We start from the raw sequence: 72,089 nt of genomic DNA on the forward strand, positions 1-72,089 counted from the left end.
GCCCCTTTTATTCCTCTAACATTTCTTTTTCTTTTCTTCTTTTTTTTACTAACCTTAACTTGCCTCTTCCTTTCGCAATTTGTTCTGGCGCAACTCTGCAATATTGCTCAAGTCCAGGCTAGGAGTTATGAGCTCCAAACCACTTTCATCGCCACCCAAGAGAGCAAGCGGTATGCCAAAGCCGCCTTAGTTGCCTTCCAAGAGAGCGAGGGAATTGCAAAGAATCAGGTTGTGTAAGTGAGTCATCGACTGGACTAGCTTCAGGCTAAGATTGATAGCCTCAAAAAGAATCTTAGAGAGGTCGAGGCCGAGGCCAAGGACGAGGCCGAGAGGTCGAGGTTGAAGATTGTGGAGTCATTAAACTCAATGGAGGAGATGCTTTACCGGTGTTGGGCTTTCAACTAGGACGGGAATATCACTTTCATGCCAAGGTTTTGGGAACCTTATCTTACCAAATTTAAGATTCGATTCTTACATGAACCCTCTGAGATTGTTGAGGCTTTCGATGCTGCTGAAGGGGATGGCGAGGAAGTGACATCCTCCGAGCAAGTCGATGGAGCTCGATTATTCCTTTTCCTTATTTTGTATTGTGTAAGTAAGTCCCTAAGGATTAAAACAATCGCCTTCAAGATTAGATCGAGTCTTTTTTCTCCTCCAATACAAAAAAATTGGTCTTTCTCGTTGGGCCGGGCTTGCTGAGAATTTGAGGGCCGATATTGTTTCTATGTTAAATGTCGGTGGTTTTTTCCCACCGAGATTGGGTACCCAATCTCGGTGGGTGAATTAAGGAGCGTCAACATAGGGACCGATTTGATGGCTGATGAGACTATCTCGATGGGGCTGGGCTCCCCGAGATTGATCCAATCTCGACGGGCCTTTTGTGGCCCACCGAGCTAGGGTTAAATCTCGTTGGTTTTGGCCCGCCGAGATAGGGCGTTGTAGGGGGGAATAAAAATTGTAGTATTTTTCTTTTCCCCCTGCTATATTTCATTGATTATATCCTGTATTTATAGTAGACCCAGACAATTTACAATAGAACATATTATAGAATATTTATATATATGATAACATGCTATCTAAATATTACTAAAAACCTCATAAAAAGTGTATAGATCTATGTTGTGAATATATGTTGCAAGTTAGTAGTTATTAGCCTAGCTATAAAAAATAGTCTAGCTAATTAATAACTCTAACTGAAAGTGTAGTTTAGGATGAACAGTCTGCTCTAACTAAACATAATAGTGATGTCGGCATATACTCAGTGAAGTAGTCAACCCATTCCTCACGCACAGTGTTGATCTATTCCATTGTATGTATTGTTTTTCCATGACACTACAAAATAAAAGTCAATTTCAAACTATACATTAGTAGTGTCTTGATAATTGAAAATGTATAATGATATGTTATGTACTTACATGCTTCAAAAGATATTCTTTTGGGTCTTTCTCCGAAGTTAAATCTCTTATTAGCTGCATGATGTAAAAACCGCAAACGGTATCATTAGGTTGTCAAGGACCCTGCATATATATTATACAATTTATTATATTAATCTATGAATTATAAAAAATCAAATCAAATGAAATAAGTTTCACATTTGACATTATACTTGAACTGGAAACCAAGTGATGCCCCCGACCTTCCTACTTACATTATGTAAAACATTGTGGATTCCAAATCCACTAAAAATTAAATGAATCTTCAATTGAATGATGCACCTAAAAATCCAAATGCATTGCGGTACAAATTTGAAATGAATCTAACCTTTTGACTACATTCACAACATCTTCTATTGGATAGCTATCAGTTGGATCACATAGTCTCACCATGCCATATCATGTTTTGGTAAGATTGATCTATTCCATTTATATATAAATTTCCTTTTACATTTACATATTCCAATCTTTTTAAAATTTCCACACTTCACACAAGGGCAAGATATCATATTAGGGTCCTCTCCATTCTCAATAGCAAACTTCATGAAATATTCAACTCTCTCTTTGTATTTGTTGGACAATCTATGTTTTTTCATCCAATCTCTATCCATCTCTAACTAAAATCACCTAATACATTTAAATACTATTATAGGTAAGCATATGGTCATACTAACCCAATGATTAAACATATCTCGTAGTTTTAGTAATAAGAAATTGGAATTCATCTACAGGGTTAAAAAAATTGACCAGAGTTTCCCTTATTTCTACATATTATCTGTAATTTTACAAATCACAAAATAATCATACAATACCACACAACAAAATTCATCCTTATTTCTCTGCAGCACACAAGTCTCAGATCCTAACTCTACTCTAATTATCATTAATATTTCCCATAATATATCAATATGTCATAAATTTTTAAACATATATCTCTATTCTATAAACAAGAAATTGAAAATCATCTACGTGGTTAAAAAAATTGAGCAGAGTTTCTCCTATTTCTACATACTATCCATAATTTTACAAATCACAACAAAACAATCAAACAATACCACACAAAAAACTTCATTCTTATTTCTCCGCAGCATACAAGTCCCAGATCCTATTCTTCTTTAATAATCAATAACATTTTTCATAATATATAAATATGTCATAAATTTTATGGTAACATACCTTTTGTTGAAGCAGTTTTTCGCCAATAGTGTATTACGAAATAATAAGATAGATTAGTGCTTAGTAATAAACCGTAATAAAAAAATGAAATAAATTCAGAAGAACACAAATTTTTTATGTGGTTCAATGGTTAAAATCCTCCTAGTCCACGATTCTATATTATTGTTGTTTCTCTCTCTATTTTGGCAGAGTTTCAGTATTACAGAATAATCGGTCCCTTTTCCAGTCCAATATTCTTAGTATTTATTGAGAAATTCCATGGACATGTTTGGGTAACTGCGTGAGTCAATCACGCATATACATATTTATTACATTTTGTGAATGTTGGAATTCTTCCCTGGTGAATGTCGTTCAGGCATAACTCTACGCTACGAGGTCCCCTAACTAAGAGACACCTGTTAGAGGGACGAAGGGGCGGGAGCCCCGCTTGGTCACTTTCTACACGCATAAAGGGACAAGGGCATCACATAGCATCGGAGAGGTTTGGCTAAGAGATCCATCCTTGCCATGTGAGGGCCCTCGGCAGGCTACCCACGCACAAGCCCACACCTCTATGCGAGGCTACCCAGCCTCGCGGTGCCTTCGTGTCTCGTGCCTCGACCCCATGTAGCCAGCCTCGCCATGCGAGGGTGAGGCCCCTCGCATGCACCTTGTCTCCGCGGATGATCCTAAGGTGACCGGGCAACATCGCAGTGCCTTCGTGTCTCGCGCCTCGTCCCCACGCAGCCAGCCTTGTTATGCAAGGCACTGTCCCTATGCAAGGGTGAGGACCCTTGCATGTGCCTTGTCTCCGCGGATGTTCCTAAAGCAACTGGTCAGCCTCGCTAAGCGAGGGCGAAGTCTCCCGTAGACGTCCTATCTCGCCACTAACCTCTTGTGTCTCGTTGAAGAGGCCTTAGTTCCTTCCAAGGGGTAGGTACCACCAGTGAGACACCCATGTGCCTTGGCTTCTCAGGACGTATAAAGCTGGGAGGCTCTTTGATATACGTATGAGGAATACTTGAAGATACCAAACGGGCATGTCAAATAATCCTTAGGTGTTTAGGATGGATTGATGGGTATGAGCAGGTACAAGGCATGTGTACTGACACGACATGTAAGATCGCGTGGAGGACAGAGGCGTGGCCCTGCCATCTGCGTCTGAGAAGTAGTGGCAGTACGAACTTGTACGAAGGTGCCACTTAGACACCCCTGACCATTCACCAGAGCCGATAGTATGATGCCTTGAGCCACTACTCTGGCATTGTCAGGATAGGCACCACTATGCTCTGAGCCACTACTCTATTAGTGTACCCGCGTACGTCCCTGTTTCCTGGTACTTGTTTGAATCAGGGGCCAATAGAGCCCACCTATAAATAGGCATCAACCCTTCAGGTTGGGGGGTTGGAAAACTGATGGTAGGAGAGACACTTAAGAGAGATATGATTTTTATTCCATGGGAGTTCTGGTTTTTCTATGGATTCAAGTTCTTTTCATCTGGTTCTAAACTAACTTTAGTATAAAAATCTTAGTTTTCTAACCTTTAATCATTGATGAGTTCTTACCGTCAACAGTTTGGCGCCGTTTGTGGGAACTTAAGTACCAAGCTACTGTTCTACCATTAATCCCAGGAAGAAGAAATGCCGAGACATTCAAAGCGACTCAGGGAGCCACGAGAGGTGGAGATCCACCTTAATGGAGTTCAGCTGAAGGCCTCCATGAAGAATCCTCCTCTACCCAGAGATATGGAGCCCCCAAAGGACCTTGAGGTTCACGAAGGTGGTAGGGAGGCCTCATCACCGGCCATCCCGCCCGGTGAGAATCCTCCAAGGGCAACCACCGCACCAGCAGGGGATGCTGATGAGTTCCTGTTCCCAAAACCACCACAGGTGCCGAACTCCGGCAGACAGGACCGGGCCCCTCGACGCGTAGACATGATAAGCATCCCCGGGTATATTCTGTGAGCTCGAGTTCTAAATCTCGGTTCTATGAAGAGGAGATACGTGAGTTTCACCGTAAGAACCAAAGATTGGAGACCACCCTGGAGAACATGCAAGAGGTGTTGAATGGCCTGTTACAAGGGAAGTCAAGCGTGACCCTCCCCAAGAGAAAAGAGAGAGGTCAGGAGGGGGCAGAGACCACCATTCTAGTAGACGATGGGAGAACTCGACTCTCAACTAGTAATACCCCCAGGGTGAAGCCGCACGAGCGTCCCGGACCATCAAGGCCACCCCAGGGGCCAGGGCAAAGGAACAATGTTGGCTCTCGCAATGATGTCGAGGTCACCTCAAAGAGGACGCCCTCAGATCTACGAGAAGAGCTCAACAAGAGGAGGGCGGATCAGAGGACTACCCCTCCTACTGTCCCCCGGGAAGGCAAAGGAAAGGGAGATGTCAATCCGTCCATGTTGAGAGACTATCTCAAGAAGAGGAGGCAAGACCTCGATACAGAGAGGAGGAGCCTGCAGAGCAAGATTGTCACCGCATCTGGAGGACAAACCATCGAGGATGAGTTCGACCATGAATCACCCTTCACCAAAGAGATCCAAGCCATCCGACTCCCAATTAACTTCAAGGAACCTCATATGAAACCATATGAAGGAAGCACAGACCCCAAATACCATATGGACGCATTCAACGACTTGATGAAGTTAAGGGGGATTAGTAGCGGGGCCAGATATCAGTGTTTCGCGGTCCCGTTGAAAGGACCCGCGTACAAATGGTTCAAGAGACTTAGACCAGGGTCCATCAGGTCTTGGCAGCAGTTTTCAAATGAATTTCTCCAACAGCATCACGCCGTGCGTGATTACACAATGCCGGGCACCAGCTTCGCCAATGTGAAGCAGGGAGAAAATGAGAGTCTGAAGGGCTACATCCACAGGTTTAACATGGAGGTAGCCAAAGTAGGGAGCTTGACCCGCAGGGAGTTAAAAATGGCCATCACAGCCGGAGTGCATCTGGGAAGCAAATTGTGGGATAATATGCTCAAAAGGGAAGTCACTGACCTAGATGACTTCTACGAGAGGGTGCAAAAGCACATTCATGTGGAGGATGGCCATGCGAATTGAAAGGCAGGAAAAAGTGAGTCCCACGTAAAGTCCCCAGCCAATGAAGGGTTGAATGGAGCGAAGAAGAAGAGGGCGTATGAAGGGTCGAGAGATGATCAACATAGAAGGACCAAGTGCGGAAGCGACCATAGGAAAATGGCCTACACCTTCTACACGAACCTGATGGACACCAGAGAGCATATCTACCTCACAAATGAGGATCGGGTTCCCTTCAAAAGGCCCCCACCGATGAGAAGAGACCGGTCCAGGAGGGACCCTAGAAAATACTGTCAATACCACAAGGATATCGGCCACACCACGACAGAATGTACCCATTTGAAGGAAGAAATTGAAGAGCTCATCCGAAGGGGATACCTGGGCCGATATGTCAGAAGAGAGAAGAAGAAATCAGAGGGTGAGTCGGTGATACCTCGGACACAAGGGGGAGCCCTAGAGATACAAGGAGAGGTGAGAATGATTTTCAGAGGTCCGGGGTTTGGGGGAGAGTCCAGGAAGGGTCGAGACAGATACGCTAGAGAAGCTAGACAGAGTCCACTACCGTGTGTCATGAGTTTGGAGCAGCGACCCCCGAAAAGCTTTAAGGGAGAAAATTACTCAATCACTTTTACAGAGGAGGATGCACGAGGAATGCACTTTCCCCATAATGATCCTTTGGTGTTAACTGTTCTGTTGGCCAACATGCGGGTGCATCGAGTCTTCATAAATAATGGAAGTTCCGTAGATATCTTATATCTCCCCGCCTTGGAGAAGATGGGTTTGGGCATCAGACACTTGAAACCCTGTCAATCCTCCTTATACGGGTTCACAGGGGACTCGATACAACCTTTAGGGGTGATCAAATTAGCACTCACCATGGGAGAGCAACCCCGACAGACCACAATCATGGCAAACTTCGTCGTAGAAGACTGTGCTTCAGCTTTCAATGCGGTATTGGGGAGACCATCCCTAAGAGAATTGAAAGCAATCACTTCAATATATCACCTCCCCGTCAAGTTCCCAACTCCTGGTGGAGTAGCGAGTATGAAGGGAGAACAAAGAGAGGCGAGGGAGTGTTATAGCACCTCCCTTTGCACAACTGCGAAACCGTAAGAACCGATGGCGATGGTGGTGCATGGGGGCGCAGACCCGCATGAACTAGACCCCAGAATCATGGAGGGACCAACCCAGTAAGACTACCAGTAAGACTCCCACATTTGATGCAAGCAGTATTTGTGTTTAGTTTATTGCATGTTATCTTAGCCTAGTAGACAAGAATCAAAGAGGTTGCCTAGATAACCTCCCAAGTAGATGAAATTTTTTAATATATATCGTTGTAACCAGCCTACTATGAATGAAAATGTTCACAACGTCGCATGTTATTTTTCGTCTTTATGCGAGCATCAACCAAAGTGCCTGCTGAAATAAATCTCACCAAGCACTTGGGGGGTAGGACAGGAGGCACGAGTAAAAAAAAAATCTCTTATATTCAAAAGGATTAGCTACCCTTATGAATATCAAGGGAATAGTTTGAAAGGATGACCTCCAACTAAAGGCCGACACCCCAAGAGGTGAGGCCGTAAGGAGGGAATCTCCCAATAAGTCTAGAACGACCATTAAGCTGGCTAGCCAAAAAGGGTCCTACAAGAGACCCTTGAAGAAATAGTACTATATATAATGACGTGAAGGACGCTTCTCGCAAGACATAACAAGCGCGCGCAAAGAACATAAAAGGACCCCAAGAGCCCAATGGGTTAACGTGTCCTTACAAGTAAAATCAATGTGCACCAGAAAGATTATCATCCTCAGATCAAGGAAGAGACATGTAATCCACAAATAATAATAATAAGAGGGACTTACCAAAGTCCCTTAAGTTTGATGGACACAAAAGAAAAAAGGAGAGAAAGGAGAAATAATGTGAGGGATTACATAGCAATAACATACATAGGCCGAATACAAAGGAACCTAAAAATCTCCATCTTGACCCTTCCACTCAGAAATCTTCTCGAAGGCATAGTCTCGAAAGGGAGACAGGTCAATGGTGGGGTTGGTCCTCCAGACAGCATGCAACGTTCGCTCCACTATGCGATTCTCAGCATTCACAAGCTCAGCCTCGAGCGCAGTGATCCTCTCGTTTAACGTTTGGATGGTAGCCTCCAGCTGAGTGTTGGTGTGAGATGTTGATGCAGCCTAGGCTATGGCGGCGTCCCTCTGGCAAACCGCCTCGGTCAGTTGACTTGACAAGGCATCCTTTGCCGCCTCAGCCACCAATAGGTTCCCCAGTGCCTCCTCAAGCTCGTGTTGCAACCGTTGGGTCGATGAAGAGTTGGAGGCGATCAACTGATGACTCAAGATGGAAACCTAGGTAAGGGCGAGGATATGAAATAAAGCCTCGAGGGTCAGGTGATATCAAAATATATATATGTCTGTCATAAATGAATAAACCGGGTATCTCGACAAATACCTGCAAGGAGGCTCGCATAGAGGCGTCTTCAAGCTCAACCTCGGGGACATTGTGCAAGTTCCCCCACTCACCTTTCGGAAAGTTTCCCAGATGATGGCTCATGGCTTCCCCATACTGGCTCGCCAGAGGATGATCTTCGGAAGCAAAAACATAAGCTTGGCCAGGGGAGGCGCGTGTGCTTGCCGAGGCACGCTTTGTCAGGGATTGGAACCGAGAAGGTCCTGATCCATCTGCAGTTGTGTGAGGAGCGGAAGAGAGCGGATTCATCTCCTTGGGTAAAGAGGCACCTGAAGGCGCCCGCCTAGAACGCCTCCCCAGGGTAGAGGAGCCCCACCAAAAGAAGGAATGACGAAATTCCTTTTAGGCAGGTTGGGTGCAGAGTGCAGGCACAAGTAGTTCTCAGATACCACTGTCTCCTCAATGTCCATATGACCACCCAAAGGGTAGACATAGTCCATATCGGATACCTCGTTATAATTACCTTCATCGTGGCCATATAGCCACGGACCCGCAGGTTCAGGTGAGGGGGGCATGGATTTGCCGGTTTGGGGGGCGCAGGGCATGGATCCGCAGGTTTGGGTGACACAGGGTGTGGACCCGCTGATTCAGATGAGGCGGGGCATTGGCTCACAGGTTCGGAGGAAACAGAGCATAAAGAGACGGTACGATTCGGGGTGAGAAGCCTGTAGAAGCAAAGGTTGCTCTCTATAAAAAGGGCGCTGGCTTGTTTACAGTCACTCGACAAGGCCAGGATTTTCATCACTAGGTCACGAGCCTTCAGTTTTAAGCGAGAGCCTTCGGTTTCAAGTGACCTGCCATCAAAAGAAAAGAAATAGTTATAGTTAGAAGTAACATAGAAGAAAAGCCGAGTAAAAAGAGGAACCTCTCATATGTAAGATCAATGTGAGAATAGTCTTACTTGGGGGTGGACCCGCTAAAAGTGAAGAAATAGTCCGTCTTCCACGAGTCTCTGTTTGAAATGGAGCCCACCACGAGGGCAGTCCCTTTCTGGTCCGCGGCTTTCTGGAGCTGGTAGAACCCGGGGGCAGAAGCATTCTCCCTAAGGGTATAGAAATAATGAACCTCGTTAATAGAAGGTCCTCTGGAATGCACCTGATGGTATAACACATATAGACTGCTCAGTGTAACCCTGGAGTTAGGGGACAATTGTAGAGGCGCCAGTTCAAAGTAGTTAAGCACTTTGACAAAAAAAGGAAGAAGTGGAAGAGCCCCACCAGATCGGATTATGGAATCGCTGAAGGCCACGAACCCTTTTGGCGGCTCAGTTGCGCGATCATCACGTTCTGGGATGACGAACTTGAGGTTTAATGGTAACTTATGAGCCTGTAGCATGTTGGACAATTTATTCATGGTGAGGCCGGACCTGCCCATGTCTTCGCAAGAGTCAGAGTATCTCTTCAGCATCTCAAGTACCTGGGCAGAGATAGGGAGTTTATGAGCCATAGACTTTCCAAGGATCCTGGAGGACCCCCCACGTGTCCTATATCTACCTGCACTCTGCTTGACCCTAGGGCGTAAGACCGGGGGCAGGGTAAGAAGTGTGGGTGGGATCATGGAAAGAAACTCTGGTTCAACCAATTCACATCTATCGCATTCAAAGGAGGGATCCCTATGACTGGGAGACTCATCGCGGCGGAAGGAAAAAGGCTCAGGGGGCAAGTTTTCTTCTAGGCAAGCAATTTCAGAAAGGCAATCTTGGAGGATTAATTGTAATTAGGAAATGTATGTCGCATGCTGGGGGGAGAAACCTAAACCCGCGTCCCTGGTATTGGATTCTAGCTCCCTCTCTAGGTTGCGCGCTTTTTGTCTGAGGTAGGACAGTCTCCGGAGGTAGAGATTCTGTACACCCCTCGGTTAGAGGGTTTGCGTACGTCGGCCTCCGAGTCAGAGGATGACGACTCAATGAATTCAACATTGGACGGACCTTCGAGACATCGCCTGGACGCCATGGACCAGCTAAGACTCGAGGGCGTATATGCGTAAGGGTAATCCTATATCTACAACATGAGTGTGAGGGGTATAAGAAAAGGGCCTATGCACATGCACTGGAAAGGCCAAGCGAAAATAATGCCAAACTCTGAAGAATGAGCACCGTGCAACCATTAATCCTACCCCCACATAGTCAATATTAAAAAAAAACAGAGAAAAAAGAGGACGGTGGCATACCTAGGGGTATATGTACGAAGCCGAAGGTGTGCAGGGACAGACTTGTGGAGGCGTAGGGTCGATTGAGCGATAAGCAAGGGCAAGACCGTAGGAGCAAAAGAATGCCTAGCATCACCACAGTGCTAGTAAAAACAGAAAAAAGAGCAAAAGAATCAGGACAAATAATAATAATAATAGTAATAATAATAATAAAAAGGGATGAATAATTGAAGTGGAAGGAAAATTACCTAATTGATGCTTTTGCGGAGGATGGAACCTTTGAACTCTTGAAAAAGGTTTGGAGGTAATACCACCAAGCTAGGCAAGTTTTGGTGTGGAGAAATGGCTCCAAGCCTTGGGATATTTATAAGGAAGGTCAAGGCCCCCTAGCCATTAGATTTAAGTCCATATGAATGGTGGAGATCAAGATTATGAGTAGCCTTGGGATCCGCGATTGAGAATGATTGGTCCTTATGCAATCTTAGGGATATTCATGGATCCCCCAAAAGTTGGATTGTCTTTGTGTTTCTTTGGACACTATAAAGAAGCACAACTACAAGACCCACCTTTTGTTTTTTCAAGCGACATTGGGTAGTGCTCCGAGGTTGAGACCACCGAAGTTGGCTGTACTCATCATACAAGAGAAAAAGAAAGAGTCTACAAACACACTTAAAAGTGTACTTATAGACTCAGAGGCAAGTGTGAATGTGGGAATTCTTCCTTGGTGAATGTCGTTCAGGCATACCTCTACGCTACGAGGTCCCCTAACTAAGAGACACCTGTTAGAGGGATGAAGGGGCGGGAGCCCCACTTGGCCACTTTGTACACGCATAAAGGGACAAGGGCATCACATAGCATCGGATAGGATAGGCTAAGAGAGCCATCCTCGCCATGCGAGGGCCCTCGGCAGGCTACCCATGCACAAGCCCGCACCTCTATGCAAGGCTACCCAGCCTCGGTATGTGAGGGTACAGCCTCGCTATGCGAGGGTACAGCCTCACGGTGCCTTCGTGTCTTCCACCTCATCCCCACGTAGCCAGCCTCGCCATGTGAGGCACCCTCGCTATGCGAGGGTGAGGCCCCTCGCATGCGCCTTGTCTCCGCGCATGATCCTAAGGCGATCGAGCGACCTCGCGGTGCCGTTGTGTCTCGCGCCTCGTCCCCACGCAGCCAGCCTTGCTATGCGAGGGTGAGGCCCCTCGCATGCGCCTTGTCTCCGCGCATGGTCCTAAGGCAACCGGTCAGCCTCGCTAAGCGAGGGCAAAGTCTCCCGTATACGTCCTGTCTCGCCACTAACGTCTTGTGTCTCGTTTAAGAGGCCTTAGTTCCTTCCAAGGGGTAGGTACCGGCAGTGAGACACCCATGTGCCTTGGCTTCTTAGGACGTATAATGCTGGGAGGCTCTTCGATATACGTACGAGGAATACTTGAAGATACCAAACAGGCGTGTCAAATAATCCTTAGGTGTTTAGCATGCATTGATGGGTATGAGCAGGTACAAGGCACGTGTATTGACACGAGATGTATGGTCGCGAGGAGGACAGAGGCGTGGCCCTGCCATCTGCGTCTGATAAGTAGTGGCAGTACGAACTTGTACGGAGAGTAGAGGTGCCACTTGGACACCCCCGACCATACACCAGAGCCGATAGTACGATGCCCGGAGCCACTACTCTATTATTGTACCCGCGTACGTCCCTGTCTCCTGGGACTTGTTTGTATCAGGGGCCAATAGAGCCCACCTATAAATAGGCATCAACCCCTCTGGTTAGGGGGTTGCAAAACTGATGGTGGGAGAGACACTTAAGAGAGATATGATTTTTATTCCTTGGGAGTTCAGGTTTTTCTGTGGATTCAAGTTCTTTTCATCTGGTTCTAAGCTCACCTTAGTATAAAAATCTTAGTTTTTTACCCTTTAATCGTTGACGAGTTCTTACCGTCAACACATTTAATACATATGTTTCCCATTTATAATGGGATATGATTTGATCATACAGTAAATGTTCTCCTAATATCTGGGACATTAAATATGACAGCTTGGTCATAAATAATCGTATAATGGGATTCCGAGTCTCCAGGGATCCTTTAGTATGCAATACATTCGAGTTAGCACGGGCTAAACATCTCCTCCAAGCTCGTATTTCTAATGTTGTTTGAATATTATGAGCTCACACTTCACAACCTTCATGTATGTAGCTCGGGTTAAACCCAAGACGCCTAACACCACACGTGCCCATGTAAAACTGGAAATGCTTACGTGGATAATAAGCAGATTTCATTCCCTTGGTTATTTCTCCATATATTTATTTTCCAACTGTACCTAAACTGAATGAATGACTAGAGCTAAAATTAGGGTACAACATTTTCCCCCAAGCTCATGCTCGTGTATGAGGTCATCATTTTCTGATCTACTTAGTAGGAGCTTTTAGTCTTCTATTACACAAAACCATGCCTGCCCACTACTCGAGTACCGGACACGTGGTGTCTGCAATTGGCGTCTGTTCGGGTTTTGAAGACTGTAATAATTGTCTTGTCACCTTTTTGCCGCCGTTTTGTCTATTTAACCATGGCCCTTGGATCTTGTACTAACCCAATTTGATGGCCCAGATTAATTTACGCGATTTACGTATGATTAGGATGGGAAAATTTTGAGACTTCACCACCTTTCTTTCTAAATTTCTTATCTTCTGCACTCTCGAAACTTCCTCATTTTCCATAAATCCCCAAAACTCATTCACTGTAACCAGTTACTCAGGAATTTTCCAAGAACTTTCCTCTGCAAAATCTTACGTCTTACCGTCGAAGAACATACTGTAAGTACCTCTAATATTCACTGTTGTCAATTGTTGGGCTATTTCTAAACCTTGTTAGCGAATAGGCTTTGACTAAGGTTCAATGGGTAGGCCCTAAAATAGCTCTAGAAATAACACATTCATAAAACTGAGAATTTTTTTTTGGTAAATCTGGGCAATTTCGATATTGAACAAATTTAAAGAATACTCATTCGGGATATTGGAGATGAAGGGTTTTAAGGGTTCAAACCAGATTGCTTAGGGGTCACGTTTGGGAGTTTTTCCCTAAACCGCTTCCCAAGGATAGCAGTGGTCTAGCAGTTGGACACACGGATCCCTAAATATCAGGGGTCTGTTAGTAAATTGAGGGACGAGGTGCCTCTTGTGAGGAAAAGGAGGGCTCCCGAAGTTGTCCAGGAACCTAACTTAGAACAAGTTGCATATGGGGTAGCAGCCAGCCCCTCCGGCCAAGGTAACCCATACCCCTATAGGGAATAAGATAGGGTTGTTGCCGATTTTAGGTTAGTTCATCGTCATCCTTATAACCCAGATCGTAAGGTAACCCTGCTCCAATGAGCAGACCACCAAGTGGTATGCCATGATAGTAGTTACCCTAAGGGCACAGTAGTTGTTGACAACACTTTAAACATTAGATCTGCCATTTTTTAAGAGTATGGAACCAACCGTAGGACCTGGTCCTCTCTGCTCCAGGGAAACTTTGCCCCTGGATTTAGACAATATGTAGATGAATCCAGCCCTGAGGAAGGACCTGAGTCTGAGCCCCTTGGGATTCTAGAAATATTAACCATAGATTCTCCCTCTCCTCCATTAATTCCAAGGCCACAGATCGAGATAATAGACTCCTCGCCCAGCCCGGAGGGTAGGATCTTTGTTTATTTCCTTTCTTTGTGTGTTTCTGACAACCTTATTTGTGAACTAATTCCTTTTTATTCTTTTCAGGCGAAGATATGGAACAACCCGGAGCTCCTAATCTCCGAATCGCCTTTCAAACAAAGAAAATGGGCTTGAGCCCTACTGTAAAAAGGCTCAAGATCTCAAAGAAAACCCCCCTGCTGTGGGCAACACCTCCAGATCCCCTGCCAAGGGGAAAGACGCGAGCTCAACCCGAGAATCAGTTCTTGTGAGTACTGTTACCGCTAGGGTTTCTCCTCCTCCTCCACCTTGATTCGCGGCTCCTAAGGACCAAGTAATACAAGCTGACCCTCCAGCTCCCACCGTTCGAATTCCAGTGGATCCCCAGGATCTGGAAAAGATCCTTGAAGCTTTTCGCGGCATAATTGATGAGACGACGAGCTATATGGTGGGGCACGCGTATAAGGCCAGCTCATGGGATCTAAGGACCATCGAGGAGCGCATCCTAGAGAATGTCCTGGAGTCACCTATCGGGATGAACCTCACTGTAAGTTATCGTTTCTTGGCGAAAAATTCCTTATTATTGTGATCAATAATATACCTCTGACTTGGTTTGTTATTTTGCAGTCTGTCCTGGCCCAATGTCGCAACATAGCCCAGGCTAGGGCTAGAAATGACGAGCTTTGGGCCTAATTAAAGGTCACCAACACTACCCTAACAGCTACCTAGGAAGACGAACAGGCTGCGAAAGTTGCCTTGGTGGCTGCTCATAAGAGTGAGCATGACGCTAAGGCCGCTCTCACCTTGTCCCAGGAAAGCGAACAGGTTGTAAAAGTTGCATTGTCTTCCCTCCAGGCTAAAACTACACAACTTCAGTCCAAGGTTGATGAAGCCAAAACTAAACTACTCAAGGATGAGACCGCAGTTAAAGAAGAAAAGGCAGCCTCATTGTCTTCCATGGAAGAGATGTTATACCAGTGCTGGGCCTTAAACCCAGATGGGAACTTTTCTTTCATGGAAACCGGGTTGTGGAATCCGCACCTTGAAAAGTTCAAGGCTCGACTTTTGCAAGAACCGTCAGAGACTGGTGAGGTTTTCGAGGCAGCTGAGGGAGATGGCAAGGAGGTTTACTCGGCTGGGCGAAATGGTGGAGCTCAATGATAGCTTCTTCTTTTTTTATCTAACCGTAACAACTTTTTTATTAAATAATTTCCTTTGGATTCAGTTCGAGGTTTTTCTCCTCGGGATAATTTTATTCAATATATATCTAACTTTTTATCTATTTATCATTCCTTCACTCTTTAGACTTGTACATTCGAGATTTTAGGAATCGATTTTTAGATTGGAATAGATTTTTTAAGCTCGGTTATATCCATGTTTTGTGTGGTTATTTGTATGATACATGTTAAGAATCAGACCATGAACCAGATTATATCCGGGGTTTCAAATAATTTAAACTTAGTTTGCGTTAGGTTTATTGATAACTAGAGCTTTAAAAAGCCCTTGATATTAAACAATTTCCCAATTTCCAAGTTTAAAACCTAGTTGTACCCATGGTTTTTAAATGATTAAAATTGAGTTCGTGCTAGGTTTATTGACATCTCAAGCTCTTAAAAAGTTGTCGAATAATCAATTTTCCAAGCTTCTAAGTTTTAGACCTTGTTGTATCCAGGGTAATAAATATTTTAGACTTTGTTCGAGCTAGGTTTATTGACATCTTGAGCTCTTAAAAAGCCGTCGAATAATTAATTTTCCAAGCTTTTATGTTTCGGACCTGGTTGTATCCAGGTTTTTAATAATTTAGACTTTTCATGCGACCTTAATCTGGCCAACCTTGGGTTACATGCCCCCTAAGTAACCAGAATGTAGAAACTTTCTCAGTTTCTTTTACAAACATTAAGACACGAGCTAATACAACATTAACAAGAAAAAATATTTAAAACCACCTTAATAAGAAAAATTATTTAATAATCCATCTATTATTTAATCAAACGGCCTTTATAGATAAGCCTTCCATGGATGATGGTACTACTGATAATACTTTTCCAAATGTAAGGCATTCCAAGTCCGCGGGACTATCTCCTTATTCAGCTGAGCTATCTTGAAGGTTCCTTCATGCAGAACCTCCACGATCTGATACGGTCCCTCCCAGTTCGGGCCTAAGACACCATCCTTGGGATCCTTATTCGCCAGAAAGACCCTTCGGAGAACCAGGTTGCCCAATCCGAATCTACTCCTCTTGACTTTGGAATTAAAGTAACAAGTGATTTTTTGTTGATAATGGGCGAGCTGTAACTGTGATTCCTCTCATTTCTCTTCAATCGGGTCGAGAGATAAGTTAAGAAGTTCATCATTCTGTTCATGACTGAATTTCCTTTGCTTGTGAGTGGATACCATGGCTTCAACTGGAAGGACGACCTCGCTCCCAAAGTTAAGGAGAAAGGACTATGTCCCGTGGAGGTTCTGTGAGAAGTTCGATATGCCCAAAGTACTTTGGGAGATGTTCGGGCCATAATCCTTTGGCTTCGTCTAATCTCTTCTTCAGGCTCGCCTTTAGGGTTTTATTCACCGCCTCGACCTGTCCATTGGCCTATGGATACGCTACTGAGGAGAAACTCTTAAGAGCGCCGTATTTTTCACTTAAGTTAGTTAAAAGATCAATGTAGAACTGTCTCCCATTGTCTGACATGATCTTTTTAGGAAGCCCAAACCGACATACAATATTCTTCACCACAAACTCCAGGACTCTCTTAGAAATGATGGTCGCCAAAGGCTCGACTTCTAACCATTTTGTGAAATAGTCGATTTCCACCACCGCGTAACGAACTCCTCCCTTGCCCATAGGTAGTGTAACGCCCTAAACTCCAGGGACAGTTACGGTGTGCATTTTAAACAGTGCCAAACTCGTTAATCGAGTGATTTGGCCATAATCGTGTAAATAAGTATGATTAGCGGTTTAGGGTTAAAATATTTGGTTAAGATATAATATTTCACTAAAACATTTACTGTATACATTGGGATCCCAAAAACATAATTTAAATGTTAATTACAGGAAAATATTTACAACCAGCCGACCTAAGCGACAAAATAGGTTTTAACCCTAGTTCCTCTTTCAACCCCCGGCTGTGGTGGTTGAGCAGCCACATATGCATACATCGTCACCTAAGCTCTCCAACTCAAGGATGGTCCAGCTTTCTTTTGCCTTTACCTGCAGCACATAGCACTCGTGAGCCAAAGCCTAGCAAGAAAACTCAATGTTGATGGTGAGAACTCGTTAACTAAGTCAAGTTAGAAAAATAGAAACGTAGAGATTATAAAAAGAAAAACTTTAGAAATCTAAGTAGAAACTCCAAGAATAATTGCAAAAGAAAAATGGTGAACTCAGTTTGTATTGATTTTGGTGCAATGCTATAGTAATTTTTCCAACAACCCCCTTCCAAGTGGAAGTGGAGTTGCTTTTATAGTGAGCTCTAATGGCCCCTGATATATTGTGGTCCAGGGGACCAGGTGGTACACAAGTACACTGTCAGGAGAGTGGTTTCAGGGGTAGTGATGTTGGTTCCGGTACGTAGCCAGGTACAATGAGGATGTCCCCACTACTTGCTTCGTACGAATGTCAGAGGAGTGGTGTAGGTGGTGGTGTCGACTCTGACATCTGGCCATAGACACGTATGCTATGCCCCCTCTCCTAGTGCTCCCACTACTTGTCTGACGGGGGTACCGTATTCGTACTCTGACTCCTCCAGGTTCGCAGGTACATTCCATATTCATGCGTGTACCCTGCAACTAATGGGTACTCTCACCTTCCGAAGGTGTGCCTGTCAATCTAGCTCCTTTGTGTCTATCTAAGCACCAGAGTGCTTATTAATGAGAAAAGATATGTGTGGGAGTTAAACTTTGCTTGCTGGGCTAAAGGGGCTAGATGTGAGAGGTCCCGCGAGGTGCCTAGGCACGTGGTCAAAGCGAGGCCATCTCACTCGAGACCCTTAAGGGCATTCTCGGCACGTACGGGGGCTCCTGTTGGTACGACATGGCGTGTACGGGACGGGGCCTCGCGTGCGAGGCTCAGGCGCGTAGGGTGGAGACGAGGCTGGGCCTCGAGTGACCCCTCAAGTGCGCGCGGACGAGGGGAGGCGGGGGCCTTGCGTGTGCGGCTCGGGCGCGTAGGGTCGAGACGAGGCTAGGCCTCGCGTGACCCCTCGGGTGCACGCGGATGAGGCGAGGCGGGGGGGCCTCGTGTGTGCGACTCGGGCACGCAGGGTCGACACGAGGCTAGGCCCTGCGTGACACCTCGGGTGCGCACGGACGAGGCGAGGCGGGGGCCTCGCGTGTCCGGCTCGGTGCCCAGGGTCGAGACGAGGCTGGGCCTCGCATGACCCCTCAGGTGCGCGTGGATGAGGAGACGCGGGGGCCTCGCGTGTGCGGCTCAGGCGCGCTGGGTCGAGACGAGGCTGGGTCTGGCGTAACCCCTCGGGTGTACGCGGACGAGGCGAGGCGGGGGCCTTGCGTGTGCAACTCGGCGCGCAGGGTCGAGACGAGGCTGGGCCTCGCATTACCGCTCAGGTCCGCGCGGATGAGGTGAGGTGGGGGCCTCACGTGGCATGGCTCTCGGGGCATCTTCATTAAGGCCTCCTATGAGACATGGGTCTGGGGGAAAATATTGGGTTGCTCAGATTGCCTGAGGCTAATGAGGGTAAACCTCCATATTTTCCCTTGGTGGAATTTGAGCATCCACACTTACCCCCCAGTCTAGGAGAGGACCTTTAGGTGCTTTGGTAGACTCTTCTCTCTAATTCTTATAAATAGGCCTTCATGCAAGGCTTATTATTTACACCTTACTTCCTTAGCTTAGTGGTTTTGAGATTCCTTCTTCTTCGAAGAGGTAAGTGGTTCAATCCCCCACATCCTCACTTTTGCTATAATTTCCTCCATTTTTTTTATATATATATGAGCTAATTTTTGGTCTATTTATGTCCCTTCATATATTAGAAGGCTAACACATCTTTTCTACTTATTTTTGCAGACGCGTAATTTCGACCACTTGCCTCTATTTGACCGTGACGGTGCTTTTGGCCCTCGACCTCCTTTTCACCACGACAGTGCCCCATTTTACCTACTTGAGGTATATTTTCTTTTTCCCTTATGTTCATTGGGTCCAAATTAGCATTACTCGGGACGGGGTACTTTGGTCGGAGCTTGCCGTGAGTTAACCCAGTTGCATGCCCCCTTGTTTATACCCTGTAGTGGATCATTTAGGGCGTTTGTATCTAGAGGTTTTAAGCCCATTCCTCTGTGTTTTGTAGTAATCCTCTCATTTATATGTGAACCCCTTTTTGCTTTTGGGACGAGGTCTCATGGCCAGTGACGGTCCGTTCAGCATACCTCCGGGGGTTGAGTTTGTTGACTTGTCTTCAGACTCAGAGTCCCCTGAGGAAAACCCTTACCAAGACTATGACTCCTCAAGGCAGGCCCGTATCCATCATCTTAAGCACGTGGCTGAATTAAGCATAAAATTTGGGTGGTGGAGAGTGAAATAGACTCGATGTTGGGAGGAGACGGAGCACCTTTCCCCCCTGACCTTAGTGACCATGTAGCGAGCCTTAGGGTGACCCTTTTAGATTTGTAGGGGGAGTTGGAGTTTATGGAGAGACATCTTCCACCTGAGCCTTCCAGCCCATCCTTGCCTGACGACTGTCATGGGGTCGCTTCCGCTTCTCTTCAACCCTTACTTTCGGTCTTCCCTAGCTTAGCGCTTCCGCAGCCGGTGCCCCGGTGGAAGACTCTTGCTAGGAAGAGAAAATAGAGGATCAAGTGTTCTGTCTCTTCCTCACCTTTTTCTTTTGGTTTTGCAGATATGGCCAAAGGTGGACGATGACAGGTGACCATTAATGATTGGGATGACGCCCGCCTATTGGCATTGACCCTGGTGTCCCACGTCTCCGAGAACAAATTGAGGGAAATTGTAGATCACTACCACGTTCCTCCGGAGTATGCCTTATACACCCCAACAGGCAATTGCCGGGCTGACTGTCCTAGTCCCAGCTTCGTGGCCCTCAGTGAGCATATCCTGAAGGCGGGTGGTACCATCCCATTACACACGTTCTTCATCACGGTCCTCACCTACTTCGACCTTGCTCCACTTCAGCTGGCGCCCAACAGTTGGCTGATGTTGAGCTGCCTCTTCATCGCGTTTGCGAAACTTGTCAAACGTGCTCCTATGGCACTAGAGGTGCACTTCCTGTAGAACCTCATGCCCTCTCCCAGATCCAAGGGCTTCTACTTCCTGCAAAAAGCCAACAGCGAAGTCCCTTTGGTAGACGGCTCGGTGTCCAATCCGGGGTCCTGGAAGTAGGACTTTTTCTTCGTGAAAGGCCCTCTTTCTGTTCGAGATCATTTTCGTTCCGCTCCCAGTAAGTACCTCGAGCTACCTTTATTTCTCTCTCTCTTTTTTTTTTGGTGAAACTTATTGTTTTACAATTTATGTTTGTCTTGACAATGTTGTGGATTATGCAGAGCAATTCGCCGCACCCGAAGTTGTTGAGTCAAAAGCGGACACTGTGAATAATTTTATTAACGCTGACCTCGCTATGAAAAAGGCTGTGTACCTATTCACTATGGAAAATTTGAACCTCCACAAGCTGTCCCCAGTTTTAGATCCCAGGTTGTTGTGGACCATCCCTGGGTCAAAGAAGATGAAGGCGGCATCGGCTGAGCCTTGCCCGGATGAAGGTGAGGCTGAGGATGTGTCGGAGGAAGCCTTCCTTGGACGCAGGGGACCTCACCAGCTGTCCTCGTCTCCTGGGGAATGTCCTCCCTTTGTCTCTTTCGACCCGGACATAGCCTCCCACTCCCAAGGCCAGCATACCATTCCATGGCATTTTGTTTGCCCCGACCCTGAGGACTTTGACGCTTTCCCTCAGGCTCCCCTCGACCCTGGTCCATCAGGGGCTTACTTTTCCAATCTTCCTGCACCCCTTTCTGATCTACCGGGGCCTCACTTTTTCAATTTTCCTGCGCCCCCTTCCGTTTCGGCGAGCGGGTCGTCTGTCCTTACCCAGCCAGGTGCCCTTGACTAGGAAGGGGGGCCCTAGGTGACTCGCATGGCCGCCTCTTACGGGCGGCGGTACGTCCAAATCACCTCAGACCTCCCTGAATCTAACTGGAATGGTCTTGGGAGTTTTGCCCTGTCGGACCTTGGGGAGACTCTAAGGCGCACTACTGCATGGGTGAGTTCATGCATCTTGTGTCGGCCTTATTATATATAGATATATATACACACATTTTTTTTTGTTACTTATCATTATTGTTGTTAACTTTCTTGTGCAAGCCAATACTGTGGCTCAGTGGTTTGCCGACTCGGCCCACAATCTTTCTTCGTCGAGTACCGAGAGGGACCGCCTTACGGCCCGGGTCCAGGAGCTCGAGAGAGAGCTTGGTGAAACCAAGTCTAAGCTAAAAAAGGCTCAGGCAAAACTTGTTGTCTCGTCAAAAAGGAAGAAGAAGGCGGTTTCCAAAGAAATGATGCTGCAGGAAAAAGTCACCAGCCTCGAGGGCGAACTCCAGGGTACCAAGGCTACTGCGGCTGCTTCGCAGGAAAGAGTCGCTTCCTTAAAGGCCAAACTCGAGGTTCCTAGGGCCGATGTAGCCGCGTCGCAGGAGAGATTTGCTTCCTTAGAGGCGGATAGGACAACTATTGAGTACAGGTCCATAGAGCGCGCCCTTTACGGCGTGTGGAGGCAGGATCCCAACTTTGATTTTTCTTCTTTCGGCGAGCACGCCGTTGCTCGGGCGGCTGGGTGGAGCGCCCATGGGAGGAGGCCCTGAGGTTGTCATTTCATCATTTCTGTAAACTATCCCGCTGTGGGTGTATGCTCATTTTGAACCTTTGTAATATTATTATTTTTTTTCTTGTAAATCTTGCCATGTTACCAAAACTCCTTTTTTAATATATACATGTGTGGTTATTCATCTCTTATTCATTTGTGTTTGAGGTTTTTTTTTTTGAGCCTATATGATGGGGTTTGGTAGGTTCCCCTCTTTTATTTATCAGGCTAGAGGTCCTTTGGAGCCCATGTGAAAGGGTTCAATGGGCCCTTTTTTGGTGCCCCTTGACAGTTTCTATAAGGATATTTTCACCCCTTGGGTTCTAGCTATCCTTTTATATATTTTTGCGCGCACTTATTATTTTTTGCGAGAAGCGTCCTTCTCATCATTATTCATAGTACTATTTTTGCAAGGGTCTCTTTTAGGACCCCTTTTGGCTAGACGACTTGGTGGCCGCTCTAGGCTTATTGGTGGGTGCTCTTTCTAAGGTCTTTCCTCTTATGGGAGCATCTGCCTTTACTTGGAAGTGTGTTTTTTTTTTTTTTTTGTAAGACCTTTTGGCCTCCTTGATGTTCATAAGGGTAGCTAATCCTTGTGAACCCTAGAGATGCCTTGCAAGGTCCTCTCCCTGTTTGTTAGAGTTCACCGCGAATTGAATTCCTCTTTTAAAGAATTTTGTTTAAGGCTCTGATGCAAGGAGTCCTTTTTAGGATCCTCCTGTTAGAGGGCCCTTTTTAGGATCCTCCTGACAGAGGGTCCCTTTTAGGGTCCTCCTGATAGAGGGTCCTTTTTAGGATCCTGGTGCAAGGGGTCCTTTTTAGGATCCTCTTGTTAGAGGGTCCTTTTTAGGATCCTGGTGCAAGGGTTCCTTTTTAGGATCCTCTTGTTAGAGGGTCCTTTTTAGGATCCTCCTTTTTAGGAGTCCTTTTTAGGTTCCTCCTGTTAAAGGGTCCTTTTTAGGATCCTCCTTTTTAGGAGTCCTTTGTAGGTTCCTCCTATAAGAGGGTCCTTTTTAGGATCCTCCCTTTTAGGAGTCCTTTTTAGGTTCCTCCTGTTAGAGGGTCCTTTCTTGCTTGCTGTATGTTTTTGCCTCCTGTTCTGCCCCCCAAGTGTTTGGTGAAATTTATTTCGGCAGGCACTTTGGCTGATGCTCGCATAGAGAAGAAAAATAACACGTTAAGTTGCGAACAGTTTCATTCATAGCATGTGGTTTACAATGGCATATATAAAAAAGGGTTACATCTAATTGGGAGGTTACCTAGGTAGCCTCTTTGATTCTTACTCACTAAGCTAACATAACAAGGAACAAACTAAACATAGGTCCTCTTTGCACCGGGTGCCGAAGCCTCACTGGTAGCATTTCTCCAGGTGTTCCGTAACTTGTGGGTCCAACTCGTGTGGGTCGCGCCTTTATACACAACCATTGCCATCGGCACCGATGGTTTTGTGGCTGTGCGGAGGGACATGTTATAGTATTCCCTCGCTTCCTTCAGTTCCCCTTTCATGCATGCTACTCCCCCAAGGGTTGGGAATTTCATAGCTAGGTGATACACAAAAGTTATCGCCTTCAATTTTCTCATAGAGGGTCTCCCTAATATTGCGTTGAAGGCTGAGGTGCAATCCACCACAACAAAGTTTTCCATTATGGTGGTTTGCCTAGGTTTTTCCCCCATGGTGAGGGCTAATTCAATTGCACCTAGGGGCTGTATCGAGTCCCCTGTGAACCCGTAAAGGGAGGAATTGTAGGGTTTCCGGTGTCGGACGCTCAGTCCCATCTTCTCCAAAGTGGGGCGATGCAGGATGTCTACAGAACTTCCATTATCCACTAGGACCCGATGTACTCTCATGTTCGCAAGCTGGACAGTTAGCACCAGGGGGTCATTATGAGGGAAATGTATCCCCTGCGCGTATTCTTCAATGAAAATTATTGAGTCATTCTCGCCCTTGAATCACTTCGGGGGGCGTTGCTCCAAACTTAAGACGCACGGTGGTGGACTTCGTCTGGCCTCCTTGGCATATTTGTCTCGTCCCTTCCTTGAATCGCCTCCGAATCCTGGACCTCCAAAGATGGTCATGACCTCTCCCTGTACTTCTGGGGCCACCTTTCGCACCCGCGGTGGGGACGCTCCTTCTTCTGGCCTCTGGTTCTCCTTGCGAACATATCTGCCCAAATGTCCCCTGCGGATGAGCTCCTTGATTTCCACCTTCAAATGGTTGCATTTCGCAGTGGTGTGGCCGATTTCCTTGTGATGCTGGCAATACTTGCTGGGGTCTCTTTTAGAACGATCTTATTTCATTGGCGGGGGCCTTTTGAAAGGGACCTGGTTTTCATTCGTAATGAAAATATGCTCTCTGGCATGGGTGAGGTTAGTGTAAAAGGTGTAGGGGCCCTGTAGACGCTCATCAGAGTGTTGATGCTTCCGGGGTCGATCATCTCTCGTTCCCTCATAAACCCCCTTCTTCTTTGCACCGCTTTGGTTTTCTCGGACTGAAGGTTTCGGGGGCGACGGGCCTTTTCCAGCTTTGAGGTTCTCGTGACCATCCTCCACACGAATGTATTTTTGTGCCCGCTCGTAGAAATCATCAAAGTCTGTGACCTCCCTCTTGAGCATGTTATCCCATAACTTGCTTCCTGGGCGTACTCCAGCTGTGATGGCCATTTTTAGCTCTCGGCGGGTCAAGCTCCCTAATTTAGCTGCCTCCATATTAAACCTGTGAATATAGCTCTTCAGACTCTCATTTTCTCCTTGCTTCACATTTGTGAGGCTGGTGCCTGGCATCGTGTAGTCTCGCACGATGTGGTGCTGTTGAAGGAATTCATCCGAAAGCTGTTGCCAAGATCTGATGGACCCCGGTCTAAGTGTTTTGAACCATTTGTACGCAGGTCCTTTTAATGTGACAGCGAAGCAATGACATCTCGCCCCGCTTCCAATTCCCCTCAGCTTCATCAGGTCATTAAATGTATCTAGATGGTATTTTGGATCTGTGCTTCCATTATAGGGGGTCATATAGGGCTCCTTAAAGTTGTTTGGGAGCCGGATGGCTTGGATCTCCTTGATGAAGGGTGACTCATGATCGAACTCTTCCTCAAAGGCTTGACCTTTGGAGGCGGTGACAATTTTGCTTCGCAGGCTCCTCATTTCTGTGTCCAGGTCTTGCCTTCTCTTGCTTAGGGAGTCCCTCAAAGCAAACGGGTTAGGGGGTGTGGCCCTTTTACCCGCCCTCTTTTTTTTGAGCTCTTCTCGTAGCTCTGAGGGTGCTCTCTTTGAGGTGACCTCTTCATCGTTACGAGGGGCAGCATTGGTCTTCGGCCCTGGCCCGTGGGGCTGCTTCAGTGGTCCGGGACGTTCATACTGCTTCGTCCAGGGGGTGTTACTAGTGGAGAGTCGGGTCCATCCATCATCTACTGGGACGGTGGTTTTTACTCCCCCCTGGCCTCTCTCTTTCTGCTTAGGGAGTGTCACGTGTGATCTCCATTGCAACAGGCCATTTAGCACCTCTTGCATGTTCTCCAAGGTGGTTTCTAGCCTCTGATTCTTACGATGAAGTTCTCGTATCTCATCTTCGTAGAATTGAGACTTAGAACTAGAGCTCACGGGGTGGACCCGAGGGTGCTTGTCAGCCAGGCGCTTTGATGGGCCTGGATACTGCCGACCGTGGTTTTGCACCTGCGGCGATTTTGGAGGCAGGAACTCATCGGCGCCCCTAGCCGGGGCGGTTGCCGACCTTGGGCGATCCTCCTAAGGTGGGACTTCTGGGGACGAGGCCTCCCTTTCGTCTCTATGTGCCTCAGGCTCCCTTGGGGCCTCCATGTTTGCATGTGGAGGAGGATCCCTCATGGAGGCTTTTAGCTGATCTCTGTCAAGGTGGACTTCCACCTTGCGCAGCTCTCTCAACCGTTTCGAACGTCGAGGAATTTTTTTCTTATCGGAATCGACGGAACAACAGTGACTGGCAATCTATTCTTCCCACAGACGGCGCCAAACTATTGACGGTGAGAACTCGTCATCTAAGTCAAGTTAGAAAAATAGAAACGTGGAGATTATCAAAAGAAAAACTTTAGAAATCTAAGTAGAAACTCCAAGAATAATTGTAGAAGAAAAATGGTGAACTCAGTTTGTATGGACTATGGTGCAATGCTACAGTAATTTTTCCAACAACCCCCTTCCAAGTGGAAGTGGAGTTGCTTTTATAGTGGGCTCTAGTGGCCCCTGATACATTGTGGTCCAGGGGACCAGGTGGTACACAAGTACACTGTCAGGAGAGTGGTTTCAGGGGTAGTGGTGTTGGTTCCGGTACGTGGCCAGGTACCATGAGGATGTCCCCACTACTTGCTTCGTACGAATGTCAGAGGAGTGGTGCAGGTGGTGGTGTCAACTCTGACATCTGGCCATAGACACGTATGCTATGCCCCCTCTCCTGGTGCTCCCACTACTTGTCTGGCGAGGGTACCGTATTTGTACTCTGACCCCTCCAGCTTTGTAGGTATATTCCATATTCATGCGTGTACCCTGCAACTAGTGGGTACTCTCACCCTCCGAAGGTGTGCCTGTCAATCTAGCTCCTTTGTGTCTATCTAAGCACCAGAGTGCTTATTGACGAGAAAAGATATGTTTGGGAGTTAAACTTTACTTGCTGGGCTAAAGGGGCTAGATGTGAGAGGTCCCGCGAGGTGCCCAGGCACGTGGTCAAAGTGAGGCCATCTCACGCGAGGCCCCTAAGGGCATCCTCGGCACGCACGGGGGCTCCTGTTGGTGCGGCATGGCGTGTGCGGGATGGGGCCTCGCGTTTGAGGCTCGGGCGCATATGGTCGAGACGAGACGAGGCTGGGCCTCGCGTGACCCCTCAGATGCGCATGAACGAGGCAAGGTGGGGGCCTCGCGTGTGCGGCTCGGCCGTCCAGGGTCGAGACGAGGCTGGGCCTCGCGTGACCCCTCGGGTGCACGCGAACGAGGCAAGGCGGGGGGGCCTCGCGTGTGCCGCTCGGGCGCGCAGGTTCGAGACGAGACGGGGCGTCGCATGACCCCTCGGGTGGACGAGGTGAGGCGGGGGCCTCGCGTGTGTGGCTCGGTGCGCAGGGTCGAGAGGAGGCTGGGCCTCACGTGACCCCTCAGGTGCGCACAGACGAGGCGATGCGGGGGCCTCGCGTGTGCGGTTCGAGTGCGTAGGGTCAAGACGAGGCTAGGCCTCGCGAGACCCCTCGGGTGCGCGCAGACGAGGTGAGGCGGGGGACTCGCGTGTGCGTTCGGCGCGCAGGGTCGAGACGAGGCTGGACCTCGCGTGACCGCTCAGGTGCGCGCGGACGAGGTGAGCCGGGGGCCTCATGTGGCATGGCTCTCGAGGCATCTTCATTAAGGCCTGCTATGAGACATGTGTCGTGGGGAAAATATTGGGTTGCTCGGATTGCCTGAGGCTAATGAGGGTAAACCTCCATATTTGCCCTTGGTGAAATTTGAGCATCCACACTCAATATGCTCATGAACAGTAATAACATGTTACTAATTCATAACGTGCATGCCTAGCAATAACAACCCTATTCATGCATGCAAATAGGTTCAAATAATGATGGGGGATCCTATCCTCCTGAATGGATAACTATCAAGTCAAGCCTAATAAGACGAGTGATTTAACACTTTGAGGTTCTGTTAACCATGTCGGGGCTTATAGCCCTAATTAGATGACTGATTTAACACTTGAGGTTCTGATAACCATGCTGGGGTGTATAGCCCTAGTCAGATGACTGATTTAACGCTTGAGGTTCTGATAACCATGTTGGGGCTTGAAGCCCATAGCCATGTGACGATGCAGTCACATGGGCCTTCTAGTCGTGGCTCTAAGTGACTAGCAATAGGCTAGACAAGCGCTTTTAGTTTTCATTGAACTTGAGGTCGGTTCTGCATTAATGCTCATGATGAGTCATTCAAAGCTGATGTCGATTAGATCTAATCTTTTTGGCTTGAGTTAAACACACTAAGACCGTTCTTGACTCTTAAGCCAATACTATACGACCAGTGCTCAGTACTATTGCTGAACTTGACTAGTGAGTCACAACTTCACAATTAATACCGACACCATTGCCGATTTCTGACTCATGGGTCAGTGCCATGCACAAGTAAGCAATGCAACCAGGCATATATCATATGTCAAATATCCAAATGTAGGGCATTCATCATGCTTACTTTGCAATTGCTAGCAAAATTACGATCATGCACAAACACAGATACTCAAGCTCTAATCAATCTCATATCCAACATTCATGGCATGCCCTAATCACATGTTTCTCATGCATCACATACTGGGTGCAGTTTTCTTACCTCTGGTTCGAGCGAGAAATAACAATTGAACAACCCTTGAGAACGATCGATCCTTTAATCCCTTAGCGGTCACCTAGTCATAACCAAATATAACATCTATTAATGAAAATCAACAATGAAAGGGTCTTGACCTAAACCTCACTCTCGGGACTCCGAATTGTACCCAAACGGTGAGTAGATTCGATCTCGTGCCTTAGGAATTGAAAGCCTGAGCCAAAAACCCTCAAAAGTGCCTAAAATAGGAATCTAGAAAAGCAGGGTAGCGCTACCCCCCTAGCGCCCCAACGCCTTGGCATAGTGAAACACTCCTTGGCTAGCGCTGTAGCACCCATTGATGGGCACTATAGCGCTACAACCAGGGTTTTCAACCCTAGTTTTTCCCTCCTTCGAGTCCTCCATTTCCAACCTGAAAAACCAGCTTCCAAACTTCTTCCAAACCCCCAAATGAACCCAAATATCATATACACAAGCCCTAGGCATCATAACCCAAGTAACCTTAGCCAAAAATTCCCATCAATTCCCATTATCCAACTCAAAATCCAGTTGAAACTCAAATAGAAAAGCAGAGCAAGAACAAGAGTTTTAATGGTTAAAAACTCGCCTCAATCTCAGAATCACACCCTCTTCAATGGTAGAACATAACCCTAGATCATTAAAGTCCACTTCCTTAGCTTGGTTTCTCAAATAGAGCTAAAGAATTCAAAGGAAAAAGGAGGGAAAAAGATGAACGGGAGAAAAAGATGAAGATGATCTGTTTTGCTGCAGCTTAATGGTTTATATCTATTCTTAAGGTAAAAAGACCAAAATTCCCTCATGCCTAATTAAAACCCTTAACAGCCACCAAGGGAAAAATCGTCCTTTCCCGCCTATCTCGTTAATCATAGTTAACACCCTCCAGTTCCCATTATTCCCAATATTCTCAAATGCTAACAAATCATATCCCACTACCCTTTAATTCCCGGTAATGTTCTAATTATAAAATTACCTCGAGACTCACCCCGAGCCCCGAAACTAACCCCCTTATGACCAGACTGATAACTTGCATTCTGAGATCGTCTCATGCTGAATGGCTCGAACAAATCCACATATAACGTGGTATTATTCATAATTCACAAACATGCATGTAAATACACAATTACGCCCTCAATGGGCCAAATTACCAAAAACGCCCCTATAATTAAAAATAAACCCACATGCATGCATTTATCATCAAATAATAATATAATTCACATAAACATGCATATAATCATTTAATAACATAATAAATCAATTATGGCCCTCCCTGCATCCTAATCAAGGTCCTAAACCTTATTAGGAATTTTGGGGCATTACAGGTAGGGACCCTATTAGGTCGATTCCCCACATCGCAAATGGCCACGGGGATGAGATCATCGTTAGCTCGACTGGAGCAGCTTGGGCAACTATGGCGAAGCGCTGACATTTGTCGCATTGCTGAACATATGAGATGGAATCTTTTGTTAAATTGGGCAAAAAATAGCCCTGCCTCAATATTTTCAGTGCTAGGCTTTACCCCCCAGCATGATCTCGACAAAAACCTTCATGCACTTCTTGCAAAATGGTTTTAGCTTCCTTGGGCAGAAAACATCATTGGAGAGGCAATGAATGACCACGTCGGTACAATTTCCCATCAAATATCACATACCTCGGAGCTTGATATAGTATTTTCCTTGCATCCTTTCTTTCCTCGGGTAGCTTTCTTGTTGTAAGGTATTCCATTATGGGGGTCATCAAGGTCGATCTTGTGTCGATCATCTCAAACTCTACCATTTTTTCTGTCATTCTCGGACTCTCCAAGAACTCTACCGGCACTACATTCAAGGTCTCAGCTTCCATGGTGTTGGCAAGCCTTGCCAAAGCGTCAGCATTAGAATTCTATTCGAGAGGTATATGTTCAATAGTACTGTACTCAAATTTGGATAGCTCCCCCTTCACCTTAGCTAGGTAAGGCACCATCTTGGTGCCTCGAGCTTGATACTCTCCCATAACCTGATTAACCACAAGCTGAGAATCGCTATAGCACTGGACGACCTTCGCTTTGAGCTCCTTCGCCACTCTCTGTCCATCTAGTAAGGCCTCATATTCGGCTTCGTTGTTAGATACTTCATATCCGAATCTTAAAGATGTATGGAATTGATTCCCTTCCAGGGAGATTAATATGATCCCAGCTCCTGACCCGTTCTCGTTCGATGATCCATCTACAAATATTTTCCACACCTCTTGCACCGGTACGTTCAAAAGCTTCTCTTGAAATTCGGTGCATTCAGCCACAAAATTAGCAAGGGCCTGACTTTTCATTGAGGTCCATGGCACGTATAATATCTTGAACTGGCTGAGTTCAACTACCCATTTTAAAAGACGTCCCGACGTTTCAGGTTTTTGCAACACCTACCTTAAAGGTTGGTCGGTCATGACGTTAATTGAATGGGAATGGAAATATGGCTGGAGCATCCTGGAAGTCAATATCAGACATAATGTCAGCTTTTCTATCAGTGGATACCGTGATTCAGCTCCGAGAAATCTCTTGCTTATATAATACATTATTTTTTTAGCACGGTCTTCTTGTCGAACTAACACGACATTGATTGCATTTTCTGTCACGACCAAATAAAGGAATAGAGGCTCTCCAGACATAAGCTTAGACAATAGTAGGGGCTCAGCCAAGAGCATTTTTAGTTCGAGGAATGCCTATTCGCATTCCTCGGTTCATTCAAATATTTTTTTTCCTTTGAGCAAGTTGTAGAACGGCAGGCACTTATCAATGGATTTTTAAATAAAACGATTCAAAGCTGCCACCTTTCCAGTTAGGCTTTGAACTTCTTTACGCGACCTGGGTGAAGGTATTTCTAGCAACGTGAGTCCTAAAACCTCTCGTTGACTGCCTCTAATTAAGTTTTTAGGACTTGCATTGCGAGTCCTAAAAGAATGTTTTTAGGGAGTCCTAAAAAATCTAGTTGAGTGCCTTTAAGTAATTTTTTAGGACTCGCAAAGATCCCGTTGAGTGTCTTTAAAATAAAATATTAGGACTCACTTTGCATGCCCTTAAAAGTAAATCTTTTTAAAATATATATATATCCCTTTGAATGTCGTAAATGTATTATATATGTTAGATTTCTAAAATTTTCAAAAGAAAATACAACAAAATAATTTTTTATTAATTACTCAAAATCATATTACATGATAGTTTATTCTATGGTCAAATTCTATCATCACCAAATATTAACACAAGAAATGTATACAAAGTTAGTGAAATATATTTTTGATTCTAAAAACTTCAACTACCAATGTTGTCTACTATTGCGCCAAAGAAATATTTCTCAATATAGACCTGCACATTATAAAAAAGTTTTTGAATTATTAGGTTCATCAAACTTTTCAAAAGTTTTCTTAAAAACAATCAATCCATTGCAAGCTGATAATTAATATTAGAATATTGTATTTATAAAAAAATATACCTTTAGAAAATAAGTACGTCCAAAAGATCAAGGAAATTTGGGATAGGAAATATGTTTCAAGAGAGCTAGCCACACTTGTATTTGTTTACAAATTTCAACATTTTCTAATGATTAAATTTTAATCCTCATGCAACTAGATATAAATTATTAAGAGAAATACAACTTCATTTGAATTAAGACTGAAAAATGATTGTTTTAAACTTAAGATGTAATGTACTAATCAAAAGATCAATTACACATATCCAATATAAAAAGAAATTTAAGTACAAAACGTTAAAAATAGATGTCAACCTGCATAATGTCTAGATTTAGTATTGGAGTTTGGAGAAATTTTTTGTTACACATACTAATTAACCTATAGACAATCCACATGTTATGAGGAAATAATTTCAAACCAACATTTAAATCCCAATGAACTTTGAGTGTCACATCTCTAGAAAAAATACAGCAATTTCATAAAAACTAGTGTTGAAAGTCCTTACCAAAGACAAATTCTAGATTTTGCCACACTAAGCTATTTTCTATATCAAGCGACAAAACATGACAGATTTCAGAGAAAGAATCCTAAAAAATAGCGGGGAGACGATTATACTAAAGTAACTTTTAAGTATGTTTCGATAGACTATATAAAACATGCTTAAAGGTGTCTCAAACCTTTAGATGTTGGAGCCTAATATTGAGATTATAGGATAAAACTTGGGACTTTCATCAAACATGTGCTATGCAAGAAAATTGTAGAACATGCATAAATTGCTATAATGATATAATCACACAACATAATCTGAGTGAGCAAAGCACAACATCAATTAACAGAAATATACTACATGAAAATTAAAACATAGTAAAATACATATCTTGCACTGAAAATAGAAGAAAAAGAGAAAAGCCAACATGTCACCATCTATAGAAAATCGGACAACATATCCCCTAATTTACTAGCATAGCCATCTGTCACATTCAACACCAACATATCAAACAAATCAAACAACACACATGTTTTCATCCATATATCACCGCAGCACACAAAATTCTCATAACCTACTTCACTAAGACATGCAAGTTCTCAACCTTTTGTTATCACCGCAGCACACAGAATTCTCAGAACCTACTTCAGTACGGATGAATATCTAAGATATTCAAACTCCACTAAAGTTATAAAAATTCTATTCAAAATTATAAAAGATTGAAAATTAAAAAAAAATCAAATACAACATACCTCTTGCAATTAGCTACCAATCCAATGCTTTAAAAGAATCACTAAAGCATTCATAAATCATAAACACATCATAAAGACTATCACTCAAAAATCTTCCTTAAACAAAATATAAATTTAAAGCAACTGGATCCTAACAAAAAACAAAGTATTGTTAATTCCCATTACAATCACTAGCTAGCAAAAAGTACTTAACGAAAAGTTGAACACCCTTTCTCTCACCAATCCGACAAAGTTGGTCTCATACTTTTTGTAAGTTCCAGAAGTTTCAATTGTCAATCATCTAAAGCTCAAACACAAACAAAATTTAGCATATTGATGTATATGCAAAAGTAAATGAAAACTGAGAATGTGTCTTCTCAGTCAGAGCAAGAGGTTCGGGCGTTGCAGTAGTGGAAGCATACAAGGAAGATTCAACTGGAGCTTCGGGCTTAAAATTTTTTTAAAGAGCCACTCAGGTGCTCCTTAGTGACTGAATATATGTAACATGAGCTGCTGCTAGTGCGTACCTCCCATCAAGTGCTTGCCTAACAAACTTCTTCCTATCATGACATAGCTGCAGGGCTTTATCTTCTTCTACTCTTGAGATAGAAATGCCCATTTTATTATACCTGGCTGCTATATATTCCTCCTATGATGGGATGAGGACATAATCTCCTTCTTGAAGTTTAGTAGTCTGTAGATACATTAAAAGAGGGAAAGAGGGAAGGAATTATAACTTATGTGGCAGAGCAGAAGCCTTCTTCTAAGTGCTTGTTTAATTGATAACATTTTTCTTTCTTATTATCTCCAAATTGTTTCAGCATTTGCATATGAACTTTAATAGTACACTCAAACGAAGGCCATGGGGAAGGATGATAAAAATAACTGCTAAAGTTCTCATGTACACTATCATATCATATACTCTAGAAGGCATCTACGTAACTTAACTTCTTCGTAAAGGACATTAAATAATCAATTTATACCCAAAAAAAATTCGAAGAAAGTAGTTTAAGCTGACAAAAGTTTAATATTCTAAAAAAAAATGACTCGAAGCATGTACCACAGTGCAGACGAAAGAAATAGCGAGGTTTAAAAACACCAAGCTCCACATATTGGAACAATGAATCAATGAAGCATAGATAAACAAACATTCGCTGAATAATAATAAAAAATTACAGCTTTCAATGTTTTTAAAATCCAGTCCAATCTAACAACCAGGATGAACAACACTTGCAAGACATGATGAAAATAATATATACCTATAAATTTACTTTATTTATATGTGTACATAAATACCACCAACAACAAAAAAAAAATTAAGGAAACATATGTAAGCAATGAAAGCCAGTAAAGGAAATGGACAAGAGTTAAATTAAACTGCTAAATGCAAAAGGCTTTTGCCTCCTTCAAGTTTTCCTTTTCTTTTTTCTGTAATCTTTTTCGTTTTCCCTTTTTATTATCTTTTTAAAATCTAGATCAAAGTTATGCAGAACCCAGATAGAGCGTAGACAAACTAAAAACTTCCAATGAGAAAGCTTTAATCCTTGGATCACATCAGAGAGTAATCAAATGCAAATGAAAAAGCTATGGAACTAACCAAAACAAACATTAACAAAAGTTATAAGCCTGTTTGGGTACTCTATGTAGCGCACCACACTCTCCATAGACATTGACAATTGCATTTTGAAGCACTTGATCATATAATCCTCTTCTCATAATGTAACCATGAGTTTCTTTTACAAAGTAAATGCTTTTCAACCCTTTACATGCCAGCAAATTGTTCAAAGCATAACCAGCAATGATTGTGTTATTACAAAAAAAAAAAAAATGAACCTAACATCTTATACCATGTTTTCCTAAATATCATTAGAGCATTATTACAAACATATGGTGGGCAGAGGCCAAAACTCTCTCAACTATAACGTGAATCATTTAACTATACAACAAGCCAAGAAAAATTAATAAAAGATTAATGTACATAAGATGCCAAATCATTAGAACAAGAGCAAAACATATACTAAAAATACAAAAAAAAAGACTCTAAAAAGAAATGAGATAATCGACTATTAAGCTAAACTAAGCTATATTGAAATTGAGAGTAATGAAATGCTCATGGAAAATAAATCAACCAATAGAAGCTGGAAAATCATTCATAGACGAAATTCAAAGATTCTTTCTCATATTTGAATCTTTTTTCTGGGGCACAAAAAGAGAGAGATAAGAGAAAGATATGGATAAACCTTGATTTAGTGAAATGCTCAAGAGAATGGAGATGTTGAGGCTGAGATTAGTGTAGAACCATTGGAGCCAAAGCACTTCGTAGGGAAGAACTCCATTGTTGCTTTCTCCTTTGCTCTTTGTTTGTTTTCTGAGAATTTTGAAAACACACTTAAGTTGTTTTATGAATTTTCTATTTTTTATAACTCAGTTTTTAAAAGTTGTTCATAGAAAACAAAGCCAAACTCTACTAATTGTTCTCTAAAAACAATTTTTTATTTTTTAGAACAGAAAACTATTTTTAAGTTATGAAGCCAAACAGGCTCTACGAAACTATCAACTTTCATAACCCCAATGCAAATGATATTTTCCATCATCTAAGTTATTGTCACTGCTTGATCAGTCCCAAATGAACAAACAAACAAACAATTCCATAAAGGGGAGAGATAGAGAACTGACATAGAAGAAAACCAGTTTAGAATAACTTAAAAGTCAAAATTCATCAACTTAAAGTCTAAAACTCACTGAAAACTACCATAATTTGACAAATGAACAAATTAATAAGAAAATAAAACTGCTAAAATTTTCATCACCATCAATCAAAACTGAGAAAGATACCTAAAAATAGAGAGAGCGAGAAAAAAAAACCATTTAAACTATCAATCGAAAGACGAAGAAGCGAATCCAAAACAGAACAATAGCTCGAACAATCTCAGGTCTCCATAAACAAATGAACAGAAATTCAACATAATATTAAAAAAAGAACCAGGAAAAAAAAAACCTGTTGCCGAGACCATATGCAACAGTGTCGCCGTCGAGACCCTCTGCTATAGTTGTCGGAGCCGAGAGAACCTAGGAGTCATGCGCCTATGTTTGCCTTCTTATCCGCCTTTGTACGCCTATAGCAGGAATCCAACATGTTGACGACAACACACCAGTTGACTTCACCGTCTGCAGCAGGATCCTTTGTGGTACGCGCGCCTGCCGTGGAGATTGTCGACGTCGTCGCTGCCCTGCTGCCGTCGCCCCTGGTTTCAAACCCCAGCAGCCGAGACCCTATTCTTTCATCTTCTTTGTGTGCTGAAAAATTTCTATGTGGATCCCTAAGTAAAAATCCCCAATTTCGGAAATATTATAGTGTATTTATCAAATTTTAGTTAAAAGTTTTTAGGGCTAACTTTGGGAGTCCTTAATATTCTTTTAGGACACTCAGAGTGAGTCCTTAAAAGTCACCACTCTAAAAAAATTTATTCAGGTTTTTTAGGATTCACACATGTTTTTAGGACTCTTATTGCGAGTCCTAAAATGTGATTTTTAAGAACTCTCAATGAGAGTCCTGAAAACTCCAAAGACATTTTTTAGGACTTACATTAAGGTGCGTGTCCTAAAAAGGTGTCTCGTAAAGTATATTTTGTAGTAGTGTGTAGCTCCGACATTCTTTTGCCCGAAGGGCATGACTTTATAACAATATACGTTCATTGGGGTCATGAAGCTAGTATGTTCCTAGTTCATAGGATTCATCGCGATCTGGTTATACGCATAATATGCATCCATGAAGGACATGACCTCGTGACCTGCCGTGTCGTCTACCAACTGATCAATCCTTGGTAATGGAAAGCAATCCTTGGGGCAAGCTTTGTTCAGGTCGGAGAAATCGATGCAGGTCCTCTAATTCCCGTTTGGCTTTGGGACCAGCATGGGATTGGCAACCCAGATGAGGTATTTTTCTTCACGAATAAACCCGCACTTTAGCAGTCGAGCTACTTCTTCCTCCAGTGCTTCAGCTCGAAGTGTTCCCAAACGCCTCTATTTTTGGGATTTTGCAGGAACGTTCTTGTCCAAGTTTAGAGTGTGCATGATTACACTCGGGCTTATTCCCACCAAGTCTTCATGTGACCAAGCAAAGAATTCCATATTCTTTTGTAAGAAATTGATCAGCTCCTTCTTCCTTTCATCATCAAGATTTTTTCAAATCTTAACAACTCTTGAAGCTTCTTTGGGGACTATACTTACTTGCTCGAGCTCCTCAATGGCTTAGAGCTCTGACCTATCTTCGCCCATTCATGGGCCAATGTCTTCATGTGGGGTGACATCACTATCCTCTGATTGCTGAGGTTCTTCCATCCCATAAGTACCTTCTACTCCCTGGGACTCCTCACCTCTGTTACTTATGACCATAGTTTGCTGGCCGGGTTGTGATTTTCCCTTCATAGAAATGCTATAGCATTATCTGGCAGCGAGCTGATCACCTCTGATGGTGCATATTCCCACAGCTGTGGGGAATTTTATTGCTAGGTGGTGGATAGAAGTTATGGCTTCAAATGCCATCAGCGCAGGTTGGCCCAAAATTGCATTGTATGCAGCTGGACAGTCGATCACACCGAACTCAAGTAACTTGGAGACACTTCGCGAGCCTTCTCCTAATGTTACCACTAATTTGATCGTCCCGATGGCTACTAATCCTTCACCATAAAATTTTTACAAAGTCATTGAGGTCGCCTTTAGTTCTGTGATAAACAACCCCATTTTTTCCAAGGTGGATCTAAAAAGCAGATTCACAGAACTCCCGTTATGTGCCAGTGTCCTCCGTACCCTTCGGTTAGCGAGCTGACCGGTTATGACCAAAGGATCGTTATATGGGTATTGGACGTGGCTTGCATCCTCTTCTGTAAAAATGATTGGTTGTTTTTCCAATCGTTGTTGTTTAGATAACTGCTGTTTTAGGACAAATTCCACTCCGTTGTGGGATTTCAGTTCATTAATATACCTCTTCTGGGCTTCTCTGCTCGTGCCTGCCAGATGAGGTCATCCCAAAATGGTGGTTATATCTCCTCCTATTATCGAAGGAGGATCGTCCTGATTCGGTTGAGCTCCGGTTTGATTGACTGGAGCTTCGGGAGCTGACAAACGGTTTTGTCCAATGGGGTAATTAGGGACCACCCGATTTCGGGTGTACTGGGCCAAAGGACCTTCTTTAATAATAGTCTCGATCTCATCCTTCAGCTATCGGTAGTCACCAGTGTTATGACCTATATCATTATCAAATCGGCATAACTTTGAAGGATCTCTCTTTGCTCTTTAATTTTTCAACGGTTCTGGCTTTTTCCATGGAAGGCGAGAAGAATTTTCCAGGAAAATGCGCTCCCTAGTATCCATGAGGTCGGTATAAGTGGCATAAACAGGCTTGAATTTCTCCCCAGATTTATTTTTCTTTGTTCTACTCTAGTCGCCCTCACCATTTCCCTTCCTTTTGTTACTCCCCCCTTGGTTATTCTTGGTAATGGTTTAACTCATAGCTGTAACATTTGTTACCGCTCCAACTGGCTTGAGAGGGATCTGGCTGGTTCCTACGACAAAAGCTCACGCCTCTTCCAAGTTAATCCATCTTTGAGCTCGTGCCAAGAACTCATACACACTATTAACTCATTTTCTCTGTAATTCTTGCCACAGGTGGCCTCCAAGGATTATCATCCTCATTGCCATGAGCTTGGAGCAGTCATTGACATCTCTAGCTCGTCCAGAGACATTGGCCAACCTACTAAGATATGCCTTCAATGTTTTGCCAGGTTTCTTCTTTACATTGGATAATGAATCAGCCTTAATCGGAGCTGTCTGGGAAGCCCAGAATGCTTTCTTGAAATTAGAAGAAAACTTCTTCCATGTGCTTATAGAGTGCCTCTTGTATTGTTTAAACCATTGCCTAGCTGGCCCAATCAGAGTTGAAGGGAATAAAATGCACCTTATATCGCGGTGATTGGATGGATCTCCATCTCCGTCAAACTTTGACAAGTGTGGCATTATGAAGCCCATCAGATATGTAGCCGCCGCAATATTTGGATCGAAAGGCTCAAGCTCATCCTCTGAGTCGCAATCATCTTTATCTTTTCCAGATAAAAGCTTCTTCATTTACTCTCCCATCTGAGCTAGCCTCTCGAGAGTTTGGTCCCTGGCCCCTAGGTTATCTGCAGGCTGTTCAATAGCTCCCATCCTATCGTACGCATTTGATGGGTTATTGTCCCTCCAAGCTCGAACTTGGTTTGGTGGGGCATTCTCATTATCACGTACTATGGAAGGACCTCCCTCTCGACGAGTATAACTAACATCCTCATCCCGAGTTAAATTTCTTCTCTGTGAATTAAGATGATCACGCAGATCAGGCTATGAATCGTATCGAGGGCTTTGTGCCAAACTCAGATGATTTCTCAGATTGCCTTCGAACCTACCACTTCGATGAATTTCAGTCCAATAACTTCCATTTATGAAGCTTACAGCTCGCAGTTGAGGCCAAGGATCTGGATTTTTGACACGTGTCTGTGGGACATAGGTATGGGCAGACGGAGGAGGATTTCTCCTGCTTCTCCATAAGCAGGAATGTCCAGTGTAGGACAAGGTGGCGTTGGATGTCTTATTGGTGACGGGTGGCGAGGCAATCCTTGTCCCATCACGGCAAACTAAATTAGCCCTCCTTTGTTCTATCCCATTATTCCTAGCTCTCTGCATCTAACGATTTGATCATGACGTAGGAGGGTTTGCTGGAACATTTTGTCTCTGTGAACCTGTCCCAGGCCCTCCTCGTGGGTGGCCCAGGGCATTCATAGGTGCTTGTGAAAGAGGCACCGAACTTGGGGTTGCGGTTCCAACCGATCGACTGATATGTTGACAACCCCTACGAGGGCTACTGGGATGGGCATTCCAGCGGTCTCGCCTTATAGGCATAGAAGTTGGGATGGTAGTTCTGACTGATTGACTTGGTTTGGATCGGTTATTCCTGTGGGACTAGTGAGACCCACTTTTCCTCTTTCCGACATTAACGTCGGTTGCGAGAGGGGATAACCGAGCCATAACCTCCTCAATTTGCTTGTTTTCCTTAGCGAGATGGCTTCTTAACTGCATATTTTCCAACTCAACGGTTGTTAAGTAGTCTGGGATTGGATTCGGTGGAAATGACACCAAACTCCCAGTTTCTCCATGACCAGCCGGTTGTTTTCCAAGACGTTGCTAGACTTCAGGGCCATGCTCGTTCGAAACAGCGGTTTGATGGGCCTCCTGCCCACCAGACTGTTCTATCTCATTGTCTTGCATTGAGGGAGTGAGCACCATGATGAGAATCTACTGGGATTTTGACGAAGTACTAATTTCCCTCTCATTGAAAGCACCAAACTGTTGACGCGATTTTTTGCCAATAGTATATTAAGAAATAATAAGGTAGATTAGTGCTTAGTAATAAACCGTAATAAAAAAAATGAAATGAATTCAAAAGAACATAAATCTTTTACGTGGTTCAATGGTTAAAATCCACCTAGTCCACGACTCTATATTACTGACGTTTCTCTCTCTATTTGGCAGAGTTTTAGTATTACAAAATAATCGGTCCCTTTTCCTGTCCAATATTCTCAGTATATATAGAGAAATTCCATGGACAGGTTTGGGTAACCGCGTGAGTCCATTATGCATATACATATTTATTACATTTAATACATATGTTTCCATTTTTTAATGCGTATGATTTGATCATACAGTAAATGTTCTCCTAATATCTGGGACATTAAATATGACAGCCTGGTCATACATAATCATATAATGGGATTATGAGTCTCCAGGGATCCTTGAGTATGCAATACATTCGAATTAGCACGAGTTGAACATCTCCTCCAAGCTCGTATTTCGAATGTCATTTGAATATTACAAGCTCACACTTGACAACCTTCATGTTTGTAACTCGGGTTAAACCCAGGACGCCTAACACCACACGTGCCCATGTGAAACTGGAATTGCTTACATGGATAATAAGCAGATATCATTCCCTTGGTTATTTCTCCGTATATTTATTTATCAGCTGTACCCAAAATGAATGAATGACTTGAGCTAAAATTAGGGTACAACACCTTCCAAAGTGTTAAGTCCCTCCAAATCCACCTAAAATGTTAATAATATACTCACTCGTTAACGTTAATGTGCTAAATTGGTTATTCAAATAATGTATGTGATAATATTAACAACAAACAAGATATAAATTCTAAAATCATATCTCATTAAACTAATAAACTAAGAAAATATAATTATACAAACTTCTAAAATGAAAATTATTTCAAAATAATCAATTTAACATATATATTTCTACAACAAGATTTTATTTAACACAATATACAACTTAACATATCTATAAAATTGAAATAATAAATTATAATATTAATTTTCGGCCAAAATTAAAAAATATGTATATTAAAATGACAAAATTCATCTAAACTAATTTACAATAATCTAGTTATAACTAATAACATTACCAATATATTTAACTACATAATATACAAAAAAAAAATACAAACTAAATAAATCATAATATTATTTTTGGCCAAATATATAAAAAAAATCAAACTTTACCCAAAATAGCTCCAAATCAATGGCTCAATGTCATTTATCCTTCTATGAAGATAACCCACCCTATTTTCAAATTAAAACAACATACATTTATCAATTTTCTCAAACTTTTAAAAGATGAAAATTAGGGCAAAATACTTAACAATACCAAGCACCAAAAGTTTCTCTTGATATTAGACGACTATGGTGATGAAAAAGACCCAAAAACCTTGAATTTCAGCTAAAAACCCTAAAAAAAATGGTGGCTGGTTTCATGGGCCGCATGGAGAAGAAGAAGAAGAAAGAAAGAGGGTAAAATGGTGTTGTAAGTGATGTTCACACTTTTTGCCATATTTTCGGCCCTATCTCAGTGGGCCTATGCGGCTCCGCCGAGATTGGGTACTTACCCAATCTCGACGGTATCCCACAGTCCCACTGAGATAGGGCACAATTCTTGGCCAAATTTCTATTTATTTTTTAAAAATACCTACCAATCTCGGCGTACACACACGGGCCGGCCGAGAATGGTATGACGAATTAGGCCTATTTTTTTGTAGTGCTCTAGATAACTATATGCTTTTCTAATGTTTGTGAATTATGAATTCTTGTACACTTGAAATTGTAGGGGTTGTATTTAGATCCCAATAAGTCTTTTTTTGACTTGACTAATTAATTTTAGTAGATATCTTAGTTATATCCAAGATTTTATACCTGTTAGGAACCAAGACTCGGACATGGTCTTATCAAGTAGTTTTTAGTCTACTTAATAGCATTGTACTTGTTATGAATCAGGCCTCAGACCTTGTTATATCCCGATGTTTTGTTATAGAAACTTTTCAACTTAGTTTGTATTCATAATTATTTTGAGAATCGGAGCTTTAAAAAGTCGTTGAATAATCAATTTTTTTAAACTCTAAGTTTCAAGCTTTATCCAAATATGTAGAACTCTTTTCAAGCTTTATCCAAATACACTGAAGTCTTTGAAAAGTTCTCTTTGGTTATGTGCCCCCCAAGATAACAGAACTTATAAATGTTCTAGGTAGCTTTTACAAAATGAGCCCGCGATAATATATGACAAAATTGATTGCGTAAGAATCCAATTGTTATTAAAATGAAATGGCTTTTATATATAAGCCTTAAATGAACAATAATTCATAAAAAATCAAAGACAACACAATTATTGATAATACTTTTTGAGGTGTAGGGTATTCTAGGTCCATCGAACAATTTCTCCACATAACCGGGCTAGCTTAAAGGTCCCTTCGCGCAGGATCTCCACGATATAGTAAGGTCCTTCCCAATTCTGCCCTAACTTGCGATCTTTACTTGCCAGAAACACCCCGAGGAGAACTAAGTCACCTAGTTTGAGTCTGCGTCCTTTTACCTTCGAGTTGAAGTAATGAGTGATTTTCTATGGATAATGGGCGAGCTGCAATTGTGACCCTTCTCTTTTTTCCTTGACTTGATCAAGGGACACGTGGAGTATGGGTTGTCACCAGTGCCTCAATCAGGAGCATAGCCTTGCTTCCAAAGGTCAGAGGAAAAGGGTTATGTCCCGTGGAGGTTCAAAGCGAGGTTCTATACGTCCAGAGTACTTGCGGGAGCTGCTCGAGTGATAGTCCCTTGGCTTCATCTAATTTCTTCTTTAAACTCACCTTTAGGGTCTTGTTTACATCCTTGACCTTCCCATTTTCTTGCAGGTATGCTACCGACAAAAAACTTTTGGTTATGCAATATTTTTCACAAAATTTGGGGAAGAGATTGCTATCGAACTGAGTTCCGTTGTCAGACACGATAATTATTTGGTAGCCCAAATCGACATATGATATTTCTTACGACAAAATAAAGGACTCTCTTTGAGGTGATGGTTGCCAGAGGTTTAGCCTCCACCCACTTCATGAAGTAATCGATGGCGACAATAGCATAACGAACTCCTCATTTTCTCATTGGCAAAGATCTAATCAAGTTAATTTCCCATACTACAAACAACCAAGTGGATGAGATCATGGTTAGCTCAACAGGAGCTGCTCAAGCAAGCACATTTCTACATGTACGAGATCGAGTCCTTTGTCAGCGCGAGCCAAAAATAGCCTTGTCTCAGTACCTTCAGAGCAAGGATTTGCCCCCTAGCATGGTCTCCGCAGAAGCCTTTGTGTATTTCTTGCAAAATAGTCTGTGCTTCCTCGGGAAAGAACACACCATAGGACAGGGTAGCGAATTCCCTCATCGATATAGAATCCCTTTAATCATAACATATCTCTGAGCTTGATATAGCAGCTTTCTTGCACCCTTTTGTTCGTCAGGTAACTTTCCAATTGTGAGATACTCCACTGGAACTACGTTCAGTGTATCCGCCTCTTTTGTGGTAGCAAGTCGAGCTAAAGCATCAACATTGGAATTCTACTTGCATGGTAATAGTTCAACAAAGCTAACCTCTACTTTAGACAACTCGCCTTTAACCTTGGCTAAGTAGGCCGCCATCATGATAACATGAGCTTGGTATTCTCCCAATATCTGATTGACTACGAGTTGGGAATCACTATAACATTGGATCGCCTTTGCTTTTAGCTCTTTCGTCACCCTTAGCCCTGTCAATAAGGCCTCATACTCGGCTTCCTTGTTGGATGCCTTAAATCTGAACCCGAGAGTTGTATGGAATCGATGCCCTTTAGGTGATATTAAAATAATCCCAGCTCCCGAATTATTTTCATTAGAGGATACATCAATGGAGATTTTCCACAACTCCTGCACCGGTTCTTTAATCAGCTTGTCTTGAAAACTCGTGCACTCGGCCACAAAGTCAGCAAGGGCTTGGCATATATAATATCTTGAAACTAGCTGAGTTCGATGGCCCACTTTAGTAGGTGTCCCGACGTTTCAGGTTTTTACAAAACCTGCCTTAAAGGTTAGTCGGTTAACATGTGGATAGTGTGGGATTGAAAATATGGTCTAATCTTCCTTGACTCCAAAATAAGACAGGACATAAGCTTTTCTATTAATTGATAACGGGACTCAACTCCAAGAAGTGTTTTACTTACATAATACACTGGTTTCTGCGCCCGATTCTCCTTTAGAACTAACATAATACTGGCTGCATTTTTCGTCATGGCCAGGCACAGAAACAAACATTCTCTAGATGAATGTTTTGATAGCAGAGGAGGTTCAACCAGGTGAGCTTTCAGATCATGAAATGTTTGTTCGCATTCTTCGAATCCACTCAAACTTCTTGTTTCCCCTGAGCAAGTTGTGAAATGGGACACTTGCCAGTGGTCTTTGAAACGAAGCGGCTTAGAGTCGCACCTTTTAAATTAAACTTTGTACTTCCTTGGGCACCCTAGGCAAAGGCATTTCTAACAACGATCCGATTTTCTCTGGATTCTCCTCTATCCCCCTTGTGTTGACTATAAACCCCAGAAAATTTCCTGACGAAATGTCGAAAGTGCACTTCTAAGGATTTACCTTCATGTCGTACCTCCTTAGTTCGCTAATACGCTCTTCCACGTCCGATACATGGTTACGAGCAGCCTTTGATTTAACATAAATATCATCGATATAATCCTCCATGTGTTTTCCTGATCTGGTTAGCAAACATTTTGTTGACTAATCATTAGTACGTAGCACAAGCATTCTTCAGCCCGAATGGCCTAACTTTGTAGCAATAAACATTATGCCCAGTCATGAAGCTGGTATGCTCTTGGTCTACAGGGTTCATCACGATCTGGTTATATCTAGAATACGTGTCCATGAAAGACATGACCTCGTGACCGGTCGTGGGGTCTACCAACTGGTCAATTCTAGGTAATGGGAAACAGTCCTTAGGAAAGGCCCTGTTGAGATCGGAGAAATCAATGCAACTTCTCCACTTCCCATTTGGCTTCGGGACCAGAATAGGGTTAGTAACCCAGATCAGGTATTTTTCCTCCCTGATAAATCTGCATATAAGTAGGCGAGCTACTTCCTCTTCTACTGCTTCCGATCGTTCTCTCCCCAAAAACCTTAATTATTTGGACTTTTCATGCACATTCTTGTACACATTCAAAGTATGAATTATTATACTCATTTTTATTCCCACCATATCTTCATCTGACCAGGGGAAGACGTTCAGGTTCTTCCTCGAGAATTCAACTAGGTCCTTCTTCCTTTCAGCTCCAAGATATTTCCCATCTTTTACAACAATTGAAGGTGTTTCTGGGTCGATATTGATTTCCTCTTGCTCCTCCACAACTTTGAGCTAAGATTTATCATCGCATATTCGCGGATCAATGTCATCCAGTTAGGCGACCTCATTATCACCTTCTCGAGGTTCTTCTATCCCATGGGTAACTTCCATTACCATGAACTCATGTATTTTAGTAACAATTCATGCATCATTCCCTAGCGTAACCACCAGTCTGATTGTCCCTATGGCTGCTATCCCTTCACCTGAAAATCCATACAATGTCATTGAGGTCGCCTTTAGATCTGTTATGGATAATCCCATCTTTTCTAGGGTAAACCTAAAAAGAACATCTACTGAGCTTCCATTATCTACCAATATCCATTGTACCCTTCAATTAGCAAGCTACACGGTTACCACTAGCGGGTCATTATATGGGAACTGAACGTGGCTAGTGTTCTCCTCCGTGAAATGATTGGTTTTCTTTCCAACCGTTGTTTTTTTATCACTGTTTCTCCAGGATAAATTCCATACTATTATGAGTTTTCAGCTCCTGTATATACCTCTTTTGGGCTCCATTACTCATGCCCGCCAAATGAGGTCCTCTGGCAATAGTAGCTATATCTCCTCCTGCTATAAGGGGGAGGATCAACTTGGTTATGATCCATATGATTTACCTGAGTCCTACGCTGACCTTTTGTAGTTTCTGGAGCTGGAAGAGAATTCTACCCGATAGATTGATTGGGAGCAACTCGGTATCGGGCGTACTGGGCTAACAGTCTAGCCCAAACGAGAGTTTCAATCTCATCCTTCAATTGTCAGTAATCATTGGTATTATGACCAATGTCATTGTGATATCTAAAAAACTTTGAGGGATCTCTCTTCGCCCTCTGATGCTTAATGGCTCTAGTTTCTTCCATAAAAGGAAATTAGAGTTTGTCAGGAAAATATGTTCCCCAGACTTGTTTTTCTTTGTGTCGTTTTGGTCAGCCTCACCATTCCCTTTCCTCTTATTGTTTCCCACTTGGTTATTCTAGGTAACAGGTTGAGGCGTAGTTGCAACACCTGTCACCACTGCAGCGGGCTGAATAGGGGTCTAGCTAGTTCATGCGACAGCAGGTCGTGCCTTCTCCAAGTTTATCCATTCCTTATAAGGGGGAGGATCAACTTGATTCTGATCCATATGATTTACCTGATTCCTACGCTGACCTTTTGTAGTTTCTAGAGCTAGAAGAGAATTCTGCCCGATAGATTGATTGGAAGCAATTCGGTATCGGGCGTACTGGGCTAACAGTCCAGCTCAAACGAGAGTTTCAATCTCATCCTTCAATTGTCGGCAATCATTGGTATTATGACCAATGTCATTGTGGTATCTAAAAAACTTTGAGGGATCTCTCTTCGCCCTCTGATGCTTAATGGCTCTAGTTTCTTCCATAAAAGGAAATTAGAGTTTGTCAGGAAAATATGTTCCCCAGACTTGTTTTTCTTTGTGTCATTTTGGTCAGCCTCACCATTCCCTTTCCTCTTATTGTTTCCCACTTGGTTATTCTAGGTAACAGGTTGAGGCGTAGTTGCAACACCTATCACCACTGCAGCGGGCTGAATAGGGGTCTAGCTAGTTCATGCGACAGCAGGTCGTGCCTTCTCCAAGTTTATCCATTCCTGAGCTTGGGCCAAGAACTCATCTACACTTTTAACTCCTTTTTGCTGGAGCTCCTGTCATAGATCGCCTCCAACTAGGATTCTTGTTCTCATTGCCATCAGACTAGAGCTATCATCATCGTCTCTAGATCCCACTGCATTGTTGGCGAATATGCTCAAATATGCTTTCAAGGACACTAGGTTGTTGTTTTACGTTGGCTAATGAACCACTGTCTCGTAGGTCCGATCAGAGTCGTGGGGAACATAATACATCTTAGGTCGAACCCGACATTGTGGGCCATAATCAAAGTTTTAAACATCCTGAGGTTGTCAGGGGGATTTGTGTTTCCATAAAATGTTGGCATGTTCAACATCCTGAAGTCAATAGGATATGCAACTACTGAAATATTTGAGAAAGGTTCGAGCTCCTCATCGAAATCATAATTTGCAAACCCTTTTCTAGATAAGAGTTTCTTCATTTGCTTCTCCATTAGGGCCAATCACACGAGGGTTGGGTCTTTAGTCTCTAGCTTAGCTGGGAGCTGTTCACCAGTTCCCATCTTATTGTATGTGTTTGATTGGTTGTTTTCCTTCAATGTTCGAGCTTAGTTAGGCGGGACATTCCCATTTTCGCATACAATACACATACATACCCCGTATTGAGTATAACTCATATTATCATTGCGAGCTGGATACCTCATTTATGAATTCACATGATCACACAGGTCGGGATGTGGATCGAAATGAGGACTTTGGGCTGAACTAAGATGATTCCTCAGGTCTCTTTCAGACCCACCTCCACACTGGCTCCCCATCTAGTTACTTTCATTTGGGAAACTTACAACCCACAGCTGAGATCGAGAACCTGGATTATCAGCACGTGCTCCTGGGACGTAAGTGTCTACTGACGGGGGAGAATTTCTCCTACTATTTCCATGAGCTAGAGCGTCTCTTTGTGGGTGCGGTGGTGTATGACGTCTAACTAGCAATGGCGGATGTCTTATCAGTGAGGCTATCCTTGTTCAATCAATACAGACTAAATTAGCCCATCTCGGTTCTACCTCGATATCTTGAGTTCTCTGTGCCTGGGGTTCTGATCGCGGCGTAGGTAGATTTGCTGGGGTATTTTGTTTTCATGAATTTTCCCAACTCGCCCTGATGGGTTGTTATGGGCATTCCTTGGAATCTATGAAGAAGCCAAGGAGCGAGGGTCACAGTTCTAACCGACCGATATCCTTTATTATCATTGTGACTAGGGTACCGCTAAGGCTTGGTAGGGGATCATGCTTGAGGGTCGTTTCTAATTATTAGGTGCTTGGACCTATGGTAAGAAAATGGGTATATGCACATAGAGCTATTGGTTGGTTTGCATATTATCCTTGAATTGGTATGATTATTAGCCTTGAATTATCTGTGAATGTAAGGTATGACTGATGCTTGACCATCGCATTGAGCATGAGGCTAATCGGCAAAGCATTCGAAATGCTCGAACCGCGAGCTGAGTGCCTATGTACGCACCTTGCTTAGTTGAGCTCCTCGGTCGGGTTGTTTTTCCTGGGCTACCTAATTGATTATATGACTAAGATGAGTATTCTTTGGTAAAATGTAGAATGTGTTTACAAGTTATATGATTGGAATGATTGCATCTGCTATTTGTGGAACGTGTGATTACTATTTATAATATTTTTATTATTGTTACGCTTTGTGCAGTTGTCTTGCTGAGCCTTGGCTCACGGGTGCTCTATGGTGCATGTAAGGGCAAGAGTAAGTTGGACCAGCCATGAGCTGGAGAGCTTCAAGGGTGGTGTGTACATATGTAGCTTGCCTGCTAAGAACTAGGGTTGAACCCTATTTTGCCGCTTAGGATGGCTAGTTTGTATTTTATTTGTATTTCATCAATTTATTAACATTTTTTGGGATCCCGTGTATAAACTAAACACTTTTATTGAAAAATGATTACTTTGTTGACAAAATTTTTCAATAACCCAACCTTGGTTCATTTTTTAAATTACAAATTTAAGTCCAAAAGACTCGCTTAGAGAGTTAAGCACCATTTTAAACACACAGTGTAATGGCCTTCGCTAACCAGAGTGTTACAACTTGGAATCAGAGCGGTCTAGGGTTAAGGGTTCCTGAAGACTAGCTAGGCAAGTATGCTTGCTGCTAAAAATAAGCTCGACTCATGATTTGGTATCCAATAATTTGATTATGTGCTTCATCTCTTAATTGAACATATGTGCCTTATCTGCATACTAGAATAGGGAGCATTAGCTATATATATTATGGAAGCAAGGCCTATTAATTGATGCATGAACGTTATAGACCTGTGCCTGGGCATGTACACTCGTCACCAGGGAACACAACTCCGTTTGTATTGCCAATAGTGGCACCAGTTTTTGCTTAACCTGAGGGTGAGACAGATGGGTACTACAGTAAGATAGATTCTAGAAATATTATCCTCCAGCTTTTGAGGGAGACCTAGATCCGTTCATAGCTGAATCGTGGATGGGCATGATTAGCTCTATCCTTGACTATATGGGGGTTGTAGGCAATGATAGAGTGGTTTGTCCCATGTACATGTTGCGGGAGGATGTCCGAACGTGGTGGGAATTCAAAGACCCGGAATGTTGTCATGATGGGTTGGGAAGAATTCAAACAATTGTTCAATGAGAGGTGTTACTGTTACGCAATTCGAATTGTGAAGACCAACGAGTTTATGAAATTGGTTCAGGGTAGTAAGACATTGTCATAATATGTCAATGAATTTGATGGGTTGGTCAAATTCTCTTTTGATTTGGGACCAACAGATGTAACCTTGAAGGAGTCATTCATTCGAGGGTTGAACTCTGGGGTAGCCCAGGGCATTAGGATCACCCTAGTACATAGGATTTCTACCCATGCTCAGGCGGTGGAGAGGGCCCTTGCTATCGAGGACATAGGGGATGAGATTTGGAGTGAGGGCCCCATAGGGAACAAAACTAAGATAGTGGTACCTCCATTTGAGGATCTAGTAGGGACGAAGGCCCTAGTGACTAGAAAAGAAAGACCCTTGATAGTTCTGGTCCTGACAGGAGGGATCATGGTATTCAGAATGGCTGTCAGGGCAGCAACGATGCCTGGAGAGGCTGTCCAGTATGCGCCAGGTGCAGGAGACGCCATCTAGGAGAATGTCAACTGAAGGCATGTTTTCTATGTGGAATTGTTGGGCACTTCAAGAAGGATTGCCCGAGGTCAAAGAGGGAAGGGTGAAGGAGTGCAAATAGCTTGACTCTACCTCGAGTGTCCGCCTCGACGAAGTCAGAGCCTAAGGCTATTCCTTCATTGGCGACAAGTCAACTTTCTAGTTCTCAATCTTTTATACTGTGCTAATTGATTCCGGTACTACGTATGTCTTAGTAGAGGCATATATATGTTATGCTTATTATGTGATTATTACGTTATGGGGCTTGACATTTTAATGCCTGTCGGGGGAAATTGGTAATTTCCAAGAGATGGGTAAGAGTATTACAAGTAGAGAGTTAGCAGAAAATTGATTGAGCTGGTTATAGGAGTCTTTGGTATGAATATGAGTATAGCCTAGTTTGCCAAGAAAGGGACAACCATGGATTGTAAAAATGATGGTGACTTATGTGTTTAAAAGGAAAGGACCCGTTTACGTTCATGAAATTCCTAGCTATCGTGGTAAATACCACAAGGGTTATACTAGGTAGACCAGAGGGAAACTAGATTGGCAAGTGAGGTTTCAGGTGGGTGTCCCGAGGATTCGTTGGGATTGTTATTGTGTCTAGGGATTGAGTGTGCTATGGGGCTAATGCAAGGATAGAACTGATATATGAGACATCATGCAGAGTAGCACCAGCTGAGTGGAAAGAATTAAAGGTTCAGTCAAAGAAGTTACTTGACTTTGGGGATATATTAGACAGAGCTTCTCACCACAGGATATGTCAACACAATTTTTTAAGAAGAAGGACAAGCCTGTGAGAATGTGTATCGTTTCTGGATAGTCGAATCAAGTAATTTTGTAGAATAGGTTTCCATTGCCGAGGATGGACGATTCATTTGTCTGGTTGCAAGGTAAGACAATGCTCTTAGGAATTGACCAGCTGAGGATCAAGGAAAGAGACATTTCAAGAATTACCTCTCGCACCAAGTATGATGTGATGAATTTTCATTGAAGGTTCTTGAACATACCAATGCTCCAGTTGCCTGCGTAAATTCAACAAGTAGAGAGTACATGGGTGATTTGGATAAGTCATATTTGGATCGATCGATAATGTTTTGGAGTACATCAAGTTAGAAATAGATCGATAATAAGACTGTCACTTTGGTGAGCGTGTTGAATATAAATAGCTAGGTAAAGCACTTGACTCTGAAGTTAGAGTTAGATATGCAAGAGAAGTACCCCAAGATGTTTAAATAAATTTCGAGGACAAAATTTCTATGAGGGGATAGTTTTAACTCCCAAAATTTCTATTAAGGCTTAGGGCATTGATTAGCGTGTTGGGAGGGCCCGTGGAGTAATTATGTTGTCATTAATTGAATACACATGTGATTATGTAGATTATATGAGTTATATCTTGTTATGGTTGTTTATGCATGTTTAGGTGAATTAAATGTGCTTATAGGCCCAATTCTGTTAAAAAGGGCATTTTCGTAATTTTTGACTTGTTGAGGGTATTTTTGTATTATGTATGTTTTATGAGTGAGACCACATTACTATGTCGATATATTATAGATGTGTGGCACGAGGCGATCCAAATGAGCAATTTGGCAGAAAAGTCACAACGGGGTCTAATACTTGGCTCGGGGTGAGCCTAGGGGTATTTTTGTAACTTAGTACACTACTGGGGTTTACTAGGGATTGGGAATTTATTTGGTCATTATTTAGGTATGTCAGGATTCAAGGTATAATTTGAGGTTTAGTGGGACTCAGTGTCAAATGACTAAAATGCCCTTAGCAGCTTTTAGGAGAGGATTAATAGATAGGGGTATTTTACTCTTTTACCACGGGCATAGTTTAAGACTTAGTGACTAGAGTTCTGTAGAAGCTAAAGGAGAAATCAGAATAAAACCAAACTCAGTCACCTCTCTCTCTATCTCTCTCTATCTCATTTTTCTCTATCTCTTAAGGCACTTAGGGATTTTTGAATTTTTTTGGAAAAGGATTACTAGGGAATTGAGGGCTTGGGCGAGAATTTGGATTAGCAGGCAGCTTGGGGGTCATAAATCTTAGTTGAGGTAAGACCTAAACTTTGTTTTGCTGTGAAATTTTGGCTTCATTGTGGTGTTCTTGAGTTTGAATTGAGGGTTGGGATTTTGGGTAATGGTGAGATTTTAAGTTAGTCTGTGTTATTAATATGTTGTCTTTGATGTGTTGTTATGAGTTTAGAACTCAATTCTGGGTTTGGTTGAGGTTTGGGAACTGATTTTAGGAGTTTGGGTTGAGAGGAAACAGCATGAAAATGTTGGAAACCTGAGTTCGTGGTGTTGCGCCGTGGTCCACATGAACTAAGGGGCTAGGGTGGTTCTCTAAATCACCTTAGCACCGCGACGGTTGGTGGGCTGTGCCGTAGTGCGTGTCCAGGGAAATCAGCTTCAGGGCTCTCTATTTTGGGGCCCGCCGCATCCCTTCAAGGGTGCACTGCGACGCTAATTAGGAGCATTAGCCAATTGTAGTTTTGAGTTGCAGGAACTCAAAACTAAGGGCTTGGGAAGGATTCTACTACCCTGTTTAGTAGAATTCGAGGTCCCAGTGTGGGGGGCTTGGGACTCAGTTCAGAAACCTTTATTCACTCGATATTGATGATCCTTTATTATGATTGTGACTAGGGTATCGCTAGGGCTCAGAAGGGGATCATGCTCGAGGGTCATTTCTAATTATCTAGTGCTTGGACCTAAGGTAAGAAAATTGATATATGCTAATAGAGCTATTGGTTGGTATGCTTATTAGCCTTGAATTGGTTTGCTTATTAGCCTTGATTGGCCTCATGAATGTATGGTATGACTGATGTTTGGCCATCGCATTGAGCATGAGGCCAATTGTCAAAGCATGCAGAACGTTGGTCGTGAAGGCAGGCACGTTGCATCCTTGTCCTTGCTCGGCACTAATTGCTCTTCATGGAGGGAGTGGGCTTCTCTTCCACCCATGCTTTCTCACTCATACCTAAATTCTGATCATTTTTTTCGTGAGATATTTCATGGGTAGTGTAGTCTTAATCATAGAGCAGACATGTTTGATCTCTCTAGAAGATGGATTTTTCTGGTAATGCATGGGTACCCCAGATTTATAGCCAGCAGATTCCAGATTGTTGTAGTTCCATACCGCCGCTATTGTGCAGAGTTTGGAGGTTAACCAGTGCTTTAATGTTTGTGACTAGTGATGGGACAGTTACTTAGCCCGTATCATTGTGGTCTGACTTGGAGTCAGGAAATCTTTTTTCCCATGTCTTTTCATTATAGCTAGGCGCGATCGCCATCAGCAAGGTGCCCAACGGTGATTGGAAATGTGGGCTCGCGTGACTGTTATGGAAGTTTGGGCATTGCCTCTTTTTGGTGCCATTACCGATTTTTCCAGTTTTACGATTCATCTTGAACACTGAGCATTTCCTTTCCTTTCGAATGCAAGTGGGTCGCGCCTTAGGAGTCCATCCACTGTCATTGCTGAGCACCACCTAGGAACTCCCTTTTTATAATGTGGCAACAGGCCTTGGGTCATTACTCTTTTTCCTTGGCTCAAGTAAATCAAGGCCATCCTCTCATTTTTCCTTCATCGCATGGAGCACCTTGGTCACTAGAGCATCAAGATTATTCTCCATGCACAAGACAAAGAGGTCTACAAAGTTGGACATTCGACCACCACATTGAACATTTATTTAAGCTATCACCTATCTCCCTCTTGCCATAAGCCTATCGCCTCCATGGGATCACATCCCTTGTCGAGCTTGCGCCTCTTGCTCTTGGGTCCAATCACACAAGCTTCTCCTTCATTTTGGTTAGCTTTCTTGCCCATTAATTTCACGCATTGTAAGAACTTTGCTTAATTCTTGTTAAATGTTTGTGCTCTTGGATGTTGTTGGACAATTTCACTAGTTTTGCTTAATCCATGAAATCAGTGCTGGAAATTAATTGGGCTTGGAAGATTTATGATACATCTTGGCCAAATTTCACCTTCGCTCGCCTAGATCCATCGTGGGGTCGTTTGTGGCACTTTTGGGGATCAGAATTGTCCATAGGGATTTGATCAATGATGGGCACTCATGGCGATCGCGGGTTTCTGACTTTGGCCGGTCGAGATGCGCCCCACGGTGGAGCAGCGACTTTACTCGGCTTCTACGAATCGTGCTCACCAATCAGGAAGGGAGGATGCTTGAAACCTCGATAAGGCGAGAGGTATTAAAGCCGGTGCCTAGTGAGGGCGGTTTGGCTCCTCAGCGAGGGGGCTATGCTTGGTGAGTGACGCATAGCTTGGCTAATGGTTTACGGTGAGCGGGCCCATTGGGGAGTGGGGCAGTGGCGAGGGGGAGCGTTGACAAGCATGGTGCGCTTACTGGGAATGGTTCGCACTTGGGATCGAGGGGCACTCTCCCAGTAATTGTTACGCTCAGGCTCTTTGGACTTAGTTGCTCAACTTGTCACTTCTTCATGTAGCAATGTGTGCTCTTGTAATGCACACTTTTTCGAAAGAGGCAGTTCCTCTATACAATGGCGTCATCCCTCGGTTGATCCATCGAGGTCCTGGCATCCTTGCCAACTTTTGCGGAAGAGGGGCGAGGTACCTTGCAGATGTTGAATAGGCGTATGTGTTTAGCCTGTTGGCGGTTTGATTATATGTTGAAAGAAAGATATGCATATGTTATTTTCTTGTGTGAGTTTTCTTGTTGGGCTTCGGCTCACGAGTGCTCTATGGTGCAGGTAATGGGAAGGGGAAAGCCGACCAACCATGAGTACGGAGAGCGTGAGGCGATGCGTACATGTTTGGCTTGCTTGGCTGCCACAACCAGGGGTATTTTTGGGAGATGTTTGTATTACACCTAAATTTTTTCGTTTAGCCGACTTTAGTTATATTTTTTAGTTGTAAATATTTCTAAATAGTATTTTGGGATCCCAAATGTTAAACACTTTATACTCTTTAGTGATGGATAAATTTTTAAATTATGTGACTTTGTTTATGGTTTAGCTACACTTTTGTCTTAAAATCTCAACTAGTGAGTTAATTGCACATTTAAAACTCACTTAGTAATGGCTCTAAGTGAGTAGGGCATTACAACTTGGTATCAGAGCGAGCCAAGGTTTATGGTTCCTGGAGATTGACTGAACATGTACGCTCGCTATCAGTGACAAGCTCGACTCAGAGTTGGTTGGTAATGATTGACTTATATGCTTGAATATGTACTTAACTGCCCTGTTTGCCTGCTTACTTTATATAGAGCATGATGAATGAGTTAACATATGCATGATGCCAGGGCAAGGCCTGTTGAGTGTTATATACTATTTGTATGTTATGTGGATTGCTGTTATGGTTGGCTGATGTGAATTGGGAGGTGGTTTTGGATGTTGTTATCATGCCTGATAAACGACGCCGTTGATTGAAGGCATATTGTTGAGATGCCTCGACAATCATCGAGACTCCACAGCAGTAAGGCCAATGATGACAACCAGGGTGAGGACCCTCCACCTACCCCACAGAATTGGCACAAGATGTTTTCCGAAATGGAAGCGAGACTACAACAAGCAGAGGAAAAACTTCAATAGTTGAGGCAGCAAGCCCCTTCTCAGGCCACTGGGTTATCATTTCAGCAGGCTGTGGCACCAGTGTCAGTTCAGCTTGTTATGGAGAACAAGTGGGAACCTTTGTATGAGAGATTCAGGAAGCAACATCCTCCCACCTTCGAGGGTGAACTAGACCCACTGTAGGCAGAGTAGTGGATGAATATGATTTCCTTCATCCTACATTATATGAGGGTGGAGGGGAATGAGAGGGTAGCTTGTGCCAACTACATGTTCAGAGAGGATGCCCACATCTGGTGGGATGTAGTGATTCTGAGGAGGAATGTGGTAGTTATGACTTGGGAAGAGTTCAGAAGCATCGTCAATGAGAAATACTATAGTGTTGCAGTCTGAGCTACGAAGGTTGATGAGTTCATCAACCTGACTCAGAACCGATTGACCGTTACTGAGTACGCCTTGAGATTTGATTGATTGGTGAAGTTTGCACCGGATTTGGTGCCGACTGATGTGGCAAGAAGGGATAGATTTGTGCGGGGGTTGAATGTTATGATCGCCCATGATGTGAAGATTAATTTGGATCGAGAGACTACTACTTATGCCCAAGTGGTGGATAAGGCCCTGGCAGCTGAGGGGGCCGAGGATCAGATATGGAAAGAGAACGCAGTTAGGCGCGATGCTAGGAGGACGATACCCCTTTTATTGGATCCAGTCGAGGTAGTGGCTCCAGTGAGCAGAAGAGAAAGGCCCCAGATTCTCTTGTTCCTCCTAGCTCAGATAGGAGGGTACGGGGTGCTTTTAGTAGCCGTCAGAGCGAAGGTGACAACTGGAGGAGTTTTCCAGTGTATCCATCGTGCAGACGACGACATCAGGGTGAGTGTAGGATTAGGGCCTGCTTTATCTGTGGGAGTGCCAATCATCTGAAGAAGGACTAAACAAAAGCCAGGAAATAGGAGCCGAAGCAGGGCGACAGTCTCACTCTGGCCAGAGTGTTCACCTTGACTCACACTGAGGCAGAGGCTAGCCCCTCGATTGTGACATGTCAGATTTCTAGTGTTGGTTCTTCCTTTACTGCATTGATTGATTCGGGAGCTACTCATTCATTTGTGTCTGCTAGAGTCATAGATCAGCTGTGTAGACCTAGTGTTTTGTATGCTAGGGGTTTTCAGACTTTGTTGCCGACTGGGGAATTGGTAGTCTCTAGGAGATAGATTAGAGCATTGCCAGTAGAGATAGATGGTAGGGAGTTGTCTGTTGATCTGATTGAGCTAGAAATGGATGACTTCAATATGATTCTCGGAATGGATTGGTTATCAAAGTATGGAGCGGTGATTGACTGCAAGCGCAGGATGGTGACTTTTGAACAAGAAAGGGAGGTACCCTTTGTGTTTGTGGGGATAGTTAGTGGACTGCAGGTACTTGTGATTTCAGCACTGAAGGCTAGAGACCTAATGCAGGAAGGTTGCATAGGATTCCTAGTGAATGTTGTGGATAATTCTAGAGTTGTGTTGGATGACCGGGTGAGACCAGATTGGTATGTGAGTTTCCAGATTTATTTCCAATAGATCTGCCAAGGTTGTCGCCGCAGCAAGAGATTGAGTTTGTTATAGAGTTGGCACCAGGGGCGGAGCTAGTATCTAGGACACCTTACAGAATGGCTCCTGCAGAGTTGAAGGAGCTGAAGATTCAGTTGCAGTAATTATTGGATTTGGGGTTCATCAGATCAAGTTTCTCACCATGTGGTGCTCCAGTGTTGTTTGTCAAGAAAAAGGATGGATCTCTTAGGATGTGTATTGACTACAGGGAGCTGAAGAAGTTGACCATTAAGAATAAGGACCCACTACCTAGGATCGACGATCTATTTGACAAGCTACAGGGACAGACAGTGTTTTCCAAGATTGATCTCTGGTCGGGTTACCCTCAGTTAAGGATCAAAGAAGAGAACATACCAAAGACCACTTTCCGCATGACATATGGATACTATGAATTCCTGGTTATGTCCTTTGGATTAACCAATGCCCCAGCAGCTTTTATGGACGTGATGAAAAGGGTTTTCAAGGACTACTTGGACAAGTTTGTGATAGTATTTATAGATGACATTCTGGTATACTCTCAGTCAGAGACAGAGCATGAGCAGTATCTACGTTTGGTATTGCAGCGATTGAGAGAGCATAGGTTATATGCTAAGTTTAGCACGTGTGAGTTTTGGCTACCACAAGTAACGTTTCTTGGCCATATTGTCAGTGAGGAGGGGATTCTGGTTGATCCAAGTAAGATTGAGGCAGTGAAGGATTGCCCTAGACCGAGCAGTGTTTCTAAAGTTAGGAGTTTTTAGGGATTGGGAGGGTATTATCGGCGGTTTGTGGAGGGGTTCTCCAGGATAGCTACGGAATTGACAAGGAAGAAGACTAAGTATGTGTGAACAGACAGGTGTGAGAATGGTTTCAAGGAACTAAAGCGGCGTCTGATCATCGCACCATTGTTGAATCTGCCGACAGACAATGAGAAGTTTGTGGTGTACTATGATGCTTCCAGATAGGGTTTAGGTTGTGTGTTGATGCAAACTGGAAAGGTGATAGCCTATGCATCGAGACAGTTAAAGGAGTATGAGTAGAGATATCCCACACATGATCTAGAGTTTGAAGCAGTGGTATTTGCACTTAAGATTTGGAGACATTATCTGTATGGTGAGAAGTGCGAGATATACACATACCATAAGAGTATGAAGTACTTCTTTACACAGAAGGACCAGAATATACGCCAGAGAAAGTGGCTGGAGTTGGTAAAGGATTATGATGGTGATATCCTATACCATCCTGGGAAGGATAATGTAGTGGTTGATGCATTGAGTTGGAGGGGCGTAGGACAATTGTTCAGTTCGAGACAAATATCTGATAAGCTAGCTGAGGAAATGACTAGAGCGGGTATAGAGTTGGTGGTTGGTCGGTTAGCCAACATCACTCTTCAGTCTTCACTCCTTGAGAGGATCAAGGAGGCGCAAGGGAAGGATTCCCAGTTGAGGGGGCACAGAGAGAATATCTTACTCAGAGCGACTAAGTACTTTTTTCTATCTCGGAGATGGGGCTACTGAAGTACAAGGGTCGAATCTGTGTTATGATGGATTCTGATATTCGATGAGAGATCTTGGATGAATCAGATACCACTCGCTATTCCTTACATCTAGGTACGACGAAGATGTACCAAGATTTGAGAGCTTTGTATTGGTGGACGGGCATGAAGAGGGATGCGGTGGATTACCTGCCCAAGTGCTTAACGTGTCAAGAGGTTAAGGCTGAACATCAGAGGCTAGCGAGGTTGACTGAAGCCACTAGGGATACTAGAGTGGAAGTAGGAATATTTCACCATAGACTTCGTGGTTGGTTTGCCGAAGACCATGGGACAGCATGACTCGGTGTGGGTGATTGCGGATAGGTATACCATGTCCGCCCACTTTTTACCAGTCAGGACGACTTACACTATGGAGCAACATGCCGAGTTATATGTGAAGGAAATTGTTCGAATTCATGGGGCTCTGAGGTCGATAGTATCCGACAGGGACCCCACCTTCACCTCTAAGTTTTGGGAGAGTCTGCAAAAGGCTATGGGCACGCAGTTTCGATTTAGTACCGCTAATCATCCTCAGACAGATGGATAGTCTAAGAGGACAATGCAGATACTAGAAGACATGCTACGAGCCTGTGTGCTAGATTTTGCGGGATCTTGGAGCAAGTATCTCGCTTTGATTGAGTTCTCATACAATAATAGTTATCAGGCGACTATCAGAGTGGCTCCGTATGAGATGCTATATGGGAGGAAGTGCAGATCACCTATCCATTGGGATGAGATAGGTGAGATGAGATATTTGGGTCCTGAGATGGTTCAGAGGACCAATGAGGCGATTGAGAAGATTAGAGCTCGAATGCTTGCCTCCCAGAGTCGCTAGAAGAGTTACTCAAACTTGAGACGCAGAAGCGTAGAGTTTCAGGTCGGTGACCATGTGTTCCTTAGGGTTTCACCTTTGAGGGGAGTGAAACGATTTGGTGTTCGGGGCAAGTTGAGCCCTAGGTTTGTGGGCCCCTTTGAGAATCTGGAACGGGTTGGAGAGGTAGCTTACATATTGGTGATGCCTCCAGCTTTATCAGGAGTTCATGATGTTTTTCACTTGTCCATGCTCCGGAAGTGTGTATCAGATTCAACACATGTTCTGAGTTATGAGAATTTGGAGCTGGACCAGGATTTATCTTATGAGGAGAAGTTGGTTCAAATTCTCGATCGGAAGGATAAAGTCTTGTAGAGCAAGACCATCGCCTTGGTGAAGGTGGTGTGGATGAACAGCAAGGCTGAGTAGGCGACATGGGAACTTGATTCAGATATGCGGGAGCGGTATCCCGAGTTGTTCAGGTAATTTCGAGGATGAAATTTTTTTAAGGAGGGGATAGTTGTAGTGTCCTAGATTTGCTAATAACGCTTAGGGCCTTGATTAGCGTGCCTAGAGGGAAATAAGTGGCTTATTATTATAATATGTGAATTTTGATGAGCATGTGATTAGAAATTCATGTTTAGGTGAATTAAATATGCATGCGTGCCCCGTTTGGTCATTAGGGGCATGTTTGTAATTTTAGCCCGTTGAGGGCATACATGTAATTATTGTGATATATATGTGTTGCATGACCCGAGATAGTCTTAGGGAGCGGTTAGCTAGAAAGTCACAACGGGGTCGAATACCCGACTCGGGGTGAGTCGAGGGGTATTTCGGGCATTAGACGTTTTATGGGTGTTATCCCCAAAAATTGGAGATCGATGACGTGGCGATAAAGGTGACAAGTGGCAGTGCATGGTCCGTAAATGACACGTTAATAGTCAATAAATATATTGGCTCCTCAGAGTTGTGATAAAGTGATCTGGCTTAGGAGTGACCGAGTAGACCAATGAAGAGTTTTGACTGGCCAGTCAAGTGTCATGACCGACCAGGCATGACCTTGTCCGACCAGTCATATGATTGTCTGCCCAGGCATGACCTTGTTTGCCCAGTCATGACCATGTCCGACCAGTCATGACCATGTCTGACCAGTCATGACCATGTCCGACCAGTCATGGCCATGTCTAACCAGTCATGACCTGTCTGCCCAGCCAAGTGCATGTCTGCCCAGTCAAGTGCATGTTTGCCCAGTTGAGTGCGTGTCTGGCCAGTGAAGGTGTGGTCGACCAGACTGAATGTATGTGGATCGACTAGATAGAGCAGGACTATGTCAAGATTCCCAGAAACGGCTTCAACAAGAATCGGTCTTGGCATTCGCGAGAATCTCTCAATTTATCCCACAAATTTAGTGCATTGTTATATTTTGAATATTATTGTAAATTAAATATAATGAGAATAACCAAATATCCCGATTATGGGGATATCATCTGTACAATCCTAAGCCTATAAATACAAGGCTTTTGGCATCATAAAGGGACTTTTGGGGAACTTTTTATTCGAATTCTAATTTTCTAGAGAGAGAGAGAGTACTTGTATTTGAGAGAATTCTTGTATTCTTGTAATCTGCACTGAAGAAACTCAGTTGACTCAGGTTCATCTGATCTTGAGAGCAGATCTATAATCACAACTCTAAGTGGATTAGGCTATTACCAACATATTGGGGCTGAACCACTATAAAATCGTTTGTGTCGTTTATTTCTCTTGAAGGTTTTTGTCATTTTTGACGTCTACACGTTGTTGGCCAAAAATGCAGTCAACATTTTGGTGCTTTCATTGAGAGCCTGAAGAGAAAGACAGACAGTCCCTGAAGTATTATGGCGCCTAAGAACACCAATGCGGCCTCCAAGAAGAGAGGCTCCTCTAAAGAATCTGCCAGATCAGAAGGTCCTAGCCTTCAAGATCATGAAACTGAGCCTAGGGTCATGCTCGAGGACGTGACTCCAGAAGTCGAAGAACTCCAGGAGGCCATGGGGGCCTTCCCGGAGGAGATGGCACAATTCCACGCCAGACAGGAGGCGTTCGCTGAAGAGATGGCCAGGCAGAAAGCCGCGTTAGAGGAGCAAAGGCGCGATATGGAGGCCAGAAGCGAAGAGCTTAGACAACAACAGGAGGAGGTCAACCGGAGACATCGTAAAGCAACACTTGCTCTAGAAGCAGCTACCCAATTGTCCCAAGCCTATGCTCAAGCCGCTGCACAAGCAGCCACCCAGGGAGCAAGAAATAATAACGCTGGTCGGAGAACCACTGACAGAGCCGATTCTCGAGGACCGGGCAGAAGCAGGAGTAACCCCCCTGGTAGGGAAGATGATGGGGACCGATCCAGAACTGCCTTGACACAAAGGGAGCACTCTAGAACCCCCTCCAGGAGCCACTGATCAAAGACTTCTAGATCAGGAAGTCACTAGTCGGGCAGTAAAAAGATTCCACCCAGGCAGGATCAGACCAAGACTCCTCGAGAGAAGAGGACTTCACAATTTAAAGATGGGCATGGTCATGATGAGGTTGATAGTCATCACACCGACCAGTCAAAGGAAAAGGAGGGCAATGACCAATAAGGAGGAAAAGACTGCCTAGGGCGTACCGAAAGGCCTCCACTGCACCCCGGCCAGGAGCGTAGTGGGAGAACGCAAGTCCCGCGTAGTAAGCCCTCTGGGAAATCGAAGAGTACGGTGGTCGATTGAGCAGGAGAGCAGGCTTCCCGAAAGGATCTAAGGGATGTTATCACCAACAAGAGGAGGACCGTCCCGGTCGAAGGGAAAAATCTGGACCGCCCTGCCAGTCAAGTAGAAATACTTGATGACGGCACGCCAGATGGTAATGCCCGACCAGGTGGTCAAGATCTTGGAACTACATCAGTTGCACCAGCCATCCAAGCCTAGCTGGATGTACTAGTAGCTGCAGTGCAAGGTTTGTCGAAATGACCTTTCGGGATAGATGCAATAGACCACCGGAGTGGCAGCCCATTTTGTGCCCGGATTAGAGTAGCCCAGCCACCGGCAAAATATAAAGCACCGGTACTGCCAGTATATACAGAAAAGGCAGATCCCATCAGACATATTTGGAAGTTTGAGGACCAGATGGAATTGCTAGGAGTAAGTGACGATTATCGGTGTAGAGTTTTCCCGACTACATTATCGGATACTGCCCAGGAATGGTATTGGAAGTTTAAGCTGAACTCCATTACCTCATGGGAAGCATTCAGGAAGGATTTTTGTAGACAATTCAACACTTCCCGGACTCCACCAGTTTATGCAAACCACTTGGCAGATATCAAACAAGGAAAAGATGAGTCTCTAAAGAACTATGTACAGAGATTCATGAGAGAAGCCAATAGAGCAACTGCTATAGGAGACGAGGGGAAGATGGTTGCCATATCTGCTGGGATAGCTTATCGGAGCCCTTTGTGGGACAGTATACATAGAAATCCAATTTCATCACTTCAACAATTTCTTGACCGGGCGGACAAGTATATGAAATTGGATGATGCAATAGAGAAGGAGGAGAATGGCATAAACAATCCGGGCGAATCAATTGACTCTGGTGGAAGGAAACGTGGAAATAACGGGTCTAACCACCATGAGGAAAAGAAAGCAAAGTTGAATTTAAGTGAAAATCCAACCAAGTATGAGCCTCAATTCACTAACTACACCACTCTCTCGGCTAGCCGAGCGGAAATATATCTTGCTAGTCATGAAGAGGTTCCCTAAAAGAAACCACCACCCATCAGGAAAGAGATGAGGAAGAGAGACATGAATAAGTTTTGTCGTTTCCATGGAGATTATGGTCACGACACAAATGAATGCAATCACCTCAAGGACAAGATAGAATTTCTTCTCCGGTCGGACAAGTTGAGGAAGTATCGGGCAGAGACATCCCAGGGAGAAGGAGGCAGCAGCAATCCTGGTTTCAAGCGACAAAGATCTCCACCCTTGCCGCCCGGACCTGTGGACTTTACCTTAGACACTATATGTGGAGGTCCACACTTGGCTGAGGAAAGCAACGAAGCAAAGGAGAAGTATGCTGAGCGGGAGTGCTAGGATCAAAAACCACTGGAGTGGCGAGCATCGGAGGATATATTATTTCTAAATACCACTTTCAGAGTGGTAGCTTGATTTCGAGTTGTTTGACTTGTTATTTAAGTTTGGTTTATGAGCTTGTTATTTGCTAACCTGTCATTTTATTTTTGAACAATTTTTGTTGTTTAAGACTCGTTGTTAGACATGTTTTGTCCCTTTTAATTTACGAGTAATAAAAGAGACTGCGCGCAGTGTGGTCGATTCTTGCTACAAATATGCATGTGTGTTAGTTATCCGAGTAGTGTTCAACTGGTCGGTAAAATCGGATAGTGTTCAACTGGTCGATACGTTCAAGCAGTGTTCAACTGCTCGAATATTTTCCATATATTCTATGTGTTTCACGAGTAATTAACTGGTTGAACAGATTCGGTCAAGTAGCGAGTGACTAAGGATCTTTCAACCCTCGATCACCTGGGGGGCACATGGGGTATACTGGTATATAATTTAACACAGGCAATAAGAGCACGAGTTAATATATCTATTTTTAGGCTGACTTGTAAATTTTCGAAGTTCAATAAGGCCATTAAGCTAACTTGTTTGACAAAGCTTAAGTAACTTGGAATTTTTTTAAATTTCAAGTTAGGAGCAGATATTCGTGTGACAATAAACATTCCGCTCATAAAATGTTAGAGCAATTAGAGTGTGAGAAAGTATACTTAGTATGGACTTATGAAATGTCTAGAATTTCTAAGTTAGAAAACTAAGTACTCATGCGAAAATATAAGGCATACATCAGAGTGACTTTACTATTCACAAAAAACGTATAACTTTTTAAGTCTAAAAAGACTTAGAATGTTTTAAGTTAACAAAGAAAAGTAAAGTATAAATGCCAACAGCTCGGTTGTACGAGAAAAATATCAAAGCTGCTAAGCAACAATTGTCTTCACAACAAAAAAGAGTAAACTACTGGCAAGGTACAAAGTCTAGGTGATCAGGGGCAACGTTTTCCCAGTCGGGAGAGATACAACTTCCCTGGTCAGGTGAGCATGTATCACTGGTCGAGTAGGAAACTCTATTGTTGAGCATGACTAACAACGAAGAGGCAGTACTTGGAGGAGTATGGCTCGATTGCGGGATGGACGTATCAGAATCGTGTGGTTGTCACCTCCCCTACAGTCAAAGCGATTCATCTACAAAAAATAAAAAATGGGGAGGTGAGTAACCATACAGATAAAATTCAACAAGAGCAAAATTTCTTTTTCTACTTAGAAAAAATTTATCTAAGTAGTGAAAATAGAGTATGTATGGAGAAAAAATAAATTTTGTGCCTAAAGTGCCTAAAAAGTGCTTACGGTCCCTAGGGTGAGCGTGAATTAAAATTTTTGGACATAGAAATTTTTTTTGGTCCAAGTGGCGCGCCAAGTGCCTAAGGATTGCCATGCTTGGTCCGAGGAGCCAAGAAATTTTTTTGGTGCAAGTGGCACGCCAAGTGCCTAAGGCATGCCATGCTTTGTCCGAGGAGCCAAGAAATTTTTTTGATCCAAGTGGCGCGCCAAGTGCCTAAGGCATGCCATGCTTGGTTCGAGGAGCCAAGAAAAAACAAATTGGTCCAAGTGGCGCGCCAAGTGCCTAAGGCATGCCATGCTTGGTCCGAGGAGCCAAGAAATTTTTTTGGTCCAAGTGGCGTGCCAAGTACCTAAGGCATGCCATGCTTGGTCCGAGGAGCCAAGAAATGCCAAGACACCCGAGGAGTGGTGTGGTGTCCGACCGGACACCTGGTGTCCGAGGAGGCATGTCCGAGGGTTCCGTGGGGTCTAGTCTAAGCAGCTCAAGCATCCGGAGGACCTAGTTCGTGCCATAACCAGCATCCGGTCGGATGCATCTTGGGACCGAGGGGCTGTTGTGTGGTCCGATCGGACCATAATTTTTAAAAAAGAAATAGCAATGGCCAATCGGCCATGTCCCTTACCATAACCCAAATCGTAAGCCGAAAAAAGCAAGGCCCTAAATTCCATCTGGCACAAACACCATTTCTCATCCAAAACACATACTACAACAAGACCAAAAAAATAAATAAATAGAATTTGAAGAAATCACAAGTCAAGTTCAGTAGTGGGAGTTTATGTGAAAGTTATCAACCGGATGGGAGCTTTTGAATGACCTCAAGAACATTTTGCTAGAAGAAAAGTTTATCATACGAGAAAATCGTATAATAAATTTGGGGGGAAAATGTTATCCCCAAAAATTGGAGATCGATGACGTGGTGATAGAGGTGACAAGTGGCAGTGCATGGTCCGTAAACGACATGTTAATTGTCAATAAATATATTGACTCCTCAGAGTTGTGATAAAGTGATCTGGCTTAGGAGTGACCCGGTAGACAAATGAAGAGTTTTGACTGGCCAGTCAAGTGTCATGACCGACCAAGCATGACCTTGTCCGACCAGTCATATGATTGTCTGCCCAGGCATGACCTTGTTTGCTCAGTCATGACCATGTCCGACCAGTCATGACCATGTCCGACCAGTCATGACCAGTCTGCCCAGCCAAGTGCATGTCTGCCCAGCCAAGTGCGTGTCTGCCCAGTGAAGGTGTGGTCGACCAGACTAAATGTGATATGGATCGATTAGATAGAGCAGGACTACGTCAAGATTCCCATAAATGGCTTCAACAAGAAACGGTCTTGGCATACGCGTGAATCTCTCAATTTATCCCACCAATTTAGTGTATTGTTATATTTTGAATATTATTGTAAAATAAATATAATGAGAATAACCAAATATCCCAATTATGGGGATATCATATGTACGATCCTAAGCCTATAAATACAAGGCTTTTGGCATCATAAAGGGACTTTTGGGGAACTTTTTATTCGAATTCTAATTTTCTAGAGAGAGAGAGTACTTGTATTTGAGAGAATTCTTGTATTCTTGTAATCTGCAGTGAAGAAACTCAGTTGACTCAGGTTCATCTGATCTTGAGTGCAGATCTATAATCACAACTCTAAGTGGATTAGGCTATTACCAACATATTGGGGCTGAACCACTATAAAATTGTCTGTGTCGTTTATTTCTCTTGAAGGTTTTTGTCGTTTTTGACGTCTACACGTCGTTGGCCAAAAACGCGGTCAACAATGGGTTTATCGGGTTATGAAAATAAATATTTGTAGATATATTTGAAGTTAGAATGTTTAGGAGAGAATATTGGGGAAATTTACCATTTTGCCCTCGGGGACGTTTTTCGTACCCCAAGCCTTTGAGGTATCCTTAGAGACTTAAGTAAATAAAACAAAATTGAGGAAACACTCAGAAACTAAGGGAAACCGACCCAAGTATCTCTCTCTCTATCTTTTATTCGGTTCTCTCCCTTTTCTCTCTTGAGTTTGAAGATTTTGATGAATTAGAGAATTGGCAAGATTAGCTCTCAAGGGATTGAAGCGGGCTGTGATTGAGGGTTAGTTCAAGGACAAAGATAACAGTTAAGGTAAGGATTCTCGTGTTTAATTAACTGAATTATGTTTGAATTTCTGATGGTATTTCAGAGTTATGCATGTGAGTTAGATGAAGAATCATTCTTGAGTTTTAGATGAGGTTTGGGGTTAATTCTTGTTAGGTTTTGTTGCTGAGACTGTAGTAAAACTTTTGTGTTGATTGATTTGAAACGTTGGGTTGATTTTGGGGTAAATTGGCTTGGATTTGGTGGAGAGAATGGAGGATTTTCTGGGTTCGAAGGGTCGGGCCGCGGCATTGTTCTTGCTGAGCCGCAACCCTCTGGAGCAATTTGGAGGTCAGGATGAAGGGTGGGCCGCGACACTTAGTGTGTTTTTGGGCTTCAAGGAGGTTTTAGGCTCAGGAATCCAAAGGTTAAGGCTTGGGATGGATTTTATTACCCGAATTGATAGAATTCAAGGTCTCGGAGACTAGAATTATGACCGAAAGCTATTTAATGGATTAGAACTTGATGGATGAATGTTGTTGATGCATTTTGATTAGGTTTTCTGGGAGGCTCAGACTAGGGGACTGTCTGTAGAGCAGGTAAGAAAACTTTTGTACCCGTAGAGCAAGGCAAGGCCCTATAGCTCGTGTTGTAGGGCATGCCCGTATATGATTGTGTTGCAGGGTGTAGTCCCATTGATTATGCTATACGTGTTTAAATATTTATTTGATTATGCTATGTGTGCATATATGTGAATGAACAGCAGGAGCCAGGAACGGCGAGGGCCGGGAACGGTGTAGACCACGAACCCAATGCCTGGTAAAGCACCTAGGACGGCATGGTCGTATGTGTTTATCTTGTTGGTGGTTTGATTATATGTTGAATGAAAGATATGCATATGTTATTCGCTTATGTGATTTTTATGGCTGGGCTTCGGCTCAGCGGTGCTCTATGGTGCAGGTAAGGGAAAGGGGAAAGCCGACCAACCATGAGTATGAAGAGCATGAGGCGATGCGTACATGTTTGGCCTGCCGGGCTGCCACGGCCAGGGATATTTTTGGGAGATGTTTGTATTAAACCTAAATTTTGTCATTTAGCCGACTTTAGTTATATTTTTGAGTTGAAAATATTTCTAAACAGTATTTTGGGATCCCAAATGTTAAACACTTTATACTCTTCAGTGATGGATATATTTTTAAATTATGTGACTTTGTTTATGGTTTAGCTACACTTTTATCTTAAAATCTCAATTAGCAAGTTAATTGTACGTTTAAAACTCACTTAGTAACGGCTATAAGGAAGTAGGTTGTTACAATAGGCTAGGAGCCTCCTTCGCCTTGTGAGGTTAACTACCTACATCATCTCCAGTTCAACCCAAAGGGAAGGACATATTATCAATAAGAAGTCCAATGTTCAGGAATATCCTTATAAGTACTTTTTCACAAAGAGCATCAACTTCATTTTAAGAGAGTTGGTAAGTTACTCTCTCCCTTTCCTTGTTAGACATCATTTTTTAGCGCTAGTGTGCTATTCTTGCCAACTAGTTTGTGAACCCTTGCCACTGGCTACTTGGGAGCTCCTCCACGCGGGTGGTGAGGGTCACCTGACTAGTTCTAGTTTGCCTTCTTCTATTGCGTGTGTTGTTCTTGACAAGTGCCCTTTCTCGTCTGACGACGTGGCCCAGATACCAGGAGTGCCTACAGTTTCTATAGACTCGAGTTCTTACAAAGTATAAGACCGTACATTTCCTCCTCACTAAGCACAACTTGCAAGCTTGCAGCTTTTTAGGCACTCAGTTTATAAACTCGGCAAAGCCCTCTTCTCCTATTCATCATGTCGATTTGAGGGGCTTTCCTATTATTCATCTCACAGAATTTGGTGGTGGGGCACATTGGATCACGGACACACATGAGACAGGCAGCAGGGTGACCAGAGACGATGAGCTAGTCGGAAGTGGCAACTGGTCGATGGTGACCCCCAAGGTGGGAGGTCCCACAACTCCTCTCCCAGCGCACTCGTCTACCTGAGACTTTGGCAAACTCTGGCACCTTCGACGGTTGGCGCCTGTGGGACTTCCTCTGTAGTTGTACCTTCAAGGCCTACTTGGGTACAAGGGGAGTCTTCGCGATCTTCATTGCATGGTGCATGTCAGAGCTAGTGGGACAATTTTGTGATTGCTACTCGTGCTGAGCTTGTGTCGTTGCTCTCTTTCTTTCCTATTGATCCAGATGGTCGTGAGCTTAATATAGATGATGAGACATCAATATGGTCTCATTTGGGGAACTAGGCCAATTTGATATTCTGAAATCCTCATCTGAGTGGAGGGGTGCCTTCTAATGGGCCTTCTCTTATGGATTTTGTGGGTACTTAATGCCCATATGATGCCAAGGCTATTCATTTAAGCATATTTATTTGATGTCAAAATTTTACATATGCCTTGTCTGATTGACTGTTTGATCTCTGAATTGCAGGAGCCATGGACTCGTCAGTGTATTTCTCCAAGCCATTGGCTATTAAGAAAGGGTTCAGAAAGCAAAAGAAACGAGCTTCACCCCGGGGCTAACCATGTGGGAAAGCTAAGAGAGTTCGAATCCATCCTTAAGTTGTCATATCTACTAGTCCTGCTTCACCAAGCCCTCTCCACAGGGCGCTCCATTTCCTAAGGCATCGGCGCGCAATGTGCTTCTTGCTACACCGACACCCTCAGAGTTGCCACCCCCCGTGCCTCTTCAAGTAGGCATTATCATAGCAAAGGGGATGCTAGAGTATATGGCACTAGGCCCTCTCATTCTCCGCTACTGGCAATCGGTGACTACGTGCCTTTCTCTCAACTTGCCCCGCCAACAGATGGAGCACACTATTATGGTAACCACTTTAAGTTGTCTCCTTTCCTTTCTATTATATGTATGTTCTCACAACTTGCTTTGCTTTTTGGGCGCCACTGACCATGGTAAACCTTCATCGCCAACTAGAGCGAGAGGTCGAGGTTTCTCAGAAGACTCGCCCAGACCTTGAGAATGCCCTTTTGGACCTTGAGAGCAGTTGCGTTGCACTTGTTGTCACAGAGCAGGAACTTGCGAAGGCTCATTCAGCCTCCGAGGACACCACTAGAGCTGCGGAGCGTGCCCGACCGGATGTCTCTACCTAGAAAATTGAGCATGATGCCAATGACGTGTTCTGCATGGATGACTATGGAAAGCTTTGTCATGAGGTCGAGGCAGCTCATAGGGGAGGTAGCGAGAAGACTAACAACATGTTGTTTTCTCTTTGGTGATTCAACCGTAACCTTGACTTAAGCTTATTCAACGAACCTGCTGCTACAAACATCTTGTCCAACTACAAAACTCACCTAGTCGAGGAGAAAAGCGAGGATGAAGTTGATGATGGTGTTACCGAGGATATAGAGAATGCTGTTGTTGAGGTTGCTGAAGAGGTTGCCACTGACGAGGATGCTATGAATCAGGGTGGTGCTTAGGGGGTCACTTTTGGCAAGGACCGTGTCGGCAAGAATGGCTTCTAGCAAGGGCACCAATGCCAACAACGCCACTGGCAAGGTGTCCCCTAGCGAGGGCGTCACAATTGACAAGGGTCCTAGCGATGGTGACAGCCCTACTAACCCCGCATAAGCTCTCATTGGTTTTTTACTTTCATTTTTGTCTTACTTTACATTGAGCTTTGCCCCTTTCTGTAAGAACATTGGCCTTACCTAGGCCACATTTTTATGTATATTGATGATGATTCGGCTTAATTTTTGCATCCATGCATGATGTTGCATTGCAAAAGTTTCTGAATTTTGATTTTTTGTTGTTGTTTGTTTGCATACTTCATTCTGTATGCGCCTTGCACGAATTTGACATGCACTCTGCTATGTTCCATATGCATTTTACATGAACTTTGCATTTCCATTGCTTTGTTGCATGCCCATGATATCCCGTATGCCCACCAAGTGACTAGGAAAGTGAGGGCGCCTGGTCACTTGTGAATTGACCAGACCACTGATTGATGGGGGGACTTGGGAGGGGTTTGTCCCGCGCTTGTGGTGGCTCCGTGAGTCTTGAGCGAACTGCTTATTTTTCCCATTGTCCGGTAGTGGTTAGTACAGAGGGGAAGTTACTTGTGTTCACCTGATAACCAATTATGTCTCTCATGTTCCCGCAACTGGACTTCCTATCGAGTCACGATTCTTTAGGTCCTTTCTAATTGTCACTATCCCTTGATCGGTTGACCTCACTCAACGGGTTTTGCCATTTGATATGAGACCTTAAAGAGGACTTAGAGAAATCAAGATTTTCATGGGGATTTCTACTTTTGTTTTCTTTAACTTTCGCCTACGATACATTACATTGGGGTCGCAAAATAGTGACGCCAAAATCTCAAAATAAAAATATTAAGAGCGACCACCTAAAGGTTGGTCTCTGATTACAAATGTTGGGCATTGGCCTTGATACTGTTAGTATTTCTTTAGGTGTTCTCCATTCCAATGCCTCAAGACTACCTCGCCATTGAGCCTCGCTAGCTTGTACGTCCCTGGTTACATGATTCCTTCTACCAAGTAGGGCCCTCCTAGTTCGGACCTAGGACCCTGGCAGATGGGTCTCATGTATGGAAGAACACATGAAAAAGGATGAGGTTGCCAATGGAGAAATTCTTGCCTTTGACCTAGGCATTAAAGTAGCGAGCCACCCTCTGCTAGTAGGTTGATACCCGCAAGTTAGCTTAATGTCGCCTTTCTTCAAGAAGATCTAGGGACTCAACAAGTAGTGCCTTGTTTGGATCCTCACCGTAGTTCATTCTTCTATGTTACGGGGCTTCTACCTTAATAGGCAAAATGGCCTTG

General features: G+C 43.7%; 1 protein-coding gene across 5 annotated transcripts; it reads right to left on the reverse strand.

Annotated features, from left to right (window-relative positions):
- Nucleotides 1-1,104: 1,104 nt before the first annotated feature.
- LOC133823071 (uncharacterized) lies at nt 1,105-36,082 on the reverse strand. Of its 5 annotated transcripts, XR_009888132.1 has the most exons (6): nt 35,727-36,082; nt 34,969-35,096; nt 10,510-17,130; nt 10,283-10,404; nt 1,416-1,517; nt 1,105-1,332 (listed from the first exon to the last, which is right to left on the reverse strand). XR_009888132.1 is itself a non-coding variant. In XM_062255655.1 (5 exons), the coding sequence occupies exons 4-5, from the start codon at nt 9,668-9,670 to the stop codon at nt 8,397-8,399; spliced, it is 1,167 nt and encodes a 388-aa protein (XP_062111639.1). In that variant the 5' UTR covers nt 9,671-10,404; nt 10,510-17,130; nt 34,969-35,096; nt 35,727-36,082. The 5 variants fall into 5 exon arrangements, 3 of the variants coding, with proteins under 3 accessions (XP_062111639.1, XP_062111640.1, XP_062111638.1); XM_062255655.1 differs by lacking the exons at nt 1,105-1,332; nt 1,416-1,517 and adding an exon at nt 8,397-8,907 and having other exon boundaries at nt 9,015-10,404; XM_062255656.1 differs by lacking the exons at nt 1,105-1,332; nt 1,416-1,517 and adding an exon at nt 8,397-8,907 and having other exon boundaries at nt 9,015-17,130.
- Nucleotides 36,083-72,089: the final 36,007 nt, after the last annotated feature.

The sequence above is a fragment of the Humulus lupulus genome, chromosome 3 (genome assembly GCF_963169125.1).
Source record: "Humulus lupulus chromosome 3, drHumLupu1.1, whole genome shotgun sequence".
NCBI lineage: Eukaryota > Viridiplantae > Streptophyta > Magnoliopsida > Rosales > Cannabaceae > Humulus > Humulus lupulus.

Excerpts from the sequence above, each read along its gene's own strand:
- LOC133823071 (XM_062255654.1), bottom strand. The coding sequence starts at position 25,252 with ATGCAAGAGGTGCTAAATGGCCTGTTGCAATGGAGATCACACGTGACA.